At 34.5% G+C, this 71,289-nt stretch overlaps 6 protein-coding genes and 2 long non-coding RNA genes across 29 annotated transcripts in view; 3 read left to right on the forward strand and 5 right to left on the reverse strand.

Annotated features, from left to right (window-relative positions):
- The first annotated feature begins 16,954 nt into the window (after positions 1-16,954).
- On the forward strand, positions 16,955-20,911 carry LOC112281229 (uncharacterized). 6 transcript variants are annotated; one of them, XR_016502511.1, is made up of 4 exons: positions 16,955-17,147; positions 17,484-18,958; positions 19,149-20,596; positions 20,739-20,911. XR_016502511.1 is itself a non-coding variant. In XM_073533492.1 (3 exons), exons 2-3 carry the CDS (start codon positions 17,759-17,761, stop codon positions 20,544-20,546), a joined length of 2,598 nt encoding a protein of 865 aa, XP_073389593.1. In that variant the 5' UTR covers positions 16,955-17,147; positions 17,484-17,758; the 3' UTR covers positions 20,547-20,911. The 6 variants fall into 6 exon arrangements, 3 of the variants coding, with proteins under 3 accessions (XP_073389593.1, XP_073389592.1, XP_090105669.1); XR_002969558.3 differs by having other exon boundaries at positions 17,094-17,231; XM_073533492.1 differs by having other exon boundaries at positions 19,149-20,911.
- Positions 20,912-23,309: 2,398 nt separating this feature from the next.
- LOC112280903 (uncharacterized) lies at positions 23,310-25,312 on the reverse strand. Its single transcript, XM_024516834.3, has 4 exons — positions 25,067-25,312; positions 24,316-24,774; positions 23,970-24,050; positions 23,310-23,805 (listed from the first exon to the last, which is right to left on the reverse strand). The coding sequence occupies exons 1-4, from the start codon at positions 25,209-25,211 to the stop codon at positions 23,714-23,716; spliced, it is 777 nt and encodes a 258-aa protein (XP_024372602.1). The 5' UTR covers positions 25,212-25,312; the 3' UTR covers positions 23,310-23,713.
- A 1,948-nt stretch (positions 25,313-27,260) lies between these two features.
- Positions 27,261-29,879, reverse strand: LOC112281107 (uncharacterized). 8 transcript variants are annotated; one of them, XM_090249545.1, is made up of 5 exons: positions 29,178-29,343; positions 28,917-28,973; positions 28,590-28,639; positions 28,392-28,459; positions 27,261-28,257 (listed from the first exon to the last, which is right to left on the reverse strand). In XM_090249545.1, the coding sequence occupies exons 1-4, from the start codon at positions 29,341-29,343 to the stop codon at positions 28,454-28,456; spliced, it is 279 nt and encodes a 92-aa protein (XP_090105671.1). In that variant the 3' UTR covers positions 27,261-28,257; positions 28,392-28,453. The 8 variants fall into 8 exon arrangements, 3 of the variants coding, with proteins under 3 accessions (XP_090105671.1, XP_073389392.1, XP_073389391.1); XR_002969521.3 differs by having other exon boundaries at positions 27,261-28,459; positions 28,891-28,973; positions 29,178-29,319; XR_016502514.1 differs by having other exon boundaries at positions 27,261-28,463; positions 28,891-28,973; positions 29,178-29,319.
- On the forward strand, positions 29,748-31,268 carry LOC112281106 (uncharacterized). The gene is made up of 2 exons (XR_002969520.3): positions 29,748-29,887; positions 30,727-31,268. It is a non-coding gene; the product is annotated as an uncharacterized LOC112281106 (long non-coding RNA).
- A 2,542-nt stretch (positions 31,269-33,810) lies between these two features.
- Positions 33,811-34,937, reverse strand: LOC112281177 (putative germin-like protein 2-1). Its single transcript, XM_024517417.3, has one exon. The coding sequence runs from the start codon at positions 34,858-34,860 to the stop codon at positions 34,210-34,212; it is 651 nt and encodes a 216-aa protein (XP_024373185.2). The 5' UTR covers positions 34,861-34,937; the 3' UTR covers positions 33,811-34,209.
- Positions 34,938-51,981: 17,044 nt separating this feature from the next.
- On the reverse strand, positions 51,982-63,862 carry LOC112281383 (cullin-associated NEDD8-dissociated protein 1). 8 transcript variants are annotated; one of them, XM_090249546.1, is made up of 30 exons: positions 63,514-63,837; positions 62,841-63,110; positions 62,205-62,406; positions 61,335-61,504; positions 60,700-60,910; positions 60,416-60,581; positions 60,135-60,264; positions 59,642-59,756; positions 59,115-59,275; positions 58,669-58,792; positions 58,334-58,384; positions 58,164-58,249; positions 57,922-58,006; positions 57,618-57,719; positions 57,434-57,532; positions 57,095-57,208; positions 56,786-56,869; positions 56,457-56,597; positions 56,230-56,322; positions 55,978-56,099; positions 55,655-55,817; positions 55,157-55,396; positions 54,714-54,959; positions 54,438-54,629; positions 54,149-54,295; positions 53,817-53,933; positions 53,366-53,534; positions 53,089-53,166; positions 52,818-52,956; positions 51,982-52,595 (listed from the first exon to the last, which is right to left on the reverse strand). In XM_090249546.1, exons 3-30 carry the CDS (start codon positions 62,238-62,240, stop codon positions 52,463-52,465), a joined length of 3,714 nt encoding a protein of 1,237 aa, XP_090105672.1. In that variant the 5' UTR covers positions 62,241-62,406; positions 62,841-63,110; positions 63,514-63,837; the 3' UTR covers positions 51,982-52,462. The 8 variants fall into 8 exon arrangements, with proteins under 8 accessions (XP_090105672.1, XP_090105675.1, XP_090105674.1 ...); XM_090249549.1 differs by having other exon boundaries at positions 62,205-62,323; positions 63,012-63,110; positions 63,514-63,813; XM_090249548.1 differs by lacking the exon at positions 62,841-63,110 and having other exon boundaries at positions 63,738-63,862.
- Positions 63,863-66,141: 2,279 nt separating this feature from the next.
- Positions 66,142-71,089, forward strand: LOC112280955 (short-chain dehydrogenase TIC 32, chloroplastic). 3 transcript variants are annotated; one of them, XM_024516942.2, is made up of 9 exons: positions 66,142-66,298; positions 67,833-67,988; positions 68,345-68,576; positions 68,794-68,873; positions 69,132-69,285; positions 69,644-69,722; positions 69,917-70,004; positions 70,292-70,338; positions 70,516-71,089. In XM_024516942.2, the coding sequence occupies exons 2-9, from the start codon at positions 67,868-67,870 to the stop codon at positions 70,681-70,683; spliced, it is 969 nt and encodes a 322-aa protein (XP_024372710.1). In that variant the 5' UTR covers positions 66,142-66,298; positions 67,833-67,867; the 3' UTR covers positions 70,684-71,089. The 3 variants fall into 3 exon arrangements, with proteins under 3 accessions (XP_024372710.1, XP_090105679.1, XP_090105678.1); XM_090249553.1 differs by having other exon boundaries at positions 66,218-66,298; positions 67,776-67,988; XM_090249552.1 differs by lacking the exon at positions 66,142-66,298 and adding an exon at positions 67,560-67,707.
- Positions 71,090-71,235: 146 nt separating this feature from the next.
- The window catches only part of LOC141045276 (uncharacterized), a 1,566-nt gene continuing 1,512 nt past the window's right edge, over positions 71,236-71,289 (reverse strand). Inside the window, exon 3 of the long non-coding RNA XR_012217294.2 lies at positions 71,236-71,289. This exon is cut by the window's right edge and continues 78 nt beyond it. This is a non-coding gene — a long non-coding RNA (uncharacterized LOC141045276).

A 71,289-nucleotide genomic window follows, 5' to 3' on the forward strand; every position in this document is an offset into this window, starting at 1 on the left:
ATCTATTCTATTTCAAAAATTACCTATGTATTCAAGAAAAAAAAAATATTTACATATTCTTCAAGCTCATGATGACTTTCTAATGGCATGATATTTTAAATACAATAAGACTTTGGAGCTAATATCTAGAGATTTTTGGTAGACTCAAATGTAGAAGGTAGTTAAAAACTTTACACAATCGTGTAATATTTTTTCATAATCAAAAACTCCTTGTGATCAATCTTATGGAATTTTTTAGATATTACCTATTCCAAAACAACCATGGTGCTTTATCTTTATAGATTTTATTAAGGATCTTTTAGTCTTAGGTTCATATGATTTTATATTTATCATAGAAGATCATTTTATCAAGATGGCATATTTTGTACTATATATAAAATCTATTACAGGTAAAGAAACAACTAAACTTTTCTTTGATAACATCTATCGCTATCATAGATTGCTAAAAAATATTATATTTAATAGAAGGATATAATTTTTATCAAGATTTTGGAGAGAATTTTTTAAAATATTGAAGGTGGATATAAAACTATTTTTGAATATTCATCCTCAAATTGATGGACAAACAAAATGGATGAATTAAGTTTTGTAATAATATTTGAGATGTACCATCAACTATCATCAAGATGATTGAATAATTCTGTTTTCAATGGCAAATTTTATATATAATATTTTGGTACATCTTTCTACTCAATAAACACCTTTCTTTGCCAATTATAATTATCATCTACAATTTGATACTTTTGACTTTTTAAAAGTTAATAATCCTATGATAAAAGATTTGGCAAATTATTTGACAAAGTTACATGCAACAATAAAGTGTTTAGGATAGGAATTAGATGAAAGCAAATAAATAAGTGAGACTTTTTCAAAGAAACATGGAAAAAGAAAAATAAAAAAGTATTTATATTAAAAAAAATAGGAATGGCTATTGCTAAAAGACAAGAAATTAGAGACTTCTTGAAATTAGAAGAAAAAAAATTGCAACAAGAAGATCCTAATAACTCTAATAGAATCATAAATAAATTCGAATTAAATCTTAATAATTCTAATTAAGCTTTAATAAAATTAAAAAAGAATCTTAAATAAATACAAAAGAAACATGAAGAAATCCTAAAAAAATATTAAAAAAATCTTTAAAAAATCTTTAAAAAATCTTTAAAAAATTCTAACTATATTCTATTTTAATTTTAATTGAAATCCTAATAGATCTTAATTAAATCCTAGGTCAAATCTTAATTAAATCCTAAACCTTGAACCAAATCTTAAATAAATCTTAAATCCTAAATCTTAAACAAAATCTTTGACAAATCCTAAATCCAAAATCCTAAATAAATCCTAAGTTTTAAAAAAATCCTAAATCCTAAATCAAATCCTAAACAAATCCTAAGCCCTAAATAAATTCTAAATCCTAAATCAAATCCTAACTAAAATCTAATCAATTCAAATCAATCCTAAGATAGATTAGAATTCCAATATCTATTATTTAAATCATTGATCTTACTTAAAAAATTATACACCTTTCAACTTCTTAGTTAAAAATAAGCATAAAAAATTTGAAGAAAATTACAAAATCCTAAAATCTACTTAGGTGTTGGCTGGCCTCCTACTCTAATCTAAATGTTGAACTTCCAACACTAATATCTCCTTTTTGAAACATTGAATTTCTTTTAAAATTCACTTAAACTATTGAAAATCAAGTCTAGTCTTCATATAAAGAAATTTTATTTCAATCCAATTGAAAAATTGCTAAAGATCTTAAAAATATTCATTGACCTTCAAATTCCAATTTTTGAGACTTCAACCTACAAAAACTTTCACACTTTAATCTAACTATTTAATTGACCTCAAAATTTGCACACATATTTACAACTAGCACACCAAAACACTTTTTAATATTTATCTATACACATACCACAAAATTCAAGAAACCTTCAAATGTTTGAATATAATTTTATTTTTCAAAATCTAAACAAACTAAAAACATCACTAATTTTAAAAATTCCCTCAAAACTGAATATTAACTTGATTGATATAAAAAAATGCTCAAAAATCTCTTTATAAGTTTTTCCTCGAATCCTACTCTTTGATCTACCAAACAATATTAAAATCATTGTAGGTGCAAAATTTTGTGCCTCAAGATCTCATTTCAATCCAAATTGACAATCAATCCTCTCTGGATATCAATTCTTAGCTTCTTAAGATAAATTTTGCTAAATTCTTCTCAACTCTTTTTTATATATGCCTATATTATTTAATTTTCCAATCTACTTTGTTTTGGATTATTTATGGTCCTACAAAATAAGTAGAAGAATATTTTACAAAAGACCTGTATTAGTACTTTTTTATTTACTATCTTTTTGACTATTATCTATAGTTTTAAGATAATTTTCTATAATATTTTAAAATAAGATCTTCTATAATATAATATTTTTTTTTCTTTCATTCATTAATTGTGTTACATCACGACACCGCCATCAATACTATTTCATTTCAAGGTGGAAAGACCACCCTATTTTTTTTATCATTATTGAGACCTTTGTAACTCTTTTCAAAAAAAATATTTATAACACCATCAAGAGTCATTCCTACTTCCAATAAAATCACCAAACATTTAGATTCTTTGTCTAGATTGTAATACCAAACTCATTGTATCTTGCCATTTATTTGAGGAAGAATATGTCGTTCTTGAAGGTTTTCATTTCTATTATATTGTCTTGAAGGTTGTAATAATTACAATATCTTATCAAATAAGCCAGCAAATGATGGCTCTTGAGTTGAATTTGCAAGTTTTTGGTTTTCCATCTCTTTAACGCCACAATTACATAGAAACTACAAACAATGTTGGAAGATAGAATACAATTTTTTTTATATTGTGTTTCTTTTATTATCTTTCACCTTAGTTTTGATGGATGTTATTGATAAAAAGCTTTGATCTTTACTGCTATATTTATAAGATTTTTTACTAACTATCATATTTATTTATTAATATTATATGTATTTTAATAAATAAGATATTTCAACCTAAGTTGGTACTACTTCAAGTCTAAGACTTCTATCACCTTGAATTCTTGATTATTTTCTACTTTTATAGAAGAAAATGATATTTTTTTTCTTTTCCAAATATTTATTATCTTATATGGCCCCAAAAAAAACATGTGAAATATGGAATGGATTTTCATAGACTTCAATAGATGTAATCAATAAGCAATTCAATTAAATTATTTATAAATAAAAAATGATTCAAGTCTATGCTAATCCAACTTACCACAAGAGCAAATAGTCTTAATATTAGAACAAAGTAATCATATCTTATCACTAAAATAAAAATAAAGTTATTCTTTGCAATAGGCATTTGTATTATTTTTTTTATTTTTTATTCCTGAGTCTTTTATAATCGCACCTTCATTGTTGTATGTAACTCACATAAATGATTTATCAAATCTTTTGCTATAAGATTATCAACTTTTCAAAAGTCAAAAGTATTAAATCATGGATGATAATTATAATTAGTGAAAAAAATTATTTATTATATAGAATAATGTATTGTATTTGTATAAGCAAACTCTATCTATGATAAAAGAATTGCTTAATCATCTTATTGGTAGTTGATGATACACTTCAAATACTACTTCAAAACTTAATTTATATATTTTATTTATCCATCAATTTGAGGATGGAAAGTCAAAGATAATTTAATATCTATCTTTAGAATCTTAAAAATTATTCTTTAAAATCTTGATATAAATTAAATTTCTTTATCTAATATTATATCCTTAAGCAATCTATAATAGCAATAAATATTGAGAAGAAAAAATTTAGTCATTTTTTTAACGTGTGACAAATTTTATATATGATAAAAAATGTGCCATCTTAGTGAAATGATCTACTATCATGAATATAGAGTCAAAAGAACTTTAGACTAATAAATCTATAGAAACAAAAGATCATAGTTGTTCTAGAATAGATAACGGCTGAAGAAGTCCGTAAGATCAATGACAAGGAGTTTTTTATCTTGAATAAATATCACATAATTGTACAAAATCTTTGACTCCTTTCTACATTTAGAGCCACTAGCAGTTCTTAGATATTAATTTTAAAGTCTTAATATATCAAAATATCTTGCTGCTGAAAAATTATGACGAGCTTGAAGAACACGTAATGAAGCTTCACCTTCTAAAATATATAAGCATCCTTCAAAATATAATAGATTTTTTTTAAATTCAAACTTGGAAGTATCATGAGACTTTGAAGTATTTTCTTTAATATTATTAATAAGAGGATCAAAAGACATACTTGATTAAACTTGCTTAATAAAAGTTGAACCAATAGTTAGTATTGATTTCATTGGTCAAAGATGAAGATTCTCTAGCTTCAAGAAAATTTTTCATTTTTATTAAAAAAAAAATAACATTTCTTTTCTTTAGTGCAAGATAAGATTGTTTAGATAATATACTTGACAAATTTTGTTGTTTTTTTAGTCAATAAGTCAACTTGAATTCAAATCTTAATAAAAATATGCTTTAGTTAGCTTGGAAAATATTCAAAACACATTGATATAAAATATTTAAAGTTCTTATAATTTGTATACACAATGACTGGACTAAAAGTGTCTTCTAGATAATGGCACCATTCTTGAAAAAAATCTATGATTGTAAGAAGTTTTTTGTTGTAGATCTTGTAGTTGATCTTTGCTATCATATTATGTAAAGTCTTGCTTAAGAATGTACAAAACACTTGGCTGTAGAAGGTAGAAGAAAAATTGCAACAACAAGATCTTAATAATTCTAATAGAATCCTAAATAAATTCCAATTAAATCTTAATAATGCTAATTAAGCTTAAATCAAATCCAAAAGAAATCTTAAAGAAATTAAAAAATAATATAAAGAAATCCTAAAAAAATATTAAATAAATCTTAAATAAATCTTAAATAAATCTTAATCAAGTTTAATTTTAATCTCAATTAAAACCCTAATGGATCTTAATTAAATCTTAGATCAAATCTTAACTAAATTCTAAATCAAATCTTAAATAAATCCTAAATCCTAAATAAAATCCTAAAAAAATTCTAAATCCTAAATCAAATCCTAAATAAATTCTAAATCCTAAACTAAATTTTAGACAAATCCTAGACCAAATCCTAGAAAAAAATTAAATATTAAATCAAACCCTAGACAAATCCTATACTACAAATTAAATCCTAAATAAAAATTAATCAACTCAAATCAATCCTAAGATAGATTAGAACCTCAGTATCCATTGATTAAATCATTGATCTTATTTAAACACTTACATATTTTTCAACCTCTTATTTTAAAATAATTATAAAAAATTTGAAGATAATTGCACTTATCAAATGAAAGAAAAATCCTAAAATCTACTTAGGCCTTTTATTCCAATCTAAATGTTAAACTTTTAGTGCCAATATTTTCTATTTGAACTATTGATTTTTTTCCAAATTTTACTTTAACTATTGAAAATCAAGTTTAGTCTTAAGATAAAAATATTTCACTTCAATCCAATCAATAAATTACTAAAGATCTTAAAAATACTCACTAATCCTCAAACTCTAATTTTTGAGACCTCAATCCACAAAACAATTTACATACTTTGATCTAATCATTCAATTGATCTTAAATTTAAAATATACATTAAGCACAATTATATCTATCAATTCACAAAATTATATTTGTAGATCTACTACAAAACTTCTAAAATTATCTAAAATATCAATCCTATTTTATTTCACAAAAACTAAAGTCTCTAGATATCAATTCTTGGCTTATTGAAATATATTTTGCTAAAATCTAGACTTAATTCCCTCTTATACATGCCTATATTATTTTATTTTCCAATCTACTTTATTTTTCCTTTTTTATGGCCCTACAAAGTAAGTAGAAGCTTATTTTGTAAAAAGGCAGGAATAGTATCTTTTAACTTTACTAACTTTTGACTATTATCTTTATTCTAAGATAATTTTTTATAATATTTTAAAGTAAGGTCTTCTATAATATAATATTTTCTTCTCTCTTTCATTCATTAGTTATATTTTATTACAACACCACTATTGAAAAAAATTGAAATAAAAAGCTATTAGATAAAATTTATCATTTGTTCCCATTTGTAATAATATGGCATACAAAGCAAAGTTTATTGTATATATTTTCATAAAAAATGGCTTAGTAAAATTAATATAATATAAGATTAGTATAAAAACAAAGTCTTTCTTCAAAGCTTCAAATATTGCTTTTGCTTCTTGATTTCATTGAAATTTGTCTTTACAAATCAAACATGTATGTGGAATTAAAACTTAAAAAAATTCCTTGATAAAGATCCAATAGTAGTTGGAAAATCTCAAAAAGCATTAGATATTTTTTATTATTTTTGACATCTTCAAATCCACAATAGTTTGAGCTTTCTTAAGATCCATCATAAGTCCATTATTTAAAATAATTTATTCTAAAAAGTTGACTTGAGTTGTATGAAATATATACTTTTTTATCTTAGCATAGAGTCTCGCATTTCTTAGTTTTTGTAACATATAATAAACATGAAATTCATGTTTTTTTGTATTCTTAGAATAGTTTAAAATTTTTTCTAGATAATAAATAATAAAATTATCTAAGGATTCTCAAAATACATCATTCATTAGATGTTAAAAAGTTGTTGGTATATTTGTAAGTCCAAAAGGCATGACATTATATTTAAAATGCTAATACCTAATTCAAAACCTAGTCTTTCATTTATTTCTTTTTTTAAAACATACTAAATTATATGTCTCTTATAGATCTATTTTGTATAGATATTAGCTTTTTTTAATTGATCAAAAAATTTAGATATCAAAAATAACAAATATGTATTTTTGATGGTAAGCTTGTGACTCCTTGATAATCAACATACATCCATATTGATCCATCTTTATTCTTTACAAATAAAATTAAAGCTCTTGGTAGATATTTGGAATGGCATTTGAAGTTCTTGGCTAAATTTTCTTCAATATATTCCTTTAATTCAGCCAATTTATTTTGTGATAAATTAAAAATTTGTCTAAATGGCGATTGAATTTTTTCTTAGATGACAATTGAACAATCATAGGGATGATGTTCTAAAAGAGTATCTACATATTTCTTTTTAAAAATATCTTAAAAATCTTGATATTGGCTAAGAATGTGATTTAAAGTCTTTTTATTATTATAAACAAGTGTGGCATAAATGACATAAGATGATCTTTCTTTTGTAGCATGCAAAATAATGTTTGAACCTACAAATATAGGTTTAGTTGTACTAGACTTATAACTTTTTACTTAATTAACTATACTCTTAATTATATTTTTAAAAAAATCAAGACTACAAGAAATCCAATCTATTCAAAGATATTATTTTTTTAACTACAATAAACCTAAAATGATTGGATTAAATAGAAATTTAATGATATTAAATACCAAAAAGCTATTATGACCATTAATTATACGTCCCAGAAGAAATATTACATGACTAATGTTTCTAGAAAAAAATAGACATCCATTGATGACTTCTACATGAACAAATTTTATTTTCTTTATAAAAGCTATGTTATGTCTTTTAACAAACTCTTCATCTAAAAAACAAGATAAAGCTCTTGAATCTAGTATGGCAGAGGCTTTGTGATGTTTAGGTCCTAAACTAATATCTATTGTAAAACAAAGAGGGAATTTTAAAGAGAAAATAAGAATATCAAGGACATAAATCTCAAAGAAAGAAAATCTTCAATATACTCTTACATCACTAAAAAGAACTAGAAAGTCATTCAAAGATCATATGATATTAAACTAGAATGGCTTTTGCCAAAAACAAAAAAACTAGAAAGTCTTGGAATAAGACTAAAGACTAGAAAGGCATTGAGAAGACTAAAGAAGGCTTCACTCTTGCTTCCATATATACTGTTAATTAGAAACTACATGACAAAATCCTATAGGACCTCCAAAACATGTTGACTTTGCAAGATACATATCTTAACTTGTAAAGCAAGTTTCTATATGTATGCTACATAGTTAACTTATTTCACAAGCTATCAACATGTGTTGTACGTGGTTAACTTGTTTATTAAGTTTCTAATCTATCAATCAACTACAAACACATGTAAAGTTAAGTAGTATCTATAAAGCTTCTAAGAAGTTTTTCTAAAAAGTTTTATGAAATTAACCTACTTTTATCGACTTTTATCTACTCCTACCTAATTATATAGGTATTTACTAGAATACCTATGTATGTCTATAATATTATCTACCTTTGTGGGAGTGAGTATCATGAGGAGAAATCTTCATATATTGAAAAAATCTAAGATACAGCAAATTATATTTGCGACATACTCCAATCTTTGTTCTCTTCAAAGATAGTTGATAGGCCCTCTTAGCCATTGATAGTGTATTATACCAGGGCAAGAAGACCACCTTGTTATTTGATCATTTTTGAGGCTTTTGTAACTTCCTTTAAATAAAATATTTGGAACGCCATCAGGAGTTGTTCTTACTTCTAATAAATCACCAAACATTGGAAGTCTCTTTCAATGTTGTGATATCAAGTACACTATATCTTGCCATCTATTTGAAGAAAGATATGTCATTCTTAAGGATCTTCATCTCGATTTTATCATCGTAAAGATTGTAACAATTATAATGTCTCGTCTAATAAGTCTGCAAATGAAAGCTCTTGAGTTAAATCTATTGGTTGTTGATTTTCTATTTTTTTAAGTATGCAGAAGCTACAAAGAAAGATAGAAGACAGAGTGTTATCTTCTTTTGATTTTAAATCTTTTATAGCAAAGATTTTCTATCTTCATCTTCGTTTTAATAGATGTCATTGATGAAAAGTTTCAACTTTCTTTGTTGCATTTACAAGATTCTTTGTTGCCTCTCATGTGCATTCATTAATATCATATTTATGCCAATGAACAAGATATTCCAACCTATTTTGGTGCCGCCTTGAATCTAAAACTTCTTCCAACTAAATCTCTTGATTATTATCTACTTCTATAGGAAGAGGTGGCATTTGTCTTCTTTTTGAGATATTCAAAGTCTTACATGGCTTAAGAAGGGATATGTAAAATACATGATAGATCTTCATAGACTCTAGTAGATATAATTGATAAGCAATAAAATTGACTTGTTCACTAATAAGGAAAAGTTGAAACCTACAATAGTCCAACTTATCACAAGAATAAGTAGTATTGATATTGTGATGAAGTAACCATACCTTATCACCTATGTTGAATTATAGTTGTTCCTAGCGATAGGCATGTGCATTGGTCTTTTGTTGTTCTTGAACTTCCTTTAATTATATCTTTATTGTTTCATGTAGCTTTAATAAAAAAAATTCTAAATCTTCCATTGTAGGATTATTAACTTTTGAAAAGTCAAAAATATCAAGTTGTGGATAATAACCATAATTGATAAAGAAAGGTGTTTGTTAAGTAGAAAAATATACCAAATTATAGTATTGTTCTTTGTTATAATATACCAAATTATAGTAGAAAAATATATCAAATTATACCAAATTATAGTATTGTTTTATAGTACAAAATGATACATTTTGTACTATATTATAGGATTGTTCTTTGTTGATCAAAAGATATGCCTCCTTCTTTTGGTGCAAGATAAGAGCATCTAGAAAGAGCATTTGATAAACCTTATTATTTTTCAAGTCGATATATAATCTTGAAATCAAATCTTAATAATGACATGCTCTAATGGACTTCATGACGATTCAAACACGACATGAAATACTTGAGATTCTTGTAATTTATATATATTATGATTGGACTTGAAGCGCCTTCTAGATAATGATGCCATTCTTGAAATGAATCCATAATTACAAGAAATTCTTTGTTGTAGATCTCATAGTTAATCTTGACTGCTAAAAAAGCTATTGGATGGAGTTTGTCATTTATTCCTATTTATGACAATACTGCACTCAAAGCAAAGTTTGATGCATTTTTTTCTATAAAAAAATACCTTAAGAAAGTTGACACAATACAAAGTTGGTACAAAAATAAATTCATTCTTCAAAGTGACAAATGATGCTTTGGCTTCTTTATTCCACTTAAGTTTGTCTTTACAAGTCAAACGTGTAAATAGAGTTGCAACTTGAAAAAAGTTCTTGATAAAGATTTGGTAAAAATTGGTAAAGCCTAAATAATATTATACATCTCTTACTATTTTTGGAATCTTTTAATCAATGATAGTTTGAACCTTCTTTGAATCCATCGTAAGGCCTTCATTGAAAATGATGTACCCTAAAAAGTCAACTTTAGTAGTATAAAATACATACTTTTCCATCTTCATATATAATCCTACATCTATTAGTTTTTGTAATACACAATGAACATGAATTTCATGTTCTTTTGTATTCTTAGAATAGATTAAAATATGGTTTAAATAACAAATGACAAAATCATCAAGAAACTCACAATAGACATCATTCATTAGATGTTGAAAAGCAGATGGTGCATTTGTGAGTCCAAAAGGCATGACATTATATTCAAAATATCCATACCTAGTTTGAAAAGTAATCTTCCATTTATCTCCTTCTTTGATGTGGATTTAGTTATATGCTCTTCATAAATATATTTTTGTATTGATCTTTACTTGATTTAGTTGATCAAGAAGTCGTAAAACCAAAGATAGAGATACTTATTCTTGATGGTGATGTTATTAAGTCCTCAATAATCCACACACATCCATAGAGATCCATCTTTTTTTCTTTTTTTTAAATAAGATAGAAGCACCAGCTAGAGATTTAGAATGGTGTATAAAGTTTTTAGTCAAATTTTCATCAATATACTCTTTGAGTGCAGCCAATTCATTTTGTGATAGGCTATAGATTGGTCCAAATAGTGGTTGAATTCCTTCTTGAAGATTGATGGAACAATCATAAAGATGATGCTCTAGAAGAATATCTGCATTCTTCTTTTCAAAAGCATCCTAGAAATCTTGATATTGGTTAGAAATACCACTTGATATCTTCTCACCATCAGCAATGGACGTGGCATATATAGTAAAAGATGGCCCTTCATTTGTGGCATGTATGAAAGCTCTTGCATCTACCAATAAAAGTTTGGATGTACTAGACTTATGGATTTCTACTTGCTTAGCAAGACCTTAAGGTAAACTATGGAAAAAATCAAGATTACAAGAAATTCAGCTTATTTGAGGGTTATATCTTTTTTGCCATGATAATCCTAAAAAAATTGGCCTATAAAGAGATTTAATCATATTAAATATTATTAAACTATTGTGACCATTAGTTGCTACTTCTATACAAATAGTTTCATATGTAATATTTTTAGTAAACAATGAACGTCCATATATTATTTCTACTTGCATATGTTTGATTTTCTTAACTAAAGATATATCTTATTTTTTGAAAAAATCTTCATTTATAAAAACAAGTAGAGGCTCTTGAATCCAAGAAGATTAAGACTTTATGATTTTTTGGTCCTGAACAAACTTCTATTGTAAAACAAGGTAAGTGATCTAAAAAAAAAATATGACCTTTATTAGATGTTGTACATGATTCTAGCTACATGATTCTTATTTTAGCTAGAACAATTCATTTTTTGACATATTTTCTTCTTTGGAAATCATGCTTCTCATTTTGTAATTGCGTTGTTTCTTTGGATAATATTGAACAATATGTTTAGCTTCTCTATAATATAAGCATAAGCTCTTTTGACATTGTCAACTCTTTTCCTGCTCTGTGAGGGATTTTAAATGTACCATATCAATTTGCATTGGTTCTAGCCTTGACAAATAAGTTTCTAAAAACTTAGGAGCTGCCATCATAATTTGATTTGTTCTTCTCTAGTCATATCTTTATTCTTGACATCTTTCAAATAATTGATTGTTACATGCAATAGCTTCAGCAATAAATTATTCTAAAGATTTTATCTTTGGTATTCTTAGTAACAAGTCTTTGACATTATCCTTCAATCCATATTGAAATTGATTGATAAGGGCTTTATCATTCCAATCTATATTGCAAGTGAGGTTTTGGAATTTAGAAGCATATATGGTGATGGACTGTGAACCTTGTCGAAAAAATAAGAGCTTATTCTCTTCTACTCTTTTTCAATCATTTTATCCAAATGTAGCCATAAACACTTTTAGGAATGAAATCAAATCATAAAAGAGTTATAAATCTTTTTTCATTAAAAGTACAAATCAAGAGAGAGCACTTTCTCATAGAAGTAGACATATGAATCCAACTTGAATAAATCTATAAAGGTATTCAAAAGAATGCAACTTTAGATAGACCTTGACTTGTTGCAAAAATCTTCAAAATTTTGATGATGTTCCATCAAACTTCTCAGGCATACTAATCCTTATCTCTATCATACTTGTAGAAGCAAAACTCCTTAAATTTGGTTATGAGCTTGATCCACTTGCTTCCTTCAATTGCACAACTTCTTGTGACAGACTTTGAACTTCTTCTTTAGGTGTAGGTATAGTACCTCCATGATTCTTATTGAAAATACTTGAAATTTCTACTCTTAGAGTGTCAACAAGCTCACAAAGAATTCCAATAGTTACAAATCTATTCTCACTTTTGTTGAAAATAGTATCCATTATTTTTCCTTCTATAGACAATTCAAACAAATTCAAAAAATTAAATTAGAGAAAGATAATATGCAACCTCTAATAAAAAAAAATTACAAAGAAGAATAATCCATTCTCTTTAAGGAAAAGATTAGTATTAAAAATAAGATTTTTTATTTAAAGGTGGGTAGTCTGCAACCTTCAAAATACAACAATAGAAGTGAGGTAATCCATTCACTTCTAAAATAAGATAGAAATAGTATGTTAGTATTCATGTCAAATTGTCAAGAATATGAATCTCAAAAAAAGAAAATCCTCAAGAGACTCTTATATCACTAAAGAAAGCTAAAAATACATTCAAAGATGATATAATATTAAACTAGAATGGCTATTACCAAAAACAAAAAAACTAGAAAGTCTTGAAATAAGACTAAGGACTAAAAAGGTGTTGATAATAGTGAAGAGGGCTTCACTCTTGCCTCCATATATACTCTTAACTAGAAGGTATGTGGTAATGCCCTACAGGACCTCCAAAACATATTGACTTTGCAAGACACATAAATTAACTTGCAAGGCAAGTTTTCTATATATGTGCCACATAATTACCAAGTTTTTAACCTATCAAACAATTACAAATACATATAAAGTCAAGCAGCATTTATGAAGCTTCTAAGAGGCTTTTCTAAAAGATCTTATGAAATTAACCTACTTTTATCTATTTTTACCTATTATTATCTAATCATATAGGTATTTACTAAAATATCTATGTATATCTATGACAAGGACCTTCATTAAGTATTCTATAAGATTCCAACTCTACAATTCCTATTGTAGTTGGACAAACTCCTTTTTTGACATATTATCTTTTTTAATAGTTATACTTCTCATTTTATGATTGTATCATTGTCATACTGTAATTACTTATAGTATGTAAAAATTAATTAAAACATATAATATATTTGTAAGTCTTGATGTAGATTAGAGTGGTTAGTAAATAAATTTAAAGAGAATTGATATAAGAAAATTTATTTGAAGATTTATCTATTTTAATTATAGTATTTATATTATGTAGGATTTAGATATTTAGTATAAAACTTAAGGGAAGGTTGGAATCTAAAGATGAAAGTCTAAACTATTAGGAGGCTTATTGGGAGAGATAAAAGCAAGTCATGGTTGGATGAAGGTAAGAAATGGAGATCTTCATTCCTATTGGTTGAAGGCCATGCCCAATGGGCTTCGAGGAGGCTGCCTAAGGCCTTATTAGAGATTAAGGTTCCTCTTTCAAAGTCATTTGAGCTTTGGAGGCTAAGGTCAGAAAGTTCAAGATTTTGGGTATAATTTGGGTGAAGAGTTTGTGTGATTTCAAGTTTTTGTGAAGGAGATATAGGTGTTCAAAGTTGAGGTATCAAATTTGTACCTACTGTCACTCTTTGAAGCATAACATATACGTACGGAGAGCAATGAAAGACCAACAACTGGAATTGAAGAGAACACTTTTTTACTACACTTTACATATACTGTTTGACAAATTTCAACTTTGGATGAAGGAGTTATAGGGCATTGAAGACAGCACATGTAACTCAAAGGCAATAAGTGAGTCATTTTGTTGATAGTAATAGTTGGAGCCATATCTTGAGTTACTGGACGAATTTTGGGCTCAAAATTTCTATAAGTATGAGTTATTAAGTTAAAAAATTATAGATTAAAATTTCATGGTATTTAAATACTTATTTTTTGAGATATGAAGAAAATAGCATGTAGGTATATATAAGCTAGGGTTTGAAGCTACTGTTAGGACTTTCAAGATATCTCAAGATCTGTAACAAATTCGAAGTTGAATTTTTTTGTGATAGTTTTTGAAATTATATCAGTATTTTATATAAAATTTAGGGTTGTTTGGATGGTCTAATCGTGAGATATGAGCTGTTGAAGTTCAGAAAACATTTCTCACAAGGATATATAAGATTTTAAGAAACTTTATCATATATTTGGATGTTTTCTTAGTACTTGGGCTTATATTTTGATGTAATTGTCCTAAAAGGGAATATATTATATATATAAACTTAGTACTTTTATATCTTAGACTTAATTGAGCATTTAATGGCAGCCAAAAGCCCAATGCTTACTTGAGGCAAACTCTCTCTACCCCGACATATTGGTGCTTCTACTAAAAGAGCCTTAAGGCACTAATTATGTTAAGAAGTTAAGATGGGGGATCAAATCCCTGAGTTTGTATTACCAGTTGGGATAGATGCCCATGATTTATTTAGGACATTTGTCCAATTTATGGAAGAAAGGTAATATGTACATGTAGAGGATAGAAATACTACCAAAGCTTTATAAATAGTGGTGGATAAAATTAGAAGGTTTGATGGGAGGAATATTACTAAGTTCCTCAAGTTTTATACATGTGAAATGGAGGTGCATCAGGTTTCAGAAATGAAGATGATCACTACCTTTGATTTGGCAGTAGTACCAAAAATCAGAGAGATGATATAAGAGTTGCATACTGAGACTATATCATAGAAGCAATTTAAAGAACTCTTAAAAGAAGAATTTTTTGAGGAAGATTCAAAAAGAATGATAAAACAGAATTTTTTGGAGTAGATTCAGCAAAGGCTAATGAATCAAATAGCTCCAAATGAATTAATCAAGGAATTTGAGACTAAGTTTGGACAATTTCCACGGCAAGAGAAGCAGCTCTTGGAAATAAGGAAAATTGGATTATTCTTACAAGCAGCTAATGAATACTTGGAAAATAAGTTACTCTTTTATCTAGCAGATAAGATATTTGATAGTAATTTTATAAATAATTGGAAGCTAGTAAAAGAGACAATGAGACTTTTGGCTAAACAACAGAAGATTAAGACTTGTAGTTTAATATCAAGGTTGGAACCAACGTCTATATCTCAGAATCAAGTGACACCTCAAAAAGTGATGAAGACTATGAAAGATAGTACTCTTAAAGAATTGATCAAGGACATACAAGATTTGAAAGTAGAAATGACTAAGTTGAAGAAATCTCATATAGCAAATTCATCAAAGATAATTGAAGGCTCAAAGGGATTTTTAGAGAGATGTATGTGGTGTGGCAACCCAAACCACAAGCATGACGAATGTGATAGCTACAAAGGTGCAATCAAGGATGGTATTGTATATTTCAAAGAAGGTTGGATAAGACTCACAAGATCAGATGAGCCTTTAAAGACTAATTTTGGGAAGGGTGGCAAGAAAAAATTGGTGGAAGAGTAAATATCAAAGAATAATGTCATACAAGGAGAAAGAGCTAAGTCTTACTCTATTATAATTGAACAAAAAGCAGTTAAGGCTAGTTCCCTACCAACTACAGAAGTCATCATCATGGGAGCTAAAGCTATCAGAAAAATGACTGGGTGGAATGATCCAATTGATGCTATTAGTATTAAAGTATATTTATATGGAGATAAAGATGATGATGATTTACATGATGCCATGGTTGAAGAAAAAAGAAGTAGAGCTATTTATAAGGGGGATGTTATTGAGCTTGAAAACAAGAGGAGGTCTCCAAGAAACAAAGAAGCTTTTAAGGAGCAAAAATTGAAAAAAATGCCTTCTTCCACTCATCCTGGTAGTGCACCATTATCAAAAGAGTAGTGGGAGAAGAGCAAAGAGAAGGAGAAAGATGATGCAAGCAAATCTAAAAGTAAAAATCTTGCTTATAAGCTTCAATCTAATATTAAAACATCTATAGATATGAAGAGTATTTTAGATGAGAAGATCTTAGATGCAAAAATTGAATTCACTCTAAGAGAGGCTCTTGGTATAGCTAAAAAGGATTTCCATAAGTTGATCATCAAATATTCTTATTTTTTCAATATATTTAAAAGATAAATATGATATTCTCCTTAAAATATTTAGGATATATTTCCATTTCATTACACATTATCCAACAATGTATTGTTATTTTCAACTCCATGGCCATTTGGTTGATGCAAATAAAAGTAACAAAGCATCCACTGTCCAAAAAGTTTGGCCTCAAATAAAGGCCTTGGAACTAGCCCTTAACTCGACCAAATGGGAGAATTAGGGCTCGACCAAATGGGAGAATTAGGGCTTTGGTGGGGCCTCCTCCAAACTCAACGCAAGACGGGTGCAACTTCGGGCATCGGAGGATATTTCCAGACGGGCCGGTCTAGTCAACGAGAAACGCCCTCGTCGACGATCTCCGTCGTCGACGATCTCCGTCGTCGCCAGAGCCCCAGTGCACCCCACACCCGCAGCTGGCCGGTTCCTCCGGAATGGGTTGGGGGCGGGTAGGGACGGGTGAAGGAGCTCCCGGCCGGAGGTCGCGCAACCGCGTCCGAAGGAAGTTGACTAGTCAGGCAGGGGGGGGCCAGCTGTAGTGTAGTCTTTCTGTTTCTGCTTGTCCGTCCCCTTGCAATTCGTTCCTTGGCGCAGAGCTCGTGGTTGGAAAGCCAATCAGCCAGTCGTGGTTGCGAGTCCTATCAGGTTTACCTCCCCCTTCCCCTCGCCCTCCGCTTCCGCTTCCGCTGCCTTGCCCGCGACGAGACTATTCCGCGTTCTTCGTTGACCTTGTAAGTACATTTTGGTCCTTAATAGCTTTGGATTGAGCCGTCATTGGCAACTCTTGTCTGGCTGCGGACAGCTCGCTTGTCCCTGTACGTAACGATGTTGTAGTAGAGGTTCCATAAAGTTGAGGATTGTTGTCACCTTCACCGAGGTCGCTTAATTGATAATTGATTGTTACTAAATGCAGTGTTGCGTTGGTAGTGAGGTTTTGGTATTGTTTTTTGTTTTGTTTTTTTTTTTTTTTGAGGGAAATTAGTTGGAAGATTCTTTTGGTGATTGGGATGGAATGATTAATAGTGGTGTGCGGTGTTTATGACTTTGGATTCAAATTTAATTTGCAGTGCGGAGGAGAGGAGATAGCCAGGGATTGAGGAATGATGCACAGCTTGGAAGCTAGAAGAGGGTGTCAAAGTGCGCCGTTCTTTTGCAGTCTGCTGGATTCTAAGTAACTACATCAAAGGGTGGAAGTGTGGGTTTGGAAGGCCCTGAAATCGGAGAAGCGTATTTGATTTAGGGCTGCCTCTGTATCTAGTCTCGAGAGGGCTGAGTGGATCGAGAGTTGTTAGATTGAGAAGTTTTTGAGGGTGAATTAGAAGGAAGGATTGAAAGAGTTCCGATGGGAGGTTCGGAAGAGGTCAGAGGTTTGATGCCTACTCTCGAGGAGGCTCTTGAAGAGGCGGAGAGACTCGCTGTTAAGACATCGACGACGCCGAACCTAGAGCAGGTGTTGGAAATTGCGGCGTCGGAGTCTTCGCACCCTTCTGTGGCAGCCGTGTGGCGAGATACGTCGGAGTTCTCTACCCATGGTGACGCCTTGCTCCCGAGCAGTAGGGTTGACTCCTTGATGATCGAGGACACCGTGACGCCTCAGGCAGTGGGGCATGCACTGGTGAAGGCAGCCCACGGAGGATATGTCAAATGTGTTCGTTGCCTACGGGAGATCCAGAAAGAAAAGCTTACCAGGAGCATACTTGTTGGCCGTTTCAATGCTTTTGCGTTTCTGAAAGCTGCGGAAAATGGTCACCAAGAGGTCATTCGAGAGCTCCTTCGGCCGATGATGTCCGCGAGCACGGCCATGATGGGATATGTCATAGCGACGAGGTGGAAAGTGAAAGAACCGTCGTCTTATCCATTCGTGAAGCCGCCTGTCAACGTCCCAGGGAAGGACTGGAATGGCAAGCTGGCATCCACCAAGAGCATGCTCCCCGCTGCCACGCCAATCTTTTGCCCTGGGGGTTGGGATCTCAGAGGTTTGCCCGGGGTTCCCGAGGAGTTGCACGATTGTATCCGCGCGACTTACAGCATCTACTTGCTTTGGCAGGCGGCGGTAATCTCTGCTGCCCACTGTCATGTTGAGGTGTTTAAAGTTTTGCTTCGGCAACGCGCTTTGGAGAACACCATGTTGGCCGACTCTTTTCACGACACCTCGGGACCTAAGAAAGGTTTCGATCAAGACGGGAAGAAGATCATCAGCGATCGTGCCAAAATGGACACGCTTATGTATCAATTGGTGGAGGAGTTGAGCACTAAGAACTACCATGACGGCATCCTGTATGCCTTATGGGGACACATTCAACGAGGAGGACGTGATTCTCCGCGACCCGAAGCTGGCCGGCCTCGATGCTTGGCCAAGGCGACGAATGGCCTCTGGGAGATGCAATTAGAAGTCCCGCTTCTGATGATGCCTGTAGAACATGCATTGCCAGATGAGGAACCCTTCCGCCGGTACAAGCAGCTCACGCAGCTCTTTAGTCAACGAGCGAAAGTCAATATCCAGCTCACAGCCATTGTTGAAGCTCTTCCAAATTGTCTTCAGGTAATTTCTCATCTTGTTTTGCTCGAATCTTCCGCAATTATGTCATTTTAGATCTACCAATATTCCTGTTTATCTTATGACCTCACGTTCGTCATAAACTTCAGTATGCTGTCGGTAAACTCTGTGGTGATGAATCTGCAGTTAGTGTTGATGTGACATTGACGTAGCCGATATGGCTTGACGCGCGCAGGTTGTCGTAGGGATCAAGCATGTGAGGTTCAAAGTGGAGAACTCTCGATGGGACCCTGAGTGCATGGGTCATTTCCCATGCTTGGTCACGTTATCGGTGACACCAGTGACAAAGGAGGGGACCGGAGTGACAATGACGAACTCGAGCTCCAACATTATTGTCAAGATTGGAAAAATGGAGAGAGTGCAAATTGGTACTAATGCAGGAGATGGTTCGACTCGAGGTATCAGTGGCGGGATGGGAGCTTCGGCCACCGTGGGTGTGACGTCCACAATGAAGAACAAGCCATGGAGGTTCGAGCAGCTTCCTTTGAAGGATGAACGTGGGGGCAGCTTTGTATGGACACTACAATCAATGAAAGGAGTAATGTTCGACCGGACTAATCCCATGCGCATGGCTGAGAGAAATTCTAAGTGGAGGTTCGGAAGGCGGATGCCAAGCAACCCGCTGGATGAGCTTCCCTTCACTAGCGAAGGAGGTGTCATTTTTACTAATGCCGAGTTTGACGATACCATGATGTGGCGCTTCCCCAAGCACATGGATGGGAAGAAAATGAGGTGGAGCATAGAGGGTCAAATCCACTCTACCTACACTACCACACGCTACTTTGAGACGCGCATGGCCACCTTCTGTGGTGACATTGAAGAGCCACTCAAGCCTCTGGAAGTGAAGGACAAGAATGCCACAAAAAAGGGCGGAGACGAAAATGTGGAGAAGGTCGAGAAATCTCCAAAGAATGAGGAGCAACCTGCGAAGGCTGAGAAAACCCCCAAGCCCGAAAGTTCTTCCAAACCTGAAAGTTCTCGAATCACTCCTCTAGATTATACCGAAGCTGAGTACCTAGAATTTTTGGAGTTCAAGAAATTTAAACAGAGAATGCAAAGACAAAGCCTTGGATCGATCGAGGCCCTAAATTATTCTGAAAAGGAAAGCATTCCAAGAGGGCATAGCCTTGGTTCGAACGAGGAACTAGACGGCCGATTAAAGACAGACAAAGACATTGTGGGGTTTGTTGTTCCACAGAGGGATATCCTCGGCAGTCAAGTAGCAATCGAAATAATGCAAAGAAAACAGGACCCTGAGCGGCACCACCATGATGAGCGGCATCAACGTACTAGTAGACCTCTCGATGAAGACAGGTTCCATTCTAGTCTTAGCCCAGCTGGTAGTGGGAATGGACCAGGGTTACATGGTTCTTCTGAAGAGGATTCAGGTAACCGAGGTGAACTCTGGAAGCGGAGGATTGCTGCTTCACGGGCGAGTGACGATGTCGATAGTAGTATCTTCACTGAAGATGAAGGAATCAGCAGTAGCGAATCTTCCAACAATAATGGTAGACGTATCACTGGTTTGTCGGTGCGAACGCGCTCTGACAAATTGAGCATCCCAGGGCGATGACGATCCTGTCACGATTGAATATCATGTATATGTGTAGAGTATTCTGCCAGGTAAGCCTGGAATCCACTGCAACACAATTTCTTGACGATCCTACTCAGAATTGGGAGATCCTATTTTTCCTGCTGTAGCATATCATTTATTTCCGGTATCTGAACTCTTGTGCATTTCTGTGTCGATCTATCTCCAATGCAGGTCAGCGCCAGCATAGATAAGTTTAGGCACCAAGACGTGTCAAACACTATTCACGTAATAAATAACTGATACTTTTTGAAGCCTCTGATATGTGGAGACCGATATAAATGTATCTAGCCTTCAGTTTTATTGATCGCTGCAGTTAAAATTGGCCTTGATTTATCGTTGCACGAGTTGCGGTCTCACTGGTGGGTTGCTCATGACGCTTCTTTGATCAAACTTTTATTGCATTGGTCGCTAGAGAACCAATTATTATTACAATACGCGTAGATCAAGTAAATCGAATTCCATGATGCTCACCACGTCCAACATGAAAAGTAACTGTGTGTATGTATCAAACCATCTTAGTCGCTTGCCCTGCAGGCTCTTGCCAGTTGTGTGGAGATCTTAAGCTGAAAAAATTATCCGCCGTAGCCGCTTCGAAACGTGGTCTCGAGTTACAGTACTTATGTTACAGAAAGGTGAGAATCTGCAACAGGGGATCTGCTTCAGCACTGCCAGTTTTTGATGTTTATCAGCTCCTTCAAATTTCTTTGAAATCTCACTCTTCAGTGGCTTGTGGATAATCAATCATGACGATAGAGGGATAGCCTGCATTTTGCAGCAGAATTTTGTGTACAGAAATGAAATGAACAATCAAGTACTTGAGTTCGAGTGTAATGCTAACACCAGGAGTCTCATATCCCTGTAATCTCAGTCCTTTTTTTTTCACTTGGTAGCTCCTAGATTCCCCGATCCACCTGATATGATGCCTTAAGTTTACACAGTATTCATTTATTTATTGTGGACGCAAGATGGGAGGGAATATTGCATAGATTAAGAAAGAAGAAGGTTCTAAAAGGACCAAAGTTCTATGACTTCCTAGTCAATACAAAAAAATAAAAAAATAAAAGCAATTAATTGTGTCCAAAGCATTATTTAGCTATTTTCTAAAAGTATTCCAATCAAGTAATAACACAATGTTTAATGAGAAATTTGAATATTTTATTTAGTTTTCATTTCTTTTATGTACCTTATAATATCTTTGACTATCCAAGATTTGTACCACCTTTTATAATAATTCATGTCTGATAATTTAAGTATGAAGTTTACATGAGCTTTCTTTTTTCTTTTTTCTTTAATATAATTTTATAAATAATTCCATCATTAAATAAATCTTAAAAAATCCTTGGTTATAGAAGTATCTATCAAATAAATTTGCATTGCTTTGAATCTACATGATCCACAAGCAAATGGTTCTAAGTAGTGACCAACTTGCCTTAACCTCCTAAATTAGGTACATGGGTTTTTAACAAAAAAATATTTGTGTTTATATATGTATGTATATGGATATATATATATATATATATATAGTAAAATACTATTACAAAAATAGTAAATATTTTAGACACAACATGCAATTTTGGCAATTTATTTATATATACACATACATATATCAGTTTAAAAATACATGTTTTTTTATTTTTATGTATATAATAGTACTTATCACATAAATACTTATATATCATGCATATAATATGAAAATTGATTTATTGTTATGATATTATACAAAATAAAAAGGGTTGTGTAATATTAGCAAATTATTCAATGTAAATATATTTATGTGGATACTTCAAACTATACAAATAAAAATTACTTTGTAAAAATTGCAAAAAATAACCATTATTATTAAAGAACATTAAGGCTACATTTTAGCATCTAAGATTAAATTCAAGAAGAAATAATAGACAAGAAAGCAATATCTAAGTTTTGCAAAACTAACTTTAAATTAAGTTGTGTGGATAAATTTTATCTATCAAACTATCATCCATAGGAGTACATCTAATCAATTCCTTACCTTGCAACTAGTACTCACTTATTACTTGGGGTAATAAATAGATTGTGGTTGTGAGACAAAGGATTTACATAAATAACTATCTTTTTTATGTAAAACACTAAAACTATTAGTTGGGCCCATTTCCTCAATCTATGAGATTTTGGGTTTGAACCTCCACAAAAACTACTTCATGCATCCATGTTAATTTTGCAGTTCCTCTATTTGAAATCTCTCTTATTTTTGATAAGATACAATACCATTAGATAGAGTAAAAGATAGGAGATGACATCACCAAATGGAGAGATGATGGTGCCACACAAACTAGAACATGTTAAGTGCATTTCAATTAGTTCCACATACCACTAATTTACTCCTATGAAGGCACTATTTACAAAAGTGAAGGCAAAAACTTCCACATTAAAATTGAAAACAAACTTACATTTAGAAATAACAAATTTCTAATCTACCACCTTCGATGTGAATGCTGCTATTTGTCTTCTTCAAGCTCCTTCCAAATTGTTCAAATTTCTTCAAGCTCTTCATTCAATAGATTCTGCCAATAGTCTCTATTGACCTATTTGAAATTTGTTTTGTCATAGAAATTGTCCTCTGCATCTACTAAAAGATTAGGTTCTTGACAACTTAGTAGAACACGTTCCCTATGGTTCAACTAATGTATCAGCCAAACTGCCGTTTATAGTACTTACAAAAAACATCGTTATTCAATGCTGATGCGTTGAAACCTTACAATCGAATTTGATAGAATAAATGGATGCTGTGAAACGTTTCTTTCAAATCACAAATATCAATGTAGCATTCAAAATGGTTCAAAAGCATGATTTGCCTCTGGAACATGCTGAAGTTTTTCATCACAATTGTCTGCTAGAGTAAGAATCTATTTGTGATACAAATCCTGAAGTAATGTCAATCCGAAACTACATAGGCCTAAACATCACTTTGTACCATATACTAAAAAAAGAAACGAGGCTAAACTGCCACTTTGATAGTAATGGTGTGTCTCAGTTCTCTCAGCGTAAGCAAGGTGACAAAGAACAAGGGACAGCTTTGTGCAGTACCATGGTTGAATGCAAACTTCTCATTTGAGTGCTCACGTAAGGCCGAAGCAATAAATCTCGAGAGAATCTTCCGCTTCCCGAGATTACCTCTTCACCCACTGGTAACTCTTGCGAGCCTTTGCCTTTCCAGGCTTCTTCCGCTCCACTACTCTTGAATCCCTCGTCAACATGCCAGCTGTTGCAAGCAAAACCAAGGACCGAGGTTAAACAACTGCGGTGACGCGCAAAACATGACCCTCATGCTAACAGACAAAATAATCAACTTCGAACTGAAGTTTACAGCGAAAGTACTAACAAAAAAAGATAAGTTAATTGCAAAAGAAAAGACGTTTGTCGTACCCGACTTCAGTGCCGGTCGAAGGTTGGGATCGAAGAGTTGCAGAGCTTTGCTGATACCATGACGGATTGCCCCTGATTGACCTGAACAATGTTTTACCCAAATAACAATGAATGAGCACAACAAATTGATCCAAATATGCCCCTGTTCTGAATGGAATAGGGGATACATGACTTGTGTAACAAAGGAACACGAAGATGAACGACTTTGCATGGATGGCTGTAAGAGCTGTAGTTTGAAAATACGGATTTCGACACTCAGAGGATCATTAGTGATTCTATTTACCTGCACAAACTAAGCTAGTAACACATTCAACATAAATTCAGTATGAAAGACAGGTTGCTTGACCTGTTGTGCCACCTCCCTTAACAGTTGAACGCACATCGAAAGCACCAAGTGTGCTGGTCTGAACAAAGGGCTCAAGCATGTGAACACGGTTGGCGATGTCAGGAAAATAGTTATCAAAGGCTTTCCCGTTAATTGTAAACTTTCCTTGTCCTTCATAAAGCCATACTCTAGCGATACTTTCTTTCCTCTTTCCTGTGGCATAGGCCCTTCCAAACTCATCTACCGTTTTCACCCGTGTTTTATCTATTTCCTCCTGTTTAAGTCGCTCAATCTCTCTACGCATGGCTTTCTTCTCCCCTTCAGGATCCATCTCCTCAATGAGCTCTAGTGGTGGGAGCCCTTCAATGCCAGTGAAATCCTTCAAAGCGATCAAGCTGTCAAGAGCATCCTCGGTCAGGCCAGATTGTGCTAGCAAATAGCCGAAAGTGCCCGGAGCGGGCGGAGGTTCTTTTTCTCCGGCTGAAAAAACAAATAAAAACAAATAACAAATGTAAGTAACGATCCATCCAATAAGTTAACCAGACCCTAACTGACACTCTGATTCCTGTGGAGAAACAGAAAACCATTCCCTGATCTGAAGTCTTCAACATCATCTAAACACCAGAACAAATTGCATCACCGCAAGGCAAAACCCTAAAACCCCTAAAACCCCTCAAACCCTCAAAATCCCTCAAAAACCCTCAAAACCCTCAAAAAAACCTGCCAGACCCTGAAACAATCGTGAATTACAGCGACAGAGAATCACGCACACCTCCTGAGAAATCACTGGAGCTCGACATATCGCGATGCAAAAAGGGCAGCAACGTGGGCCTCTCCCAGACGGCAGGGAGCATGGATTTGGCCACATTTTGGCGGAGCGGAAGGAACAGACTCCGCAGCCTGCCTAACGAGGCCATATCACAAAAGGAGCAATCCTCGCACTCTTTTGGAGATGACCGCAACGCAGCAACACCAAGCGAGCTCCGAATCCCAACACAATTCACCACAACAGCGCAGCCATGGCCAGTTTGGGCGTTGGGTCGCCTCTTTGGCTTCTTCACCGACACTGGCTCGTTAGATGAATGAACTTCTGGATGAGTAACTTCTACGATGAATGACTTTTGGATGAATGTATCGATGAACTTCCTCTAATGACAGATACTTTTTAGTTTTATTGATCATTGTTTTATTTTTAAAATTATATTAAACGTTCTCCAAAACCATAACATGACCTCTAGTGTAAAAACGCATCTATTCTTTACTACTTACTAATTCATATTAGATTATAATGATCTTTATAAGCTCGAATTTTTAGTAATGGAATATGTATCTTTGTGCTGATTTAGTTTGAAAAATATATCATTTAAAAAATCATCTGGAGACTAATAGACAATAAACATATGTCTAAAAACAGTCATTCCATATTTGGACACAAAATTCATTCTACATTGGGCCACATGTACTTCATTAATCATTTTTTTTAATCTGAAAGTGATGATGTTTTTCATATGCTTAATTTTTTAACTCAATTAAAAATTATAGATATATATATATATATATATATATAGATATGTGTGTGTGTGTGTGTGTGTGTGTGCATATATTACTGTAATTTTCATTTAAATTATTGAAATATCGTATCACTTTATTTTTTAAATTATTTCTAATTGTTACTTTTTTGCTTTGGAAACATATGTTATAAACTCCATGTAGTCTCTAACTATTACTTTTCTCATTCAAAATAATTTTTATCCAAATGAAATCAATTTTATAGTTTTTAAAGTAAAACTACAATTTTGACCCATGCTAGAACTTTTGTATGATCTATTTTTGACATTAACCAAGACTAGCTGTTGCTTCTATTGTGGTGTATTTTACTATAGATAGTAAACCATCAACTAAATGTGATTAGTTGTGGTCATGTGATGGATTGCTATCCCCAATACAATCTTAAGGCGCAATGGAGAGTTCACTTCCATTTCTGTTAAACAAAATTCTTGTTTAACTGTGTTGCTTTTATATTGCATGCTGTTTGTGAACCAGAAAATAATGGTCATAGTATCACAGTTTCCTGAAAAAACATGCTTCTTTTCATCAATTTCTTCTCACGTTGTAACCATAATCTATGTTAACTTTTACTTAACCTCAAGAGTATGATACTATGGCCATTGTTTGGTAGTGTTTGACATTCTAAGGTTGACCGCTGTGCTGCTCTTGCTCATGAGCGATTGGTTATGCTTGCCGAGGTGATGCATTTGTGTGGTTGCTAATACAATTGTGTGTATCAGCTGCACTCAATTGCTAATACATTTGTGTGGTAGCTTTGAGTGAAGCTAATACAATTGCTTCACTTTCCTGCGTTCACGAAAGCTTCATCAACGTCTATACGCCTCAAGGAAACTATGTGTGCTATGGTTGCAATCAAGGTCATAGGAGAAACATACCAACTTGTTGCTGCATACAATGCTGACATTGCAAACGGCCACAAGTTGAGAAATACCCAGTAGACAAGAAATGGAGAATGTTCACAAGAAGGGATGCGTCTGTGGGACATGCTTCGGACAGTGGACCGAGCAGGACTACTTGAAGAAATCCTAGACTGAGCATAGTCGCATTGCAAGCAAACGTTCGAAGGTTCTCAGCATCGTGCACAAACTAAGACCTACAATGAAGCCTCACTTTTTCTCTTCGTGCAAATCACTCTTGTCAGGAAATTGTGATAGACGAAGCAATATACTGCTACGAATGCAATTGGGGTATCCAGAATTGGGTCATTGCAAGAATGAGACCAAAGCTGGTACCTTTGTGAGGTAAGGATAAATGTTGATGAGTAATAAATTAGTTTGTTATATTTTAGTGCAGATGTAAGAATGTTGTGAACTGTTGCCAAGTGTTGTGAAACAATGTTATTGCAATGTTTGAAGTGAGGAATAAAACTTGTGCCAACAAAATAGCAATAATCCCAATACAATGAAAGAGTGACCAATGGTTTTTTCGTTTATTTTCCATTGCCAATCCATTTTTACCTCTAAATCATTAATATTAAGAGAGAGAGAGAGAGAGAGAGAGAGACGTAATTATTACCTCTAAATCATTAATATTTTTAATGATCATTATTACAGTAAATGTGGTTGCACTTGTTTTAGTTATTAATAAAAACTGTCCTAATGTCTATCAAACATATCATGTCAACCAACTTATGTAGTTCCTTTTGTAAATTAAAAGAGTACAGGTATTTAAAAGAGATGCTACACATTTAATATTTTTGTAATATATTTTATTACAGAATCTTTATAAAAATTTATTCTTTTTTTCACAAGAATCAATACATACACACACACACACACACACACATATATATATATATATATATATATCATTAAAGCATAATTTGACCATTTCTTTTGAAATTTTGCATGTCAATTTAGCCTTTGAAATACTACTATTTTTTATTGCATATGCTATGAAATTAACTATAAATGAATGATTGTTTATAAAATTTCTTACCTCTATTGTCCACAAAATATAGTGTAGTAATTGTTGACCGACCCCCTCCATAAGATTAGTCACATTGTTAAAAAATGTGGACCATTTAGTAATTTTCCAGAATATTTCAAAGCTAAATGAAAATAGAAAGGCAAATATTGTCATCCATGGTGTCAATCTTTTCAAGGTTATGAATGGTGAATTTCTGTCTGTAAAAACTTTATTAGATTTGTAAAAAGACCATCAGCTCTTTTTAAACATCACAAGTGCATCATTAAATTTTGAATAAATGTTATGTATTTATGGTAATATTCATTAACATATAGTTGTATATTAGTACCTTCTTTCTATAATTGTAGAATATATTGCATATTTTTGTTGCCGATGTACATAAATTCGTGTTAATTAAACAATATTAACAATATATTAAAATACTTACATATTTTAAGCTCATATTATAAATAGTGTAAAATTTCCCTAAATCAGACAAAAACATATTAAGAGAATATTAAAATATTAATATTTCCGAAAAAAAGGATATATATATATATATATATTATTTTATTTACAGATAAATAAAATAGAGTAAGAGAAAAAGAATTTTGACTAACTTGTTAATAAACTTCCAATTGTCATCAACACAATTGATAGTGTTAACTTGAATGCAGGTACCTCAAATCTGTCTTTGTAGACATGGCAATTAAATTTGAATGGTTTTAAATAATTATCAGTTAGAAATATAAATAAATAGATAAATTAAAAATACTTGAATCAATTTTCAACAAAAAATAAATGGAATCTTTGAATACCTGCATACATAAGATAAAAGTAAAATTGATAATGGGGATGTGAATTTGCACTGTGTGGTAGTTGCATTAATTTTTGCAAAATAAGCAAAAATTGTATCAAGACGTGTTTGATGTATAATCTTAAAAAGTTATAACAATGTCATTTTGAGATCAGAACAGAAAACTTTTAAATTGAATAAAGCAAAAATTATCATTTTAGATGTTAGACTTTCTATGCTATTCATGATTTACTTTATTTTATTTTATAAAGTATTATACATGCTTTAATAATTCTGATTCATATGATGGATTTATGGCTTACCAATTTGTTGAACTGATTGTGCCTACCTATTTGATTCAATTCAAGAGCTATATCAAAGCTTGTGGCTATTGCAATGGGAATCACTGCAACACACACACACACACACACACACACACATATATATATATATATCAACAAAAAAAATATACATGTGTAACTCAACCTTCTTTAACATTTGTGCAAAAATTAGAAAAAGAGAGATTATATATATATATATATATATATTTATACAAATACTCTTATATCCTTCACAAAAAAATAATAAATAATAATAAATAATTACACACCTATGATCATGTTGGAAGTCCAGCTCAGATGATGAGTTGGCATGATAACATTCTTGTGTTTCTCAACCTCATAAACAAAATAAGCTTGAAAGGCAAACCCAAAGGCCTGCAACAGATGAGGAGCTGGGAACTCGTCAATAATACCACCTCTGCTTTCTACCCTCATCTTTTACACAAGATGCACCAGAGGAGCGCGTACATGGCCCTACGCCTCACGGACGCCGCGTTATTGCGGGCCCCGCGCGGCGTGTCTGGCATCACGCGCCGCGACTGCGAGTGAGAACTCGACGATCCTCTGTCCTCGCCATCGGCACCGGATGGCAGCAACGTCGTCGTCGTCGTCGTTGTCCAGTTGAACTCTGCTCAGGGTTGGAGCTCCGAGGTGCTGAATCGTTCGTTGCAACTGATGCATCCCGTGATCATCACGGTGGTAGTGGCGATGTTGTCGTGGATGCCATCTTTGATATCAGTGATGGATCTGTTGATGTCGTTGCTTGGGGGGCATGTGAAGGCTGTGAGGGGGCTGTTGAGGCGATCACGGGGCGAGTCCAGAGCCCCTCGGGTTATGACTCGGTGCTTCTTGGTGGCGTAGATGCCGAACGCTAGAGATGAGGAGATTACCACCGCCGCCACCACACCCACTCGCTGGGCTGCGGTCAGGTTTGCAATCTGTTGCGGCAGTTGAGCATTATGCCCTGACATTCTTGCAGGTAAGGGTTATGGTCCTCGGTTGGGAGGCCAACACAATTTGCTGATCTGATTGGTCAATGTGCATGTTCTCTGTTTCCAGCCCTGATAACGTCGGTTGATGGGTTTTCGCCGTCTCTTGAGGTCTTAAAGTGTTGGGTCCTAAGCTTTTCTTCTTTCATATTCGCATAGACACATCACGTGTCCTCGGAAATGTTCCTCCATCCTCCAATTTCAAGTGTGGCGACGAAGTTGGGTTGGTTGTAGCAGAGTTGTGCTTCACTCGCCTCTTCTGTGGGGAGAGTTATGTCTGGGTGTCTTGTTGGATCCTCCTCTTAGTTTGTCTGATTGCCCTAAATTTCCATCATACGGTAAGGTGGAGTTCTTCCAGTTTGAAGTCGAAAATCAAAGATTTGAGTTCCACTGCTTTTCATGAGTTTGTCGCAATGACGTTACGACCAGTGATGGAACCTCCCGCTTGACAATTTCAACTTCCTCTCAATTGTCCCCACGGAATTGGAGGTTTGATCTTTATTTAATTTTATTTTCGGGCCAGTTGAAAGATCCCGAAAGGATATACATATGCCGTGATTGAGGTGCACGAACATTGGGTCCCCAGTCTTCGTAGACTCTTGTCTATTGCCCGAACCAATTCTGAGGGTTTAAATATGGTGATACAGAGTTGAGTTCTCGTGGCTTGCACATTTCACGCTGGGTACATTGAATTAGGTACCTGCAGTTTGGGCATAATGCGAAACCGTGGCATCGAACCAATTGTTGCAAGTAGACATCTTTCATTCTATGTCTCCAAAGATGCCAGTAATCCTATGCACTGACCCTGTTTCAACATCATGACTCTCAGGATTATAGTACCATCCTCTTTTCCTGGACTACGACGAATCGGAAGATTTCAACCGTAACATTGTTATCATTTGTGGACCAAAGAGAGGGCAGTGTAGGTGCTGCAACTCTTCCGACACGCAGACTCAGATCCTCCTCGCCACGCGTACAGGTCCGTGAAGGTATGTGTACGTGTAAGATATACAACTGTAATGTATGAAAGATGCGAAGACATATCTAATATTGTCGAAGCCATTGGGTTGCCACTTCAAAAACCTCGCGTTCATCACCACGATGCAAAAATTCTCCGTAGAGTTTAAGTCTACAGAATTTGTCCAGTGCGTTCGTCTCTTCGACCACACTTCTCATTGTTCCGCACAGGGCCCGAGAACCTGAGAGACGCGAGAAATGTCTGGCTCAATTCTGCATTTGTGTTGAGATCCGCTCAGGGACCCAAATTGCAATACCGACTTGGCGGCGCCGAGCAAAGTACCAGTTGAGGTTGGGCACACTGTTTTTGAATTCTGCGGAAACTTACATATAAGTTGAGCAACTCTATCCTTACTGAACGCTAACCAGGAGTGTGACTGAGATATGTGAGTGTTTAAGTCATGGTTCTGTTGAGGGTATAAAAGAGTTAATCACATTCTGTGTCCATTTTGTCTGGCGACAAAGTTCTTCAACTATATACGATCATCCCTTCCTGGTTGGAGAAAGTCAAGTCTTCATCCTAATTGGCCATGAACTTGTAGATATTAGGACTTTGAGCTACACATTAATTACTCGAGGCTTTGAAATATACCGACTCAGACGACGATCTCATTCGATGCAGGACCATCCTGACACACCACGTCTCTCATAACATGATTCATCTTATTTTCCTCAGTCCAGACTTGAAACACGGCTCCTCAAACCTCTTCTGCATAAACATAAAGTCAATTACATGCTGCAGGCTTGAAACGTATCAGTTGATAAATCTTGAGAATAGTGCTTTCTGTTTGCAACTCCCCACAACCTGGTTATGAAAGCCACATAGCGGTTAAGAAATCTAGAGAAACCCTTGCCCAAAATGTTTTTGTAACATGGGAGCAATTAGGCCATGTGACCGAAAGAGGAAAGAAAAGATAGAAAATTATACATAGTAATATAAGATTGTTTGCCTAAAATTAGGTTAAGAGTGACACTATGTTGTGTGAAAGAACTTGCTTTAGGACTAAGGGCCTCCTTCCATGTTCAATTGGTGGACAATGTCATTTTTGGACTTTGTCCACATTCCATAATCCCTACAAGGCAAAGTCTACCCATTTTCAAAGTTTGCACTTCTATGTGTAAGAAAGTAAAGAACCTTATGATCTTCATAGGAGGTCATAAAAAGAGCTAATCACTTCCTATTGCAAGTCAAATAGCCATCGATACATCAATGGACAGCCCATCCACTTTTCTTTTTGCTCCCCAAAGCCAATTAAAGACAATTTTTTGGCTCCATTGCTAAAACTAATGGTGTGTGAAAAAATTGGGGGATGGTTTTATATTCTAGCTTCAATTTTGTCCACCAAGCAAGTATGGAAGGAGGTCCTTAGTGTAGTGATAATATAAGAAGATATCAAGAGATTGAAGCAAGGGGGTTGCAATAGGATCTTGTATTGCCATGAGAGTGAGGATGTTTTTTTTTTAAAGTTAAGATTACATCATAAACTTCTTTTTCCTTTTAGAAGTCCATACTTGATGCATGGTGCTATTGCTAGGTCACTATGACTAAAACAAAAACTTATGCATTGAACATGGAGCATGCAAAGTTTTGTGATATTAATGATTTAAAAAGTCTTATTGATATCTAAATGACTCTATAATATCACAAATTTATGCATTGTGCATAGAGTACGCATTTAAGAAGTCTTATTAATACCTAAATAACTTCTAAGGTCATATATTTGTCTTCAACAATACACATTTGATATACTTTAATATGAGAAAGTATAAAATCAAATAAAACTTGAATAATTATGGCTACCATAGGAAAAAAAATATTGGAAAAAACTTTGGAACTTGAAAAAAAAAATGATTATATATATATATATATATATATATATATAATCAAAAGAAATTCATATATATATATATATATATAGATTTACTTAAATTTATTTTAATATGAAATTTTACTCTTTATTTTTTGAGTTTGATATTGTCTTTAAAAATAAATTTGGTGCGTGATAATGCAATTTTTATTTTTTTGTTAACATCACAAATGAAGAATTCTTTCTAATAAAAACCGCCAATATCTTTGCAACATTTTCTTTCATGAAAATTTCTAGCAAAAAAAATTTGAAAGCAATTCAAACCAACAAAACGTGAAACATCTAATGGAAGAAAAAACACGATTGAATGGCTGCATTGTTGTTTAATCCAGAATTTCAAAAGACCTTGGTTGACCCACCAACAATATACTCTGGTTATCGGTCTAGTTAAATTATTATTCAAAACACATGAATCAAGTCAAAGCAAAAAAGTACTATGAAAGACTAAGAGTCTAGAGTAGTTTTTTTGAATTTGGAGACTTGATTTGGTCCAAGAGGGGAGAAGTTCCAGAGTACTTGTTCCATGAGGATTTGTTGTATCATTTTTCATATTATCTCTATAGTTTTGCTAGTATTAGGTTAAGGACTTGACTTGTTCTAGGACGAGAGAGTCTCCAGAGTATTTGGAGTCTTCTTCCCCTGTGGAATTTATGGGGGATTTATCTCTATACTGAACAAAGTTTCCAATCAGGTGGTCTTGTTTGTATAAATATATTTCAATATGTTTTGAGTTCTACACTGGCACAATCCGACAAATTTGAGGAAAATGTGCCAAATAATGGCAATGATTTTGTCGTTGGATTAATCTAAAAATAAGAATATATTATCGTTCTTTTAGACTGAGGGCGTTCGACTACAAAATCTCAAAATGAGCAATTAATTTTTTTCCAATGAGCAAAAAGAAAGAGGGAGATCCTCAACAAAGATAGCTTGTTTGACACTGAGATCAGGCCACGTTCACGCGCAGTTCCAAACAAGATTCATAGGGACCCAGAAATGATGCATCGCTGATTCACACACGCACGAGATAGCAAAACTCGAACTCGTGAGGGCGTCTTGACGTTGAACTGATGAGACATTACCCCTTCAAACAATTTATTGCTGCATCACATACACATACGTTCTTGCGTACCACAAAAGGGACATGGTCGATCGTGTAAGCTGCACTCCTACCTTATCGTACTTGAAATTGGAATTAGAACACAAACTTCCACATCTGGGCGTAGTGCACCTCAACGTGGGCAGAAAGCCATCGATAATAAATCCTAGTGGCCGCAGCTGACCGACTGCAACCTTACAAATTCCAGTTACTAGACCCCGGCCTCTGATGACTGACTATCACTCCGATGGATGAGCCGCTTTCCATCGCATTGCACATTTTCATTGTTTTTCATGGCAGCGCCTTGTCAACCATGGTCGTTTGCCACTTATGGGGCGAATGCAGCCTGGATCGTGTTCACGGTTCTGGCGTTGATTCTGAAGCGCTTCTGCAGCACCCTATCGTCGATGTCGGTTCCGAACAATGCCGGCGCTATCTGCTGCACTCCTGGGTTCTGGCTGCTCAGGGCCGCGAATGCGGCTGCGATGCCGGTGCCCACGTTGAGCTGGAAATGCACCAGGCCCCGTGGGAACACGAACAAGTCTCCCTTCACGAGGATGGTGGCGAACAGAGTGTTGCTGGTACTCACGAACCCCACATACAGGCTCCCCTGCAGCACATACAGAATCTCCGTCGCTCTGGGGTGGACATGGGGTGGGTTGATGCCGCCCACCCCAAAGTCGATGCGCACCGCGGAGATGCCGAAGGTGTTGAGACCTTGGAAGTTGAACACGTTGGCAGCCGTCACGTTCACAGCGTTATAGTTGTATGTGGTTCCGGGGTTCTTCAACAAGACAGACTTGAAGTCGCCAACCACCACCTGAGCGGCAGGCTTGCAGGGAAGACCGTTGATAGTAGTAGAGGAGGCGGTGTCGGCGACGCAGAAGTCCTGGAGTGGGTCCTCGTCGGCCGCCATGGTGAGGCTGGGTACAAGACCCACCATTACCAACACAGACAGTGTTATCCACATCGAGTTCATGGTGGAGAGGGTGCAGGTCGGAGCTGATGAGACAACGGAGAGGAAGTGGAGTAAGATAGATGGACAATGGAGTAGTTGCTGCCGATGGATGTTGGGCTGTGAGGTTATAAGGATATATATGCTGCTGATCATGTGGATCATGTGGAGTGATACGGAAATAAACAGTGACGAGAAACCAAGACCAGTGTGGTGGTGGGGACAATGCAGTCCTGCAGTCACTGGAAGTCATGAATGAACGAACGAAACCAGGTTCGATGTCTTTGGCGACCACGAGTCAGCTGGTTTACGAGTGTCGGGAAAAGCATACAATCAGTCAAGTGCAAACATACAATCAGTCAAGTACAAGTTGTGTGCATGTTCTAGAGAATTGATAAAATACCTTCAACTGTATTAAGAGGTCTTTGTTGCCTTTGAAAATATCAATAATATAGACCATGTGCAAAATATCCATTATAACTAAATGACAAGTTTTTATCAATATTAAATAAATTAATTTAACAAAAAAAAAAACTTTTTTGCCCTCAAAAGAACTCGAAATTTCACAAAATATATTAGATTATTTTACAAAAAAAATATTCATTTAAATATTTAGATTATTATTAATATCATTATTTTTAAAATTAGTAACTTAAGCAATAAGTTCAAATATTTTAATAATATTATTTGGAATTCCAAGTTATTAGTAATATATAATGTAATGCATCTTTAATATTTTAGAAGCCATTTTTATATTAATTATTTCCAAATCTTTATGTAAGGAGAAATTGTAGGATGTTCCAAACTCTATAATGTTTATTTGTGTCGCTTGTTATAAAATAAAATAAAGATTTAAAGTCAATAGAAAGAAGCTAGTTTAATCTAAGTTTTATTCTATTCTAATTTTTAGACCAAAAATAATATTTGTGATGAGAAATTAGAGCCTGAATCAAGTTTGACATGTTTCAATATTTTTTATATTTTATTTTTAAAATTATGTTAGTTTAAGTTTATAATTAATGTGGTTTTGGTTGTTGGATATTTTAAGAAAAATAACACCTATATTCTATTCAACTATTCATGAAATTATATCTTTCTATAAGTCTATGAATTCTAGAATTTCTATTCATTTCTCTCAACAATACAATTATCAACCCTCCCTGATTTCTATCATTATTTGAATTATATTCAATTCAAATATGTCTTGTATAAATTTCATTTTTTTTTCTAGCTTTGAATTTAAAACTCAAATAGAGGTAAAAAAATATAAAAAATAGTGACATGTTGTTTGTAATGATTGTTTTTCAACTGCATATAAAAAAATAAAAGAATAAAAAAACACCAATAGTTATGTTTCTTATTATAAAATTTACTAGAAATTTTTTTATGTCATTGATTTGAAATAATGTACTGAGTAGAGTTTCTAATAATTTCTTGATTTTATACTATTGAATCCTACTCTAATCTAATTTAATAGGTCAAAAGAATTAAAAAAACAAAAAAACAAGAAAAAAAATGGTTTTTTCCAATAGGCATATGACTTAGCCAAATTAATCTCCAACCTTAAAAATTAAGGAGAATATATAAATTATTGATGATATTTGAAACTAATTCTTTAGTATCAAAAATATTAAGAGTAGAATTCTATAAATATTATTTTATTATTTATTTTTTGTTACTCTAAAGAAAATTTGAGTTATTATACACTTCCACTTGCTACAACCCTTTAGAGATAAAGACACTTAGTTACTAAGAAATACATAAATGAAACTAAAAAAAAAAAAGTTCTACCAAACTCTTCTTTATATTGAATATATATATATATATATATATATATATTCTTTATTCATACATGTTTTATTTTCATCTTGAAAATATAATTAATCATATCCACAAACTTGTGGTGAAAATCCACTCATAAATAGCCAATAAAAATAAATTCTTTAAAAACTTGTACCTTAGAAAAATTAAGCTTAAACAATAATAATAAATGATTATATTTCTTGGAATAATCAAAAAAATTATAAATAAAATTTATTTCAAAGTAAAATTAAAGTAAAAAAAAAGGTTGTTAAACTTAGTTCATTTTTTTCAAAAGAAGTGATAGTATCTTTTTCTGTAAAATCTTTATAAAGGTTTTATATAAAGTATTCAAAAAACTTAAGGACTCTTAATTTTATAACATAGTTTTATTTCCAACATCTTGAAGTAAAATAATATTACATATAGTTATTGATGAGAAGAAATAATCTTTTAAAATAACTATATTAAATATATTTAAATAATCTATATCAATGAAATTATTATTTTTTTATGAACAATCGATATATATATATATATATATATAGATATAGATATAGATATTTACACACATATAATTTTTCTATATAACTATTTTATAATAATAAAGATTTAATAAGTTTGTTTCTTATTTTCAATACTTTATTAAAACTTTGCTCTAAAATATTATTCATGGTAATATTTGATGCATAAAAAGACTAAGTATTTGAATATATTGAAGAATATAAAATTTAATTTTTAACTAAATACTAAGTCATAATTATAATCAATATATTTTTTTAACGATTTAGTTGAAAAAAGAAATAAAGTATTAAATATTTTCCATCTTGGTAAAAATAAGATGACACCTAACAAACCAACTTATTTTAAATAGAAATTATATCAATATATGAATTAAATAAGTGCATCATTGCTTTACAATAAATACTATAATATATCATAATGACAATAGTTATATAATTCTAAATCATTTCTTTAATATATTAAATGTAAGTGGTAATAGAACAATGCAATATAACATCCATATTAAGTTTAAATTAGATTTTAAACATTAAATTAAAATTTCTAAAATAACTCTTCAAAATACAATAATATTTGAAATAAAGAATTTAAATTTGATAACACAATATAATCCTTTTAATTTTCTAATTTATTGAAATCATCTATGAATAAATTTTTATAATTAAATATACTATTTTTCTTGCAATAGAGATAAGAAAATACAAAGTAAAAAATATTAGAACAAAATTTTATTAATATACCATGTTGCAAAATGTTAAAATAGTGATACCTTGCAGTATTAGCTAGCAATTTTAAATATTGAAAAAATAATAAAACATCTAAAAACATCTTATGAAAGATATTAAATAAATTTAGATAAATTTGGTATTATACTAATGGAACAATAATTGAAAAGCCTTATAGGTGCAAAATATAGATTGAAAGAGCAAAGTGGTTATATTATAATTAACAATAACAAGAAAAGTAATGTTTTAAAAAAAATCTAATATAGATAAGTAATAATAATCTTTATTATAGTATATGTGATCCTAATAAATAAATGACTAGTTAGTTTAGTATTAACTTTTATTATTTTTATTTATCAACTTTTAATTATAATATATTTTTGATCTAATGATGTTAACAAAGATTTCATAAATAAGATATAAGTAAGTTAAAAATAATTTAGGAGTAAATTAATTTCAATCTAAATTTTTCATACTTTTGATCTTTATAAGTATTATAAATTCTTACAGATTAAGGTATATAAATAAATAATAAATTCTCATTAAAAAATGTGTTTAAACACTGTGGTGTCCTTATTTTGGCCAAAAAAATATTTTCAAGGCTTATTTGATGGCCAACAATCTTAATTTCGGATTTTAATACTTGAATCAATCCATATTATTGAACTTTGTTTAGATTACTTGGAATTCAAGGATGGAGATGTAGTTGTTACTCTGAGAACTTAGAGCAAGAGTGTAAAAAGATTCATGGACTCATTTGGTTAGGGCCTCTTCATTTTTATTGATGGATAAAGCCATGCCAATTTTTCAATAAGTTTTGTAAGTAGCTTCATTCTTTTTTAGTTTTTTCTTCTATATTTTAAAATTAATTCCTAAAAATTTAGATGAAGATAGATTTATTATTTTTTTTTATTATTTTTTTGAATTTTTTGGACATAAAAAATTTGAAACTTAGACTTTGGATAAAGAATAATCTTTCAATTTAGTAAAAAACAGTATATTACCTTTATGCTTTGGTAGCTCAATTTTGGAAGACTTTCCTTCATTTCTTATAATCTAAAATGTAATAATAGTTATTTTTTTATAATTGTGATAAAATCTAGCTTTTAAAAAGCTAAAAATTGATTACATTGGAGCTGAATTGTGATAGAAGTGCTGATTCTTGTAGTAGAGAGTTTAGTGCCTTAAAAAAAATTCAACTTTGAAGGACAAGCTCAAAAGAATTAAAGGAAAAATAAAAGGCTCAATTTCTAAGAAAATACTCCATTTGAGGTCACAATTTTAGTAAGCTTGGGTTTACTAAAGGACAATAAAAAACCAATTAGTGGTACTCCAATTTATGAAAGGAGGGCTATTGTCTTGCCAAAGTAAAAAAATCAAAAAAAAATTAAAAATTTTCAAATAATATCATTTATTAAATATTAAAAAATTAATCATGTATTTTTGAATTTAATAGACATGACATTATATTTAAAATATCCATACCTAGTTTAAAATAGAATCTTCTATTTATCTCTTTTTTTAATATATACAAAGTTTTATGCTTTTTGTAGATCTATTTTGGTATAGATCTTTGCTTGATTCAATTGATTAGGAAGTTTCAATATCAAAGGTAGAGGATATCTATTTTTAATGGTGTTCTTATTGAATCTTTAATAATTTACATACATCCACAATGATTTGTCTTTCTTCTTTACAAATAAAATAAGAATGCTTGCTAGAGATTTTAAATAACATATGAAGCTCTTAGCTTAATTCTTGTCAATGTATTACGTAAGTACAACCAACTTTTTTTGTAATAAACTATAGATTGGTCCAAATAGAAATTGAATTCTTTTTCAAAGATCAATTAAATATTATAAGAATAATACAATAGAAGGATATTTGTATTTTTTTTTCAAACATTTCTTGGTAATCTTGATATTTGCTTAGAATGCCACTTAGATTCTTTCTACCATCAAAAATAGATGTGGCATAACTAACAAAAAATGATTCTTCTTTTGCCACATACATAAAAGCTTTTGTATCTATTTTTAAAGACTTAGTTATATTGGACTTATAATTTATACTTAAATAATAGAAGTCCAAGTTATGCTATAAAAAAATCAAGATTACAAGAAATCCAATCTATTCAAGGATTATATTTTTTAGCCATAATAAATCTAAAATGAGTAGATTTGAAAGAAATTTAATAATAATAAATATTATTAAGTTATTATGATAATTAGTTATTACATCTAAATAAAAAAAAATATGGATATTATTTTTAGGAGATAATAAATGATCATTTATGACTTCTAGATGTATAAATTTAGCTTTTTTGACTAAAGGTATTTTTTAATATTTAACAAAATCTTTGTCTATGAAAGAAACTGAGTCTTTTGAATCTAACAAGGTAAAGTCTTTGTTATTTTTCGGTCTTAAACAAACATCTATTGTAAAGCAAGGTGATGTATTTGAAAAGTGAATAAGATTTGTATTGGATGTTGCACAAGATTTCAACCATGCAAGTCTCTATTATAGTTGGACAAACATATTTTCTAACACATTATCTTCTTTAGCAATCATACTCCTTATTTTGTGATTGCATTGTTTCTTAAGATAATATTGAATAGTATGCTTAGGTGTCAAGGACAAGAACTCGATGAAAGCTAAAGAGTAAGTGAGACTTTTCTCAAAGAAATAGGACAAAATAGAAATATGTATATTAAGAAAGAAATTAGAATGGCTATTGCCAAAATACAAGAAAACTAGAGACCCTTGAAACTAGACTAGAAGCAAGAAAGGAGTTGACAATAGTGAAGAGGGCTTCACTCTTGCCTCTATATATACTATCTAACTAGAAGCTACGTGGCGATGTTCTATAAGACCTCCAATATATGTTGACTTTCTAGGCCACATGCCTTTGCTTGCAAGGCAAGTTTTCTATGGAAGGACCACGTAGTTAGCTTGTTCTTTAAGCTTCCAACATGTGTGGTACATGGCTAACTTGTTGACCAAGTTTCTAACCTAAAAGTCAACTATAGACTCCTATAAAGTCAAAGCAGCGTCTATGAAGCTTCTAAGAAGCTTCTCTAAAAGATATTATACAATTAACCTACTTTTATCTACTTTTACATACTTTTATCTATTCATATAGGTAATTATATGTATGTCCGTGACATTACCCCCCCTTCTAAGGACGAGTTCTACGAGGAGCGGTGATTATATATTGAGAAAATCTAATATGCGGCGAATTGTATTTGCTACATATTCTGATCTTTGTTCTCTTCGAAGATAGTTGATGGGTCCTCTTAGCCATCGATAGTGTCCCATTCCAGGGCGAGAAGACCACCCTGTTATTTGATCACTGTTGAGGCCTTCATAACTTCCTTCAAATAATACATTTGAAACACCATCAGGAGTCGTTCCTATCTCCAATAATATCACCAAACATCGAGAATCTCTTCCAAGGTCGTGATACCAAATGCGTTGTATCTCACCATCTATTCGAGGAAGAACATGTCGTTCTTGAGGATCTTCATCTCGGTTGCGTCGTCTTGAAGGTTGTGACAATCGCAATGTCTCATCCGGTAAGTCAGCAAACGAAGGTTCTTGAGTTGAATCCGCTGGTTGTTGGCTCTCCATCTAATTAGCGTCACAAATGCAAAGAAGTTACAAACAAGGATAGGAAATTGAATGTTATCTTGCCTCAATCTTGTCTCTTTTATAAGAGAGGTTTTCATCTTGGTTTTGATGGATGTCGTTGATGAAAAACTTTGACTTTAGCTGATGCATTTGCTAGTTTCCTGGATGGCTCCAATGTGCATTCACTAATATCATATCCGCGCCAATGAACAAGATATTCCAGCTTATTTCGGCGCCGCCTTGAGTCTAATATCTCTTCCACCTCAAATTCTTCATTATTATCTACTTCTATAGGAGGCGGTGGCATTTGTTTTCTTCCTTGTATATCCACTGTCTTATATGGTTCAAGAAGAGACACGTGGAATACAGGATGGATCTTCATTGACTCCGGTAGATGTAACCGATATGCAACTGGGTTGATCTGTTCAGAAACAGAAAAGGGGCCAAGCCTACGATAGTCCAATTTGTCACAAGGTCGAGTGGTCTTGATATTGCGACGAAGTAGCCATACCTTATCACCCACGTTGAGTTGTGGTTGCTCTTTACGATATACATCTGCATTTATCTTTTGTCGTTCTTGAGCTTTCTTCAACTGCGCCTTCATTATTGCATGTAACTCTGACAACCGATTTGCCATATCTTCTGCTGCAGGATTATCAACTTTTGAAAAATCAAAAGTATCAAGTCGTGGATGATAGCCATAATTGGCAAAGAAAGGTGTTTGTTGCGTGGAAGAATGTACTGTATTATTATAAGCAAACTCTGCCAATGGCAGAAGGATTGTCCAATCATCTTGTTGGTAGTTGATGGTACACCTTAAATACTGTTCCAAGACTTGGTTTACACGCTCTGTTTGTCCATCAGTTTGAGGATGGAAAGCTGAAGATAGCTTTATGTCCACTTTTAAAATCTTGAAAAGAGTCCTCCAGAATCTCGACACAAATTGAGTTCCCCTATCCGATATGATATCTTTAGGTAATCCATGATAGCGATAGATATTATCAATGAAAAGCTTAGCTGTTTCTTCACCTGTGATAGATTTTGTATATGGCATAAAATGTGCCATCTTGGTGAAACGATCTACTATCACAAATATAGAATCATAAGATCTTGAGTTTGGAAGATCTGTGATGAAATCCATAGAAACAGAAGACCATGGTTGTTCTGGTATAGGTAATGGCTGAAGAAGTCCGTAAGGTCGATGTCGAGGAATTTTTGATCTTGAACAAATATCACATGATTGTACAAAGTCTTTGACTGACTTCCACATTTGTGGCCACCAAAAATCTCTTGATATGAGTTCCAGAGTCTTATTATATCCAAAGTGACCTGCTGCTGGAAAGTCATGACGTGCTTGAAGAACACGCAAACGTGCTTTTCCTTCTGAAACATATAGGCATCCTTCAAAATATAATAGATTATTCTTGAACTCGAACTTAGAAGAATCCTGAGACTTGGAAGAATTATTCTCGATATCATGAACAAGAGGGTCTGAGGACATACTGGACTGGATTTGCTTGAGAAAAGTTGAATCAACAGTCAATGTTGATTTCACTGCTCTGAGATGAAATTGCTCCGGTTTCAAGAGGACCGTTCTTTGTTGCTCAAAATCTGCATCTCCTTCTTTTGGTGCAAAATAAGAACGTCTAGACAGGGCATCGGACAAACCTTGTTGTTTTCCTGGCCGATAAGTGATAATGAAGTCGAATCTTGACAAAGACATACTCCAACGAGCTTGACAACGATTCAACACGCGTGCTGACATGAAATACTCGAGGTTCTTGTGATCTGTATACACAGTGACTGGACTAGAAGCACCTTCTAGATAATGACGCCATTCTTGAAAAGAATCCACGATTGCAAGAAGTTCTTTATCGTGGATCTCATAATTGATCTCGGCTGCTGAGAATTTTCTTGAATGAAAAGCTATCGGATGAAGTTTGTCATCTGTTCCCATTTGTGATAAAACTGCACCCAAGGCAAAATCCGATGCGTCTGTTTCCATAAAAAATACCTTGGAAAAGTCAACACGATATAAGACTGGTGCAGAGACAAACGATGTCTTCAAGGCTTCAAATGCTGCTTCCGCTTCTTGATTCCATTGGAATTTATCTTTACTAATCAAGCGTGTAAGTGGAGCTGCAACTCGTGAGAAGTCTTTGATGAAGATCCGATAGTAATTGGCAAATCCCAAGAAACATTGGACATCTCTTACAGTTTTTGGAATCTTCCAATCCATGATTGTTTGGACTTTCTTAGAATCCATCATAAGACCATCATTTGAAATGATGTATCCTAAAAAGTCAACTTGAGTAGTGTGAAATACACACTTTTCTATCTTGGCGTACAATCCTGCATCTCTAAGTTTTTGTAATACTTGACGAACATGTATTTCATGTTCTTCAACATTCTTAGAATAAATCAGGATATCGTCTAGGTAGCAGACGACAAAATTATCTAAGAATTCACGAAATACATCATTCATGAGATGTTGAAAAGCAGCTGGTGCATTCGTGAGTCCAAAAGGCATGACATTGTATTCAAAGTGTCCGTACCTGGTTCGAAACGCAGTCTTCCATTCATCTCCTTCTTTGATCCGTACTAGATTATATGCTCCTCTTAGATCTATTTTTGTATAGATCTTAGCTTGATTTAACTGGTCAAGGAGTCCTGATATCAAAGGTAATGGATATTTGTTCTTGATTGTGATCTTGTTGAGTCCTCGATAGTCAACACACATTCGTAAAGATCCATCTTTTTTCTTTACGAATAAAATTGGAGCTCCTGCTGGAGATTTTGAATGGCGTATGAAATTCTTCGCTAAATTCTCGTCAATATATGTCTTGAGTTCAGCCAACTCATCTTGCGATAAACTGTAAATTGGTCCAAATGGTGGCTGAGTTCCTTCCTTGAGATCAATTGAACAATCGTATGGGCGATGCTCAGGAAGAATATCTGCATTCTTTTTCTCAAAAACGTCTTGATAATCCTGATATTGACTTGGAATGCCACTTGAAGTCTTTACGCTTTCAGAAATAGGTGCAGCATAAATAGCAAAAGTCGATCCTTCTTTTGCTGCGTGTATAAATGCTTTTGCACCTATAAGTGCGGGTTTTACTATACTAGACTCATGGTTTTTTACTTGATTAATAGAACTGTTACTAATGCTCCGAGGAAAATCAAGTTTACGAGAAATCCAATCTATTCGAGGATTATATTTTTCTAACCATGATAAGCCTAAAATTACCGGATTAGAGGGAGATCTAATTATATTAAAAATTACGCAACTACTATGACCATTTATTACTACATCTACAGGAAGTGTTTCGTGAGTTACATCTCCAGAAGACAACGGACGACCATCTATGACTTCTACGTGTACAGGTTTAGTTTTTTGTATTAATGATATTCTATGACATCTAGCAAATTCTTCATCTAAAAAACAAGCTGAGGCTCCTGAATCTATTAAGGCACAGGCTTTGTAATTATTAGGTCCTAAACACACATCTATTATAAAACAAGGAGATGGTTCTGAGGAGAGGATAGGACCTTCATTAGAAGTTGTACAAGATTCCAGCCGCACGGTCCCTATTGTAGCTGGACGTACTCGTTTTCCGACATACTGTCTTCTTTGACAGCCGTACTCCTCATTTTGTAGTTACGTCGCTTCTTTGGACAATGTTGAGCAGTGTGCTTAGGTTCTCCACAATATAAGCACAATCCTTCTTGTCGACAACGAGAATTTTCTTGCTCAGTAAGAGGTTTGAAACGTACCGCATCAATTTGCATATCCTCTACTTCTGAAGGTATGTGTTGAGGAGACGTCGATGTTGCCATTGAATTGTAGTAACGTTGAGGCCTACTTGTGCGACTCTCGGATCGAAATTCAAAAAGTCGATTGTCGCATTTCACAGCAAAGTCAATTGCTTGACTCAATGTTTGAGGATCAGGTAAATTAAGCATCAATTTCTTTACCTCATATTGTAATCCGTAGAGAAATTGACTCACAAGTGCGGCATCATCCCACTTGATATCAGTTGCAAGTTGTCGAAATTGCGAAGCATATAATATTACTGATCGATTGCCTTGTCGCAAAATACGGATCTTGTTGGTTGCAACACGAATTGCATCATTTTCTCCAAACATGGATCGAAACTCCGCCAAAAAAGCCTCCAGATTATCCAATATTGGATCTCGTCGTTCAAGAAAAGATGAAAACCATGACAATGCTGAACCTGAAAGAAGTGTACCAATGAATCTAACTTGTGACCCTGGAGTTGGATAGCTCTGGGGTTGAAGTTCAATCACTAATTGGACCTGATTGATGAATCCTCGAAACTTGGATCTGGTACCATCAAACTTCTCGGGCAAGGCCACTCTCGGTTCTCTAACACTCGAAGGGTGTTCCATTCTGGGAGAAGGGACATGGTTTGGTGCAGATGTTGAAGCAGCCCCAATCATCTCTATATCTTCACTTCCTACCATTCTTGTTGCTCCTTGTGGTGGTAAATTGAGTTGATGCATCGCAAGCATTAACTCCCTCAATTGTTCTTGCATCTGTGCCATTGCACTCTTCATTTCAACAAGCTCTGCCATAGTAGCACTTAGAAAAGAGAAGATGTCTAATAACGCTCAAAACAAATAGAAGAGAGGAATTGATAACAAAGAAAATACTAAGAACAATATCAGTTTAAAAGAGGGTAATCCGCAACTTCTAATGCGCTTATGTCTTATCAAGAAAAAGGGGTAATCCACTCTTAATCAAGAAAAGACAAAGCTCTCATATTGTAAGTGTACTCTTGTCAATCTGTCAAGGACAAGAACTCGATGAAAGCTAAAGAGTAAGTGAGACTTTTCTCAAAGAAATAGGACAAAATAGAAATATGTATATTAAGAAAGAAATTAGAATGGCTATTGCCAAAATACAAGAAAACTAGAGACCCTTGAAACTAGACTAGAAGCAAGAAAGGAGTTGACAAGAGTGAAGAGGGCTTCACTCTTGCCTCTATATATACTATCTAACTAGAAGCCACGTGGCGATGTTCTATAAGACCTCCAATATATGTTGACTTTCTAGGCCACATGCCTTTGCTTGCAAGGCAAGTTTTCTATGGATGGACCACGTAGTTAGCTTGTTCTTTAAGCTTCCAACATGTGTGGTACATGGCTAACTTGTTGACCAAGTTTCTAACCTAAAAGTCAACTATAGACTCCTATAAAGTCAAAGTAGCATCTATGAAGCTTCTAAGAAGCTTCTCTAGAAGATATTACACAATTAACCTACTTTTATCTACTTTTACATACTTTTATCTATTCATATAGGTAATTATATGTATGTCCGTGACATTAGGTTCTATATAATATAAGCTCAATCCTCATTGACAATGTCAAGTCTTTTTTTTATTCAATAAAAGGTTTGAAATATATTATATAAATTTACATAGGTTCTAACCATAATGGATAAGTTTTTAAAAATTAAAAAATTGTCATTATGACTTTTCTTATACCTCTCCAATCAAATCTTTGTTTTTAGGGTTTTTTTTTTTAAAAAAAAAATTACATTCTATGGCTTAAATAAAAAAAATTATTTCATAAAGTTTGCTTTTGATATTGCCAATAATAAATCTTTGATATTATCTTTTAATCCATATTAAAATTAATTAATAAAAGATTTGTCATTTCAATCTATACCGTAAATAAGGTTTTAAAATTTAGTAGCATATAAGATAATTGACCATGATTCTTGTCATTTATCTTACATGCTATTAAATTTTTAAAAAATAATCCAATTATGTATATTTATTACAAATATATTATCTACTAATATATAATAAATTAATATTAGGATATTATAAAAATAATGAATTTTTTTATTATAAAGATAGAAATTATAATATTTTAAATAATTAAAGACCAAATTCCTACTAAATACAAATTATTAAATATATGCCAAAGTCATTCTATTGATATTACAATTAGTAATTATAAAAGTAATACATCTTAAATAAAATATATTTCTATTACTAAACTTTATTCTAAACAAGAAATAACACAAGCACATTCATAAGAATCATGATTTTATTTTTCTGAAGAAATTTAAAATATTACAATAGAAGAAGTTGTTAAATCTTCTCAATTTGATGATATAAAAAAAAAAAAACGTGTCAAACCTTATAAATATATTCTATAAATTCAATCTAGCATTAAAGCTTAAAAGCAATTGATTTAACTTTGTAACATAGAGATGTTATAAAAAATTAATATGACTACAACAGATACACAAGTTTGGATAGGCTCAAATGTCTACCAATAACAAAAGAAAACTTTTAAAAACCTAAATCAAAAAAATGTCTGGTTTAAGTCAAATGTCTTATTTAAAACAAATGACAATAGGGAGTTGCAGTAAACATGTAGAGATAACCAGTTCATACATTAAGACGCTTAATTTCTTATGTGTCTGTTGCAAGCAAGATACATAAAATTTAATCAACGAATATCCTGTTTTCTATTTTTATTTATAAATAAATAAATAAAAACTATCTTTTAAACACCTACGATTTCTATTGAAATGGGAGCAGCTCGGCGCTCCCACCTCCACTGACTCATTGCGGAGTCAACACAGCTCCGGAATCAAGGGCTCAGCCATCGCTACTCATCCTCAGATGTTCCCTGGTTCGTCTCCGATTCTACTCCCTGGCCCATCGAAGTAAACTATTTGAGTGCATCATCCTCAAGAGCACCATGGTCAATTCAAGTTTAAGCTCAAAATCTGAGAAAGCTTAATGATATTCGATTTTGACTGCGGGAGTGAAATGATGCTGCACTCATGCGGCTGATGACGATTCTCTGACTTTAGAAGACCAATATTAATGCAACTGAGGCGCGGAGTCGTCAAGCATTCGGCAAATCCACAATGTCTCCAATCTCGCGGAGACACCCAATGCCTGCAGCGCTACTCAGGCGCTTGAGTCGTCTAGATATCCGCTGCGTAAACGCAAATTATGCCGCTGCTCTCCATCAATGCTCTGACTTTAATTTGGGGGCGTCCCCGAAACTTATTGCAGCGGCGGCCATCGCGCGTGGTCATAGTCGATGTCGTCGAACGGTGACAAATTTGCACACCAGGGTCAATGGACACACATCATGGTTGGAAAGGAATTATGTTTTGTGAATTAATCCAGCTCCGTGTGAAGAGTTCACAGAACATCAAATCTGCATTTCCTCTGTTGTAAGTCACCTCATCATCCCAAGTTTCTCGGATGAGACAGAGAACCGCCACTTAAAGGTGGATAGAGAAAATCAACCTGACCTCCGCAATGGCTTGTAGATAGTTGACAAGAAGATACTATTCGATGCACCTACTTATCCTGTGACGATAAGAGAATGCAGCATGCTGTGTTGTGGGGGCGCGGGATCTCCAGTGGGATCTCCAGTGGGATCTCCATGGTGCAATATCGTCATCAAGAATGCATAAACTCATCATCGATGCAAAAGAAAAACCTCTCTAGTGATCATTGAAGCACCCGTTTGTAGCAGAAGACACCCTTCGAGGCAGGCCTTGAAGGATGCAACTGTCCCTGAGCCGGGCACGACGTCGGCTGTGCATTTCACGTAGGATAGGTGATGGTTGTGGTGCAACGCTATCTATATATATATATATATATATATGACTTTTTAAATATCTACTGAAATACAATTGTTAAAAGGTGACTATTAACTTCATTCAATTTCCTAATTGACTAAATTCTAATTTATATGTGATCTGTTAAGTTTTTTGAAACGTTATTATTTGTATTTTTTCAAATATTTTCTAATTAATGAGTGAATTTTATTTAATTTATCTTAAATATTTGTCAAAAGACTTATTTAAGAATATCTCAAAACATTCAATCAACTATATATTAGATTTTCACAATATTTGTAATAATTTGATATCATAGTTCATTTATGTTAAAATAAACTTAGACAAAATATATATATATATATATATTTGTCATAAGTTTTTTTTTCATTGTTGGCATAGATGTGCACACTGGTGTTTTCTTATTGTGGAGTGGAGAGTACACAAAATTGGTTTACTAGAGTACATGGTTGTCCAAGTAGAATGCTGCAGAAATTTTTCTCATAGTTGAGCACAAGGGAGTTTGTTAAATAGTTATACAAGTCTGAGGACACTCACTGACCATAACACTGACAAGACTCATCCAAGTACTTAATTGGAGAGAGGCAGCGTCATGAATGCGCATATATTAGTCGATCTAAGTGCAAACGATTTGAACTTGCCATCAAGATATAAATGTAACAAATACACTACTGTGATGGACCTACAAATACCAGGTCATGAATCGCTTTCATATGTAAGGGAGCGTGAATTTTATTTTATTTGATATATATAAATATATATATATAGTAAATATTAAATTAATTGATAGCGCAATTTAATATAAGATATATCAAATTCTTATTTATTCCTATTGAATGGTTGTGGACAAGCGTTCTATTTAAGTAAAATTAAAAGGCTTCAAAATTTAAAAAGTAAATTAGATCATTTTCTATATATATATATATATATATATTCTGTTTTATTAAAAAAAACATTTTGAAATGACTTTAAGATCTTTAGGTCATTAGTTTCATGTGGAATATTAATCAATGCTTTATAGAATAATAATCTAAAATTTATTGTATTTTAAGATCCTCCATTTTTTAGTATGATTAGGAATATTGTTGTAACAAAAAAGTATTATCACCATACACATTTGAATATTTTAAGAATTCTATAATGTAAATAAAGTGCTCATATAAAAATTTATAATTTTATATTTCTCTTAAATTCAAATAGTAAGACTAAATTCAAAATTTTAAAAGATATTTGATTTCTAACAATTCAACTTTATTAATTAAATTTTATCTGATGTAATTTTATTTATGCATAATTTATAAATTAAATTAAATTAATAATATCAAAACTAAAAATTAAAATAAAACTAAGGTTTGAAAAATTAAAATTAAAATTAGAAAGAACTTTTTGCTTAAACTTGCTTAGACTTTAGTACAAGATATACAAATGTTTTTTGGAAATTAAATTTTTGTAACTAAATTTGGATGTGTATTTTGTTGCACAAACTCAAAGTTAATGGGCCTATTATAGACTAAATTTATATCATCCGTAAATAACATATATGAAATATATAATAATTTAAAGTTGATTATTACCACAAAATTTATAAAATTCAACACTTCTTACATACTTGAAAAAACAATAATTCTTGTGAAACCACTATCTATGATTTAGACCTTAATTTTTACAAATTAATAATTATTTAACTAATTTGCCTCTAACTTGCATCTCATAGACAAATTCTTAGTAATTCTACTCATTATACTTGTAAGATAAGGGATTAAAATTATAGAAAAAGTATGTATTTCAGTTTTTCTTTAATTTCTTTTTGTTCTATTAGGAGTATAATTGCAAAATCTTGCAATAACAAGTGCAATAACTAAAGCTTTTAATAGTAACAAAATTATTCCTCTATTTTATTCTTTTCTATAGTATTATAAAATTGATTAACAAAAAAAATTTAAAAATAAATTAAACTAAATTAAATACACTTGTTATTCAACTTTCAATTCAGCAAACACGATATACATAGTTATAGATGATATATCTGCATGCAAAAACAAATCTCACTTTTTTGATGATTAAAGTGTTACTGTTTTCTTATTACTTAGAAATTCATAACTTTTATGCATGGCTCTAGGTAATCTTTGGCATTCTAAAATAAATAACAAACTAGTCAATTTTCCATTTAATATCGGCAAAGCTATATATGTCCTCAACATCACCATAGAATACCTCCTATATCTGAGGTAGGATGCCAATGCCACAAGTGGTGCTGGGTCACAATATAGTGTCATTTTTGTAAAAACTTAATAAGACTCTTGTAACAAGCTAGCTACTAATAAAGGAATATCCCCCAATTTATTTTCAAAATTTCGCAATTTTCTTCCAAACACCGAAGGTGTGCAACTTTGCAGAACGTTGCAGAACTACATTTTTGTTCTGTAATGAACAGTCAGCCCAGATTGTTACAAATGGACCTTGCATAAACAAACCCTATATTACGTGAAAACTTTTTTGACATAGAGGTACACAGCTTTAAGTACAGAAATACACACTATACTACTCTCTGCAGCAAGATAACTTTCCCCATATAGACATACTTTAGAATGAGACAAATGGAGAGATAACACAAATATTAGCAAAAACATCCATATTCGCTAACACTGACTGCACTCGTAACACAGAATGAAGGCTCTACCATGTACATTCAATATTTAAACTATCAGCTGAAAATGATAAAAATAAAAAAAAACGGGTCACATCGAATGATACTCGAAAATAATAATCCTCAATATCAAGCAAAACTATTTGTCAGCACCACATACTTGAGTGAAGGCCCAACAGAAATGGCAAAAAGACTGGTTAAGGCACTGTCTTTACATTGCCAACTGGTTGAACGGTCCAATACATCAACACAGGGGCTGTGCTGCTCAGGGTCTATTCGAGGCAAATTACCTGGGGAACAAAGTTATGAATGCTGATAACAAAAAGTTGGGGAAGCAACTAGCAACTAGCAACCACTAAGCCTTCACCAACAGAGAAGTTCCAACACTAGGAAAGTATCCTAGCAATTAGAAAGTTCTAACCTTCCTGATAACACCCGCGAAACATCTTCAAAGAATGTCAAGGACGTCTACTAAATTACAGCTTACAACGTTCAATTCGTCAACTTTTTTTGTTCCAACCAGAGAGAAAGGGGTCCACGTAAAACCAGCATTTTGAACAAATAAAACGGAATGACATGGAGGAATGAATTGGAACTCATGTTGTACGGCAAGCATGAGTAGTGCTGCAGTCGACATTGCTTTAGAACTAGGTAGCAGACAATTTAATTCAGGTCCATGATGTCTCCAGCTCCCAGCGTGTCACTCTCATGACGCACTGCATTGTACTTCTCAGCAAGTGGACCTACCTTCACCACATGGTTCATGAAAGCCTTGAATCGAGGTGTAGGCTCGCCACTGCCAGATACATCGACAGTCAGACACGTTTATAACTCTAAAACCACAATTTTCCCCATTGGACTAGCGGGTTTGCGTATGTAAATATGTGTGTGTGTGTGAGTGAAGTTAAGGCTAGGATACTTTCCTCAGAATACTCATTAACTCTACTTGAGGAAAGGCCAAGCAAATTCCTTTAGATGCAGATACTTCATGTAACATGCACTAGATATGCAAACCTACCTTATCCGATTTAGTGAGTCAATTGCACGAAGAGCACTTCGGATCATATCTTCATTGCGATCAACCTCTTGCTTCACAGCATCAGCTTTCGTTTTGTGTTGAATTGTTTTTTCCAAGGGCTCCACAAGCGCATCCATCACTATATCATGACAAACGTTGTCATACTTAAACATGATCAGTATTTCAGGAGTATCTCGACTTAGTCTAAAATCAACTGAAGTACAGTGATCGAAACCTATCTCAAACCCAAAATTCAAATGTCAGAAATTACCAGCTAGAACTGCACCCCCACACTTCGCGGATAATTTTGACAAGATAAGGTGGCAGGGCATTTTCACATCATAATGATCTGCACAAACAAAGTAGCGGTGAAATATTGTTCTGAGTACAGCATACTTAAAAATGACAACATCAAAAAAATACTGTCTTCATGCTCAATTCAAGCCAACAATTCGAAAATGTTGGATGTGCAACATTAGTTGACTTGGCAATCGAAACTCTAAATAATAACTGCATAAAAAAATGGATCGGAAGGCCTAGGAACAGACCTGCTAAACCAGAGAGCAGGTGAGGAGTGATGAAATACGAAGGATCAATCTGGTCGAGGCAGCTGTCGAGCAAGGTATCCACACATTCAAAAGCCCCCTTTCTGAGTTCTAGTCCATCATCCACAATATGCTTGAAAGGTCCAAGATCCACGGTTCTGATGAGCTCTTTCTACAAACCAACCCACGTTTAACACATATTGGCAAGCCAGAGCGATTAGTGAACTCCTGGCAATAACCAAGATTAGCACATACCAGTCATAGAGAATAAATGAAACGGAAAGCTGCACAAGAACCTAACCAAAACCAACAGTACGATAACATCAAAATCAAAATCCAAATCAAAAAGAAATCCCGTACTAAGTTCTTTTGTCATGGACAAGTACATGAGCACTACTGGGAATAAATTTAATTTTCAAGAATACACCAAATAGAGAGATGAGAGCTGGTGCACCTTGACCACTGTTTGATCATAGAGGAGTGGCAATAGAGTGGGCAGTAAATCTTTCACTAGCGCTGGCTTGTTGTGAGCTGCCGTACTCAACGCTGACACTGCAGCCCTTCTTACATGCTGCAATAAAACTCATGCCAGTCAAAAAACCGTGGAAACATGATGGTAATCACAAATTGTCCTCCGCACAAAATAACTTGTTGCACACCAGGCATCGTAGTCTACATCAAAGAAAAAAGCATGAGATTCAGAGGGATCAATCTATGTCTGAACATGGAGGCATATATAAAATTTAAGACAGTGCAGTGTTTTTTCCTCATTGTCAAAAGACTAACCCTGTCTTCGTCCTTGATAAGTAACAGAAATGATGAGATACATGACTTGATGTAGGAATCAATAGGTTGTGGTCGCTCAACGATAGTGAATTTTATTGCTATAACAACTGTTGCTCTAGTGTAAGCTGATGGACTCGCTGTGCGTTCCTGCAACGGTATGCAAGTGAGAAACATCAGACAATGGCTTAAAACAGTATCGAGATATATACTTTCTAGAATTGATGGTAAGAGTGTAAGATTGATAACATTTTTCAATTAGCTCAGGCGAACAGAGCATGGCAGAACCAACCTTGAGAGCAGGTACCAATTTCTCCGGTTCAATAAGCGCCAGTTTTCCCAGGCACTCCGCTACAACATTGCGTACCCCCTCCTCTTCACTCTCGCAATGTGTAAACAGTAAACTAAGGATTTTCTGAACATCTGCGTCTTGCAAATCCATTTTTCCTTTTGCCCCACCATCCATGGATTGGCGCGCTATGACCTGGCACCAACCTCGATAAAATTACTACAACCCTTGTTGATATTGGAAAGTGGAAGAAAGATACCGAAGAGAGAAATTCCATACCTCCTTCAAAGAATGTAGTAGTAGATACTGAAGTTTAGCCTGGCGATCGATTTGGGTAAGGATGAGAGACAGATACTGGGCCAAATTACCGACGGCGATATTACCCAAAGCAAACGATGCGGCTGCCTTGATCTCCTCAGATGGGGACTGAAAAGAACCAATCACTACCAATTCAATGTTGGAGTGACTACTCAGGTCCTTTCTTCTCCCAATCTCACCCAAGCATAACAAGGACAACAACTGAGTCTGTAAAGATGCAAGTAAATCAGTCATTAGTAGTTTTCCAACAAATAAACGACACGCACTGGGTCATTAAGCAACAAGATTCCTTTTAGGCGGTTATACAGCATTAACATACATAAATAAATTTAAAGACTCTAAATCAAGTAACGAAACATCCAGAAAAATAAAGAATTTTTTGATTGTGAAAGTCTAGAACTTACTGCATCTGTGCCATTGCTACTCCTTAACGTGGTAATCAACATGCTCACAGTCTCAGAGCACATTGCGTCCCCAGCTGCCAGACACAACACAGCTGCACATTGCGCAATAGAATGGAATGCCTGTTTGCTGGCAGGACCCCCAGGGGATGCACTCCTTGCAGTGGATAGTAAAGCATCTAACAATACATCAAAACTAGTGTTTGCTGATTGTACCAGAGCCGCAAAAAAGGCTTGAAGTGTCTGATATCCATGATGTTCCACAACATATTTATGTTAGTCTGGGCAATATATTGTATTATTTACACTATTACAAACTACAACAGCAGACTGCAGTTAAAATGTCAGAATTCCTCAATCTGCAGCTATGCGCTATTTCTACTCTATCAAGTTGCATCCACAGAAGTAATTGAACATTCTAAAATGAGATAATACACAACATACAACGAGATCTGTTAAGCTAACCACCACATTAAAGTATCAAAAGAGTCAGAAATCCACCTGCAACGCTTGACCCTGAAGTAACGAACTTTTTACAAGAATAAGAGCTTGAGGCAACACACGTTCCCGAATAGCAGCACCTGCATTAGCGTGGTGCTTTTTATCAATCATCATGGTGCAGCATAATTCCAATGTTAATGCTGTCATATGTAGGTCTGCATCACTGCAAAATTCACAACCACAATGAGCAATCTTAAAAACGTTAAGCATCCAAGAACTGTTAATAAAAGTACATATTCGTTCCTTCTGGTCAGCCACCCTAACTAATGCACACTTACTACCTTCTTCAGTTAACAAGCAAACAATTGAAATAAAATACTCACCTAATAAGGGAGGATAATTCTGTGACAATAGATTCGTAGCTGGCCGGGCTAATTTTGCTGCTGTAAGCGGTAAGCAATGAATTCAATGTGACCAACGAGGCCTGTCGCAGAGCTCGGTTGGCCTGTCAAAAATGAAGCCCAATTAGAAGAGGTGACGCAAAATCACAACTACCTTTACAATACAATTCATCTAATACTGCGAAGGACTACAAAAATCCGTAACACCTAACAGAAATTTCGTTTTACGGATACCTTGCGCAAGAATGTTGTCAGTTCCGTAACAACTTGCTCTAAGACTGAAGATAAGTCTATGTTCAAAGAAGATTCAGCGATAGTAGCAAATGCCTGCATACAAGCACAATTATGTAAACAAACTTCAGAAGACTTGTGGCTAAAATCAACCAAACCATTCTATAAAGGTTTGCGTACATAGAATCAGAAAAGGGCAAAACGTCGTTCAGTGTCGTTAATACACTTACCTTCACAGCTGTGAGTCTTGTAATTTCATTGCGTAATCGCTCTAACAACAATGGCAAGCATGTGCCCATCTCGTTCTTAAGATGATCTCCAAGAATGGAAATAACAAGTCCCATGCAAGATATTGCACATTCCTTAACTTCCTGAAATCCTTCCATTATATTAGCTCCAATACAGTGTTAATGACTGCCCTAAAAAGGATAATGGAGCAAATAATTCCTCCTTCTGAAGGGATGTCAGCCCGGGAAAGCGAAAATAACAGAAAACTAAACTAAACTGATAATTTGAAAACGCTTGATAATTACGCTACTCATACTGAAAGGTTACAAACCTGGTCTTGGTCTTGAGCAGTCAAGCGCTTGTAGATGTTGCTGTAAATAGGATGCACAAACGGTACAAAGTCGAAAGTAGGGGGCTGCAAGAGCGTTTGGAAGAGGTAAGTTGTTGAGAATCGCCTAAGGGATAGATGCAACCATTCAATTGATACCATCTCGCTACAAGTATCCAACCAAACAGCTCAAAACCTTTGAACGGAATTAGCAGACCTCAAAAACATAGAGGGCTTAATAAAACACCTCAAAAGCTCCGACATCGTCTGTAGAATTGCAATACAAGAACAAAAAATTTGGAGGTTCCTTACAGTATCGAAATTAGGGCGGATGGCTTTGACAAGCTCTCCGCAAACTCTTAAAGCCTCTGCAGTCACTTTGTAATATCTCTCTCCTACAGCAGCAAGCACAGGTGCTGACAGGGCCTAAAATGGAGACAAGTTAGATAATGCTACAAAAAACAATTTCCCACAGATTCAGACCCTTTCATAGCCACGACCATCTGCAGTAGGAAACCCCACTCTCCATGAGCGTTAGCGTAGCTACACTAACAAAACTAAGGGGAGACAGTACCAAAACCACCAGAGATACCAATCTGCAGAAATGAGTAATGTTGATGACAGTGATGGAGGAGCTTCAACATTTAATACCTTGATGTGGGGGTGAAACACTGCTGATGAATGAGAAGCCATAACCAGTCGGGTAAATACCAACGCTTCAATCTTCAAGTTAGAATTTGATGCCTTGTCCTGAGCAATCATGATAGGATACGAGTCATAAAATCAACTAAGCAAACTCAAATAAATAAGCATTAATACCGTAATCGTCACTTACGTTCAAAGCCTTCTCGATGCCTGGAACTAAGGAACCCATATGTTCAGATAGGGAATTGGGTAGCACAATGACCAGCTCCTTCAACACAGAGAATGCCCCCACCTACATTGCAACCACAGAGCGGCCGATTCATTAGATAGTCAGCATCTTCGGAGGTAATTACGCTTCGCTTCATCGAAGCCTTTAGTGATGGCCCTTAATTAATAAGCCTACTCACATTAGCGACTACAGCAAAAGGTACAAATTTCCAGAACGGGGGCATTAACGAAATAAGAAGAATCTAGATACAAAAGCTCGGGTACACCTTCGTCTTTAAAGATTTTTCACGAAGCTGCTTGTTGAGTGACTTGACAACCTTCGGTACTTCTTGCTGCAGGATATGCAAAGGGCTGACACAGTCCAGATGAAACAACCTCAAATTCTGCTGACTCATAAACTGTAATAAAAGAAGACACCAAGAAATAATGCTAATAACAGAAATGCTTTCTGCTGTCCCAGCTCATGGAGTAAGCTAGGACTAAGTTAGGCACAAGGTGAATAGAGAACCTAGATGGATTAGCGATGCATCCAGAGCCTTTGGTCACATTTGCTGTTTGCCGAAGTAGATCGATAAAGGCATTGAAGACATCGATCTGACAATAAGAAAAAGTCAGTTAATAAATGGACAAAATTACATTATCAACCGATCCACTGCAAAAATGCTTAACAATATGTACCTTCACATTTTCCTCCCTCTCCTTGAAGCGCTCAACCAATTTTGGGCTGGCCTGAATCACAACATAAAGATAATGTTAGAATCGCAAATTACGCCAAAACAAACAATATTCACTGATCATGCTACTCCCCATAATCAGCTATTCAGAGATTTTCCCATGAATTTCAGCACGACATCCAATGCCGTTATGAGCAGTCATTTCCGTAGGGTAAATGACAAATACGAAACGCCATTCTAGAACACACTGCATATACGATAGTCATGCTTGAACCTCACAAGACTGTGCAAAGAGTCTACGGAGTAAAAGGAAGAAAAGAAGAGCTCAAATTGTCATACTTTAATATAGAGGGTGCAAATCATCTCAGGTCTCGAAGAGATTACAGCCGATAAGCACTTAGCTGCAGCCCTTCGTACTTTCCAGCTCATATCTTCATCATCACTATACTCATCTGCACTCTCCCTGCACAGAAACGCAGATAGTTAAATCTCCCGTCGAAGACATGAATGATAAGAGTGAAACATCAAGAGATGCAGTTCTCAAGCTTATTCTGCAAGTAAGGCAAGACGAAGGTAACAACGAAGTTGCAAATTCTTCTTCTAAGATTTCATTGACAACATGACAGAAACATTGATGGATGTTTGAGGTTGATAGTTAGTATCCCCATACTATCAGCTGCAAGACAAATTTAAGCCCCTCAAGAAAATAATCAAGCGTTATCAACTTGACTTGCTCATGTATAGTCATGAATGCAGTAAAAGTGGGTTGGAGAATTATCCCTTACTCGTCTTCATCTTCTTCACCATCCGTAACCTCATCCTGATCTTCATCCATATCATCCGTAAAATTGGGATCGTAACTCAAATACTCCAGTGCCAGACCCAAGATTAAGTCGGTGTGAGGAGAAACATCTCTAGGGCAGCGTAAAATGAAAATTTCTAATGCCTGACACGACACAAAAGCCCAGTGAATGATAAGATGTAATAACTGCCAATTTCAACAGCTCGGCACAACATAAAATCCCAATTTCCAAACACTGGTAGCACAGCAGTACTGCCTCTCAAATTTTATGTACATACAGCCGCCCATCAATAAGTTTCTCTGCAAATAACCTTGCATAATCGCCTCTCAATGCATACAACCATGAGAAGGAAAAATAACAAAAAGAATACAAACACACAAACAAACGAAGTGCGTGAACAAGATACCGTTGTGTGTGAGGTTATCTCATTAACATGCTCTAGAGCCGAACTATGAATGCATACTGCCATGTACAAGACATCTATAGCAACCAACGTTCAAGTACAATACCTGTAATATATTCTCTCGAAGTTCATCATCGTTCTCGGATGCATTATGGCAGTAGCTAATAAGAAGTGGGACAACTTCATTTAAATGTGGACCAAAACGATAACCAACCGCACGGCTGTAGACAGGACACGCAACTTGACGTGTTAACTTAGCATTAACATAAACCATTATTACAACATCAAATCAACAAAATTAAGAACATTACTAGTGATCCCTTCGTACTTACCAAAAACCTAACCCTTGAAGCGCGACAACTAAAGCCCCAAAGAAAAAAGGTATTGACGAGGATAACTACTTCCAAAGACCAATAACTACACGAAAATAGTAACTCCAGCATCTTATGCAACCCTATAATCGGAGATTAACCCCTTAATGCACCTGCCGTAGTCCTAATTTATATAAATTCTGAATAAAAGGTCACAAAAATATCGTGATGATCACATGATATAACCCAAAAACCCTTAAGGAAGGAAAACGATGTTGGCGTTCTTACCAGAATGCCCCAATCATCTGAATATTTGTGCGGGTCATGTCTGGCTTCACATCTTTGTTTTTCAGTAACTGAACGACATTTACAGTAGCTCTTGCAAGAAGGTCATCAGACATGGTGGCAGCCAAGGTCGCTGCATAGAGAAGCTTAAATCAGCCCAAGTGCAAAGTTCCGCAAGAAGGTTAATATGAGCAAATCCAATTCTGACTTGATATTCACCGTTCTATCGCATGCAAAGTTACATCAGTATCAAGACATTTTGCACAATGACCTTACATACTTACCGAGACACTGAATGGCACGCTTTCGGAGCCCTGCACGTTGCAAATTGAGTTGCACCAAGAGCGCATTCATTAATTTCTCATGATCTGCAGTCATGAGACTTCCAAAACAATGGAGTACATCACACAAGATGTCCAGGCACTCGCTCTTCACCTCTGTACTTGTATCCTGCATGAGCCCTCGTAATTGAAATATTTTACAGAATTGGGTGACATATTAAACAGATTTCAACTATAAGTTACACTAAATACGTATTCAAATAGATTCAAAGGACATCGAGACAAACCGGATTAGTAATGCCCTTGATCATCTTCGGTGTGAGGGAGACAACAACACATTGTGCAACATTCCCAGTGGAAATCTTAGCCACTACTGTCTTCAGTGCTATACTTGCAATATCTCGCTGTTGCTCTTTACCAGTGAGGAGTTTTTGGCACAAGGACTCTACAATCTCCACAACTCTACCTTCATGGACCTTTTTCACCAATGGCGCCAAGCTGCATTAGAGAGTTAAACAAAATCACATAAATGACCAAATTTTCGTTGGAAAAAATACCATGAATCATAAAGCATCTATAAATTAATAATACTAATGAAGATACTCGCTTAAAGATGCTACAGCGAATACTTTCAGCTCCCCTATTATATCCTATGTTCATTGGTTATTTCGGTTGACGTGAAGACCCAGGCTTTATTTGACGACTATAAAAAATGAAAAAAAGATTGAAGACATAAGTGATGGATCTTTGAATTCTACAAGTCAAGGGTGACTTCAATCTTAAGAATGCGTCATAAAAGTGAGAACTGGAAATTGTGAGGTGTCTTGAAATTCCCAATTAAAAAATAAAAAATAAGATAGTATGTCAAATCACAATTACGATTAAGTCAAAGATTTGCCAGAAAATAGCTCGAAAAACTTACCACTTGACTGCAAGCCCTGAAATGTCCCCAGAAGCATCGTCCAGTTGTTGAAGAACAATTTGTGAAACTTTGCGTTCAGTATCTGTATCTAACTTAAAGTTATCTTTCTGAAGCTCATTCAGCAGGTCAGATGTGGCCATGTATCGGAAATCCTTGTCTTTTGAGGCAATCTGAACCAGCAACCAAAATCATCAGCCACAAAAAACTTTAAGGAACGAGTATATACACGCTGTTTGTTGAGAGATGTACCGCAAACAAAGTGAAACCCTCTCATCCCAACGCTAATACTAGGTGAACTAGTATAGTTTTAGGAAAAGCATACATCAATCAATTTCATCGTAATGCCATGCCGCCAATCTAAGATATCGTAGGAGACGACTTCATCTAGTTCAAAACCATCTATGTCGAATTGATGGTTCCTTATTTAGTGACATGAACAAATTCACAATGACCAATTCACGGCGCAATAACTCATTAATTAGAGAGGAGAATGTATAAAAAAGGAAACGAAAATATCGAAAGCTGAACCGATTGAACTTCAAGGCCCTGGTTTCTGGGAATGTGTAAAGGTCGAGTTCCAGATACGAAGCCTGTCCACCCATACAGAACTACTAACGGAGATTTCTTACCACCAAATAAATAGTAAAACATAGAAGTCCATACAACTCAAGGGGTGGGATAAATGGGAACAAATGAAACTAGCTTAAAAGTAGGATGTGAAAAGCCAAAGGACATTTACAGGCAAAGCAAGCTCGATAATGGATGCTAACAGCCGAGAGATGTTTAGATGTAACAGAAGGTGAGTGAGTGTAGAGTGAGAAATATGTATTTCTAAACGTAGCATATAGAAGGATAGAGAAGAGTATTTACCTTCTCTAAAATCAGGCCCACTGCAAGACTCGCCATCTTGAGAGAATCTGTCTGACCTGCTACTTGTTGTTGATTGCACCAAGCCTTTACAGAATAACCTTTCCTGCCAAAACCTCCTGCTGCAGATCAAGTCAACACATTGATGAAGAGCTCACTTGTAGTTGGATACAAAGCCTGAAGACGTAGCTCAACCAAAAAAAATCTGCATAAACATGTACAAAGTATGACTATTTCCAGTACAATAAGTGCACACGTATATAGAACGCTTACTTCTCTCTATTTTATATAAACTCGGACCAGGATAACAATGCACAAGAAAGGTACATGCCTAAGGTAATGACATTAAATATCAAACACTTCAGAAATGTCGCTGCACCAGCTAACAAGCTGCAGCATAACCTCCGCTGTTATCTTCCCTCATTGGTTCATTTAAAAGTATAACCTAACCAATAGAAGGAGAAAAACATAGTCTGTCAAGTTTGGTTCTGTGCTAAAACCCTAATCTTACACTACTTAAATGGCATCCTGCGACGAAAAGTTGAGGGTGAGGTATCATATCGAATCTAGAGCAATGCCCTCTGTAGGGAACCAACAGGTAGTCCAAAATAATGACATTATCAAGATGAGCCTTAAAACCTGTAAATGACCGATTGAAGATAAACAACGCCACGTGACCAATTTCCGATCGAGGTGGAATTGTAAGACCAGTGCTCAAAATCTTGCATCTCAGAACGTACAGGAATCTAATTATCTCGCGGATTGAAATTCAGAATATGGGCGAACCAATATAAGATGAGGAATCATCACCAGTTCTCCTATTTCAAAGCTCTCCTTCAAGTCACGCATCGTCACAGTGTGTCTAATTGAATATCGACCTCCAGAATCCGATTGAATACATCCGTCCATCTAAAAAATCTCACAGGCAACTAACTCTTTCAGGTCACCCAGAGTCTTCTGCAATTTGCGTTACAATGAAAGAAGGGAAAAACACGTTGATTTTTCCACATTACTTAAATAACACCACTCTCTGGGTTCGATATGCTTGATCTGCATCCGATTCAATACACTCCACATTGATTGCTCCTCCACAAACAACTACTACAGCGCGGATCGCTTCCCCATCTCGTCCCACAAGACATCCAAAATCAAATGCACCTGAAGACCTCCTCACACTCCCACTCTCCCCAATACAGTCGCAACATTATATAACTAAACACCAATTCAACCTCCCATACCACTCTCCACCAAACCCTAATAATCTCACATACAGACCACACACTGTCTGAAAACAACCTCAAACTCACATTACCTGAACAAAGGAACATCCACCGGAACAAACGCTCCCAGCTGCAGAAAGAAGAAGGAAAAACAAAAAAAAAACAAAAAACAAAACAAAACAAAACAAACAAACAAACTCCAACAAACTCGCTCAGGACCAGCAACACCTCATGCGGTAAAATTGAGCAACCTCTAGAGACAGGACAGGGCAATAGCAACAGCAGGGAGAGGAGTCATTGCATTGGGATGTGGGACCTAGCAACAACCGCAGCAACTTCCGTGCACTATGGATGAAGCTATTGTGCGACTTGGAGAGCTCGGTTCCTCGAACTCCGTTAGAGCATGAGCTCAAAACTGTGAGGAGCTCAGCTTGGTGCGAATGCAGAATTAGGGTTTCGTTTCAACGTCTCTGCCAGCGAAGAATCCGCGATGCTCTGCTTCTTGCGAACGAAAGCTGGATGTATTATTTTCGTTGCCTGTGTTGGGCTTCTCATTACTTTCATCCGTTACTTCTTAATTCGCCTTATGACCTTGTTATGTAAAGCAGTACTTCTCATAATAATAACAATGTTTTCTAGAATCTTCAATACTTTGAATTCGATTCTTGAAGAGTGATTTCGTATTTTAATGGATAGAATTTTCTTCACTTATAATTCTAAATTTTAAGTTGTGTTAAACACAATCAAGTAATTTGATAGTATTTAAATTAAAACAAGATGTATTATTTTTTAATTGCAATTAGAAGATTGCAATGCAATATCAACAATGTTTTAGGCACAAATCAATCTTATAAAAAAAATACCTATGTTTAAGGTTATTGTTGCTATTCACAATGATAAGAAACAAGAATAGAAGACAAGAGTTGGGAATGGGGATGGAGAGGTTGGGATGGGAAACATAGGCTTAGAATGGGGGACTAAGATAGCTAAACTATTCTCAACCACCTCCCTCCCCCATTTTTACTTCACCTAAAGAGAGGAGTATTTTTGATCAACTTGATACAATAATAGTGATCAATTTTGACACATTTTGGTTTCATATTACATAATTTATATTTTGTCTCAATCCCATGGCACCATTAGAAAAGAAATTAAAAATTTCATGCCAACTCAAAAAGTTTGGCTAGTATCAAGCATTTTCAATTTTGTAACCAACCAGTTGTTGGAATTAGGTTGATTTATATACTGGATTTGTATAAAAACATAATTTTAAGTTAGAACATTAATAGTCATTTTTATTTTTAGGCAAAATGATGTGAAAACACCTCAAATCCTTTTGATTTCTATTTCTCTAGATATTTATTTATTTATTTTACTTATATATATATATATATATATATATATATATTTGTTAAAATTCCTAAGTTATCAGAAATATATCAGCTACCTTAGGAATAAGGATGGGAGGTTGGGAACTTGGAATAGAATGAATTAATCATGGAAATCCAAGGAGGTGTTGTATTAACAACATGAGAGTGTTGCTTTAGGAACTACTTTTTTTAAAACTATTTAGATTATAACTCTTTTATTATTTGGTTGTGTGTATTGGAAGAAATATAAGTTTAAAGTAGATTACATTACATTAAAAAAAAAAAAAAAAAAAAAAAGTAAAAAAACCATAATATTACACCTCAAGATTAGATTAAGAGTATTATAAATAATTAAATAAATAATTTTTTAAAATATTTTCTAAAATGAGAATAGAACCTCACCAAAGTTAAAGTTTTTTGAAACCAAAAGGCATGCGACTTTTAAAGAGAACACCACAGCCACCAATGTTTATTTGCTCAAGGTCTTAAACTTTTTTCAATAAGATGGTGAAGGCTATCAAAATTGCAAAACAAGTTTACACTAACAATTTAAAGAGCAAGTTATCCAAAAATTTAGCAAAATCCATTACAATAAATATAGATTTTTCTAAATTTAAATTTTTGGGTCAATCCGTTTGGTTCTAATTATGGTTGATTAAGAAGAACACAATTTGAAGCCATTTAGAATGGAATATTTTACAAGTGATAAAATAGTAGAAACATATAGTTTTTACAACTAAGGTTGAATTATATGATATAAATAACTTTTCAAATTCATTTATTGTAATGGCAAATTTATAAAACAATACATGTTTGAGACAATTTATATAGTGGTTCTTACTTATTAAGCATAATTTCAATCAATTTTGAAAATCAAAATTTTTAATTCTAATTTACTTAACTATTTTCCATGTACATTGGAAAAGAGGTCAATGTTAAAATTAAGAAGAAAAGAGCTAAAAGATTTACAAAAGATGGAAAAAAGTTACATATTAGAAGTAGAACTCATTATATTTTATAAATTGCAACACATCTCATGGTCAAGAAATTGTTTAACAAACACTGTCCTTGTGCATATGTCAATTATAACTATTACAACACATGCTTACCAGTTTTATATATTCTAAAGTGTATGTCTTTGTCAAGTTCACCCGAAGAATCTTACGCATTCATTGCGTTAGTAGGTAAAGAAAGCATTAAATGATGTGGGAGGTGCATTTAGTAACTACGAGGTCGAGGAAGGCAGGGCACCGGAACACGGTAGGGTAATGTAAATCGAAAGTGGTGGGCCCCGCGAATTCGAAACCGACCACCGCCACAAACATCACCATCGCGCCACCTAGCTGGGACATCACGCCACGCTTCGCCACTCTAGGCCTCTCTTCTCTTCCCGTGCTTTCCTTACCTTCCCTTCATTTGGTAATTGTTGTTTGTCTTGGAGCAATCGAATTTGTCTTTCGGAGCGCGCTGTTGTTGCGAGCGAGGCCATTGCTGCTTGTTTTTCTTGGTGAGGACAATTTGTGTTTATTGTTGTTCTTTGGAGACCGCCGCCCTCCTGGCATGTAGTTTCTCAGTTGAGATTGCTCTTTGTGATTTGATGCGAACCGTTTGTTTGTAGATATGGCATTGTAGTAGTGACCATCGCATTTCTGTGTTGATGGTGTAATTGAGTAGTGCGGCTGGACAGTAGATGTGATCGTATTGACTATGGGAATCAAGTTTTAGGCAGAGGGTCCTATGGTTGTACTCTGTCGTTGGTTTTTGGCGAGTTGTTTTGATAAGGATTTTGTAGTGCAGTTGTAGTTTTCTGTAGTCTTGTATTAATGCTCTCCTACTCTCTAATTAACGTGACTTTACAGAAGCAGTTCCTTGATTGTGTATCTGCTGCAAGGACTTTCAAAGTCTGGCTTGACCTTGTGTTCTTCGGGTCTTTAATCTGTTTAGTTTATTTGCGGTTTTGGCTTGTGTAGTGATTAGTACGATGTCGGAGGGAAACATTTGGGAATATTATTGAATGAGTCTTGTATCTGCTATTGCTGTAGTTTTCCAGTTAGTATGAAAAGCTTAAGAAAACGTTGCAAAATTATTACGTTAAGTGCATCTGAGTGCAATTTTGATCCATGTTTTCGAATTTCCAAGTGAACTTCTCATCTGTGTTCGGATCAATACATCAACCTTACCCGAGTGTTTCAATTTTCGTTTTCTAGTAATACTTGGTGGCGTGGGCATGAAGTTCCCATTATTCATGATTCTTTTTTATATCTCTTCGTGCAGTACTAATGCTTGCAAATGCTTGGTTTCCGCTTTCTAGGGCAGAAAGCAATGACATATTGTAACACTATAAAGCTCCTCTGTTTTCTGCGCTATTAGGCCAACTTGAGTAGCTGTACGAGTAGCTGTACTAAATCTAGAATTCTACTTCTGCACTATCTTATCAGGAAACTGAACGAATACATGAATGATTACATTTAGGCCATGATATTGTTGGTGCTCTAGTGTTTCTATCTCAACACGATTGCAATTCTACGTCTATGATGTCATTTTCCTGTTATGACGGAGGTAGCACCGCAGAGTGAGAATTTCGGGGAAAGAATTCATGTTTTCTATAGGAATATGTGCATACCCTATTTTGTCTCTTGCTGGGATGTACGTAATGTATCAAGATGTAGAGATCAAACGATGCGCGTGAAGAATCAGTTCAAGAAGTAATTCGGTCGTTGTTGATTTATGTGTTCTTTGTCTTGGAAATATACAACCGAATGTACCAGCTAACAGTGCCGACATGCTTTCCGTCCTCTGTTGAGAGTAAATCGAGCTGCCTGGCTCGCATTAGGTGAACGGGACATTGTTTTGTAACGGTGGTCAGCATGGAGTTCTTGCTGAAACACACTGCGTTTCTAACCCAATGGTATCTAGGTAATGGTTAATGCATGTTTTGAGTTCAATTTTGAAAATACAATACAGCATGTTTTGTGTGGTTTCAGGTTCGTTGCCACAGTGATTTCTCGCATTGCTTATTGATTTTTCCGCCGTCATCGCAGGGAGGTTGGAGGACCAGAGGAACGGCAAAAAAACAATGGGTGGGATGTGGGCTTACCTAACAGGAAGTCCTGGCCCAAGTGGCTTTGGATCGCGTTCCACTGCGGAAGATGTCACTGCTGGGATCAATCTCAGCTCCAAGACGATCATCATAAGTGGTAATACTTTCGTCTCTAAACGTGTATTATACTTGCGAGCTCGCTTGAGAAGGGCAACAAATCCTCTTACGTGTTGTCAGTATATCATGTGGTCTGTTTAGATGATGGTTACGGAATATTGTTGCAACTAATTGGAGGTTGAAACGCATACCTATTTCGTAGAAGAGAACGTTCCTCCCACTTTACAGCGTCCAACCCATGAAACTTCATAATCGTTTTAGATGTCCTTCTGATGCATGACCTAATTTAGCGCAGAAATTGTAATCTTATAAGGCTTAGCACAATTGATAATAAGCCCAGTATAAACCTAAGATATGTCGGTAGGAATTTTATCTATCGATTCGTCCTTTCTACAGGAGCAACTTCAGGGATTGGGAAGGAGGCAGCTACCGTGTTGGCCAAAAGAGGGGCTCACATAGTTATGGCCATACGCAATCTGTCAACTGGAGAGGAAGTCAAGGCAGCAATTATGGAGGAAACCCCTAATGCTCGGGTGGATGTTATGAAGCTTGACCTCGCATCTTTGGCATCAGTCCGACAATTTGCTGAAGAATTCAAAGCACGAAAACTTCCCCTCAACATTCTCATGTATGGCGATCCATGACTTCGTTTTATGAATTTACTGGCAGATGTTGTCTGAGTTTGCGCAAGTTCACTAGGGGTTCCAATGGCATGAATTGAAACTCGTTACATAGTGACCAAACTATGACGGTTTAACTGAGGATTGGATTATGCTTCGCTATTGTTGTAAAGGAGACACGAGAATGAAACTTATACTTGCATTTTGGGAAGTGGCTTCCAACAGAAACAATGCAGGTTATATGTCAGGCCGGTTTGAGCTATCAAAAGACGGACTGGAGAAGGTTTTTGCTACAAATCACATAGGTCAGTGTGCCTAAGGCACCAAATCATCTCTTAATATTATGTCATCTAATTTTTATCTGTCACATTCAACCTTTGTCTTGGTACATTTGTCTCAAGTATTGAAAGTTGCCAACATAGCACATACAGAAAGGTAAGGAATGTAGACAGAGGTAGTTATTTCGACAATTGCAATTTGCTGCAGAGCAAGAGTACGCATTGGTAACATTTGATTGCAGTGTTATTGCAAACGGTACTGAAATGTTCCGAATGACTTTGCAGGCACTTTCCTTCTGACGAAGCTTCTACTTGATACTTTGAAATCTACTGCCGAGGAGACTGGAGAGGAAGGTCGTATAGTGAATGTTGCATCAGAGGCTCATAGATATGCCTACAAGGGAGGGGTTGTCTTTGATAAGCTGAACGACTCAACCAGGTATATGTCTAAATTGACTTGTCTGACATTTTGAGGTTTTCTATCTGTATGGTTCTAATCGATCTGTGATGGCGTGAGCAAAGGTAATGGTGTTCTTGAATTCGCACTTTCATCGTTCTTCAGATCTGAATGTGGCAGAAGCAGAATTTGTTTTGTAGGCATGGATTCTTCACATGATGTTCCAAATTCTCCTTTAGGATCATCCAAGCCCGAGCTATGAGACACTTAGAAAGAAAATTTTGTAGTTATTATACAATGTTCATAAGAATCACCTGGTTTTAGCATCTCTTGTATTGTGTTTTTGAAAGTTCTACTCCATTCTTTTCCTCATTTTTCTGAAGTTTGTTGGTATGAGCAGATATCAATCAAACATGGCTTACGGACAGTCTAAACTAGCTAATATTCTGCATGTAAAGGAGCTCGCAAAGCAATTGAAGGTAATTTTACTTTTAAGATGCCGTTGAGTCTCCTTTGAAATGTACTTCTAGGTCTGTAATATCATGCTACAAGTTTAGCCATGGTGAACGAAAAAAATGCTCCAATGTGACAAATTGTTTTTGAGGAAGAGAAGCTGGATCTTTGAGCCTCCGGATTGCTATCAAATTATGCATGCTTCTACGTGATTGTTCAGGAAAAGGGAATAAATGTTACAGCTAACGCACTTCATCCCGGTGTTATTTCCACAAATTTTGGGAAGGGGCAGAGCTTCATATTCAGTGGTAAAGGCTTCAACCTTAGAATTACAGAAAACTTTTTAGGATAATTTTATTCAGCTCCAACAAATGTAATATTTTCAGTAGTCACAACACGCCCTTGAGTATGTTGTTTTCGCATTTGATGCAGATTAACGATGTGCAAGTCCAAGCTAGAGTTAGCTTGATTAACCTGTATAATTATCGTTCGAATTTCACAGCTGATTAGTTTGGCTGATATCTCTTGATGTTATAGCGATAGTTTCCAATGATTTACCCTTTCAATGAGCTAACTTTTGCGCTTGTCTTCGCAGATGCAGCGTTGTCCCTAGTCAAGTTTGCTCTGAAAACAGTACCTCAGGTAGTGGTCTACGCCGTTCTTGAAACTGTAATTTGCTGAAGGAAGTGTTGTCTTGAAAGTGTTCTTATTCAAATCTTCGCCGTCTTTGCACATGATATTCATGCAACTGTGTCTTGAGAAGTGAGGAGTTTATTTTCTCATTCGACCGAGTATTCTTAACGTGTTCATGAACTACAGGGTGCTGCAACTACATGTTATCTTGCCACGAGTCCTCAGGTCAATGGAGTGTCTGGACAATACTTCAAAGATTGCAACATCTACCCATATGTCTCGTCATACGCTAATGATCCAAAGCTAGCAGCAAAGTTGTGGGAATTCAGCGAGGAATTTGTCTCCACACACTGAAGGGCTTTTTCTTAGAGAGCGAGACTATTCAGAGATAGACATATGTTCATGCAATCTGGTGTAGGAGAATTTGATTCTTAGAGTTTCAGGATGGGACTTTTCCAGATGTGTATACTTATTCTTCTGTAGATGTCGACAATAAAAATAGGTACTAGGTTTCATACCACATTGAGTTTATAGAACAGTGTTGGGAAAATTGTAGCACGTTCTGGTTTTGTAGTATTCTCAAGCACGACTTTCATGTTGAAGACAGTGGATAGTTTTTAGGTAAATCGATTGCAGAAGATTTAGGGGAAAATAATCAGTGCTTCACTAACATCACTTTTTGTGGTGTTTGACGCTGATGATGTACAACCTTAATTCTTGAAATTGTTCAGAGTTGGTCAAGATAGGTTTCTACACAGGATATTCTGTGTATGTGGGTATACGCAGCATGCTTCATGCAGGGTCAGCAATTTATGCTCTACATGTGTCAGCTTTTCACCTTTGTAGTGTGGAGTCAATCCATAAGTATGCTCAACAATCTTAATGCACATCCCAAAATTTCATTCCTTGGTAACCCATGTGCATTATTGTTGTATTGCTTGCTTTTGCAGGTGCTGTCCA

Source organism: Physcomitrium patens, chromosome 4 (assembly GCF_059467195.1).
Source record: "Physcomitrium patens ecotype Gransden chromosome 4, ASM5946719v1, whole genome shotgun sequence".
In the NCBI taxonomy this organism is placed as follows: domain Eukaryota; kingdom Viridiplantae; phylum Streptophyta; class Bryopsida; order Funariales; family Funariaceae; genus Physcomitrium; species Physcomitrium patens.

Bases quoted from the DNA above. Each gene is read 5' to 3' on its own strand.
- LOC112281383 (XM_024517815.3), bottom strand. The intron at 60,265-60,415 runs GTAAGTATGTAA...TTCTCTATGCAG, and splicing joins GCGTGCCATTCAGTGTCTCG to CGACCTTGGCTGCCACCATG. The intron at 59,276-59,641 runs GTATTGTACTTG...GTGTCGTGTCAG, and splicing joins TTCGAGAGAATATATTACAG to GCATTAGAAATTTTCATTTT.
- LOC112281177 (XM_024517417.3), bottom strand. From the start codon at position 34,860: ATGAACTCGATGTGGATAACACTGTCTGTGTTGGTAATGGTGGGTCTT.
- LOC112281229 (XM_073533492.1), top strand. From the start codon at position 17,759: ATGGGAGGTTCGGAAGAGGTCAGAGGTTTGATGCCTACTCTCGAGGAG. The intron at 18,959-19,148 runs GTAATTTCTCAT...TGACGCGCGCAG, and splicing joins CTCTTCCAAATTGTCTTCAG to GTTGTCGTAGGGATCAAGCA.
- LOC112280903 (XM_024516834.3), bottom strand. From the start codon at position 25,211: ATGGCCTCGTTAGGCAGGCTGCGGAGTCTGTTCCTTCCGCTCCGCCAA. The intron at 24,051-24,315 runs GTCAAGCAACCT...AACATTGTTCAG, and splicing joins TAAGGGAGGTGGCACAACAG to GTCAATCAGGGGCAATCCGT. The intron at 23,806-23,969 runs GTACGACAAACG...TGCTTGCAACAG, and splicing joins TCGACCGGCACTGAAGTCGG to CTGGCATGTTGACGAGGGAT.
- LOC112281107 (XM_073533290.2), bottom strand. From the start codon at position 29,879: ATGTCAGGGCATAATGCTCAACTGCCGCAACAGATTGCAAACCTGACC.
- LOC112280955 (XM_090249552.1), top strand. From the start codon at position 67,659: ATGGAGTTCTTGCTGAAACACACTGCGTTTCTAACCCAATGGTATCTA. The intron at 67,708-67,832 runs GTAATGGTTAAT...CCGTCATCGCAG, and splicing joins TCTAACCCAATGGTATCTAG to GGAGGTTGGAGGACCAGAGG. The intron at 68,874-69,131 runs GTCAGTGTGCCT...ATGACTTTGCAG, and splicing joins TTTTGCTACAAATCACATAG to GCACTTTCCTTCTGACGAAG.